The following is a 72089-nucleotide window of genomic DNA, read 5'->3' as shown; positions in this document are numbered from 1 at the left end:
ACACATTTTTTTTTTTTAAATCAAGTGTTTTTTTTTTTCTTTCCTAGAAAGAAAATGTGGTTTTACACACACACACACACACACACACACACACACACACACACAGAGGATGGGGTGGGCTGTACAGAACAAGATGTTTCCTATTCCATTTGTTTCAAGCAAACATTCTGAGGCTCTGGAGAAAATAAACCATACATAAATAGTAGAAAACAGACTGCATCTTGTTGTCATGGCAACGCCCTACTTATATCACATTAAGCTGATTCATGTCTTTTCTCCCCTCGCTGTTAATAAATTATAGTGGCTGATGAGAATTAAGCTGGCTCGAAGAATTGGTATGAACAAGATGCATATTAATTTGTCAACTAATTATGGGTGTTTCATAATTTTTTTTTTTAAAAAAGAGGGTAACACTCTTTTATTGAATACTGTATTTTTAATGTGACTTTATCATCCTTCACTAGTGCTGTGTGGATGGATGCTTCAGGTACGGGCTGCTTTCTGACTGCTCCTGGCTAATTGCTCCCATGGAGCATAAGCACAGAGCCTGGAAATACCCTGGGTTGCTGTGCCTCTTGCCTGGTCTACAATCCAGCGTTCAGGGCCTTTAGTCATTCTGTCTTTTTCAGCTGCTTTAATTTATATACAGTACATTGCCATTCACACAGACAAACAATTGCAAAAGGCTAATAAAAGAAAATCTCAAACCACACACTTTATCCAATGCGTCAGCATAAGGTCATGGGCACAGGGTGCTGGAGAAACAGCTCAGCAGTTAGAAGTGTTAACAGCTCTTCCAGAGGATGTGAGTTCGGGTTCCAGCACCCACAGGGAGTGACTCATAGTGAGTGGCCAGTAGCTCCAGTTCCAAGGGATCAGATGTCCTCTTCTGGCTTCCAAGGGCACCCACACATATTTGGCGTTCCCATACACCATGCATAAATGAAGATACTAAAAATAAATACTCAGAAAAAGACAATTATCAGTAAAGTTTGTTGCAAAAGTGAGAATAATAAATCAATAAATACCTAAAGGTGCTCGTTTTTGCTAGACACGTAGTGAATGCCTTTAATCCCAGGACAGGGAAGGCAGAAGCAGACAGATCTCTGTGAGTTCAAGGGCTAGCCTGATTTACAGAGCGAGACCCTGTCTCAAAATATATACTTCTTTTTTCCTTTTTTTTAATTAAAAAAATTATTTTATGTTCATTGGTGTCTTGCCTGCATGTATGTCTGTGTGAGGGCATTGGATCCCCCGGAACTGGAGTCAGAGACAATTGTGAGCTTCCATGTGGGTGCTGGGAATTGAACCCCGGTCCTCTGGAAAAGCAGTCAGTGAGAGAGAGCCAGTATTCTTAACTACTGAGCCATCTCTCCAGGCCTGGTAAATATATTCTTATTTTCAGTTATTATTACAGAAATTAAAATAGCAATAGTATCTTTCTTCAAGGCGCAATGTGAAAACATTCAATAAATAGTTCTGTGATATGGAATTATATACGAGGAAAGCAGGCACTCCCGGATATTGCTCAGAAGAATAGAATTTGGAGTTGTTTTAGTCTTTTAAAGAGAATTCTTAGCTGGGTGTGGTGGCACATGCCTTTAATCCCAGAACTTTAGAGATGGAGACAGACACAGCTCTGCAAATTCAAGACCAGCCAGGCCTACAGAGTGAGACCCTATCTCAAAACATTTTTTCTTTTAAATTTTATGATTATTGCCGTTGTGGCTTGTGTGGTGGTCAGAGAACAACTTTGTGGACTCTTTTTTTTTTTTCCATCCACCTTTGTGTATGTTCTGGAGACTGGACTCCAGTCACTGGCTTGTACTGCAATCACCCTTACCCAGGGAGCCATCTCGCTGGCCTTGAATGAACAGAAGTAAGTGGCTATATTTGTCAGGGTTTTAATTGCATATACTTATTAATCCAGCAGCTTTATTTCAATGAATGAATTTATAAATATTCTCATTTAAGTAATTAAAGAAGTTTTTACAGGATGTCCATTGCAACACTGACTGTAATAGTAAAATAAATTAATTTAAAAAACCTAGTCGAAATATATACTCATTAGTAGGCTAGCTAATAAAATTGATTCAATCATTCATGGAATGATACACAATCCATAAAAGGAATTTGAAGATACAGAAAGATGTGAAGAATATGAAAACTAAAATCATCAGCTTCCAGAACTGTGTGTGTAACAGTTTGTACTGAAACATGTCTTTTTATGCTGTACAGCCACATCACATTTCTGGAAGGCCTCTTTAGTCAACACTGCTGCTCTGTAAGCTGGGAACAGACAGGTAACAAGAAATAAAATGAATGGATTCAGATGCTGGCTGTGCAACCACGGGCCGGGAGTTTGGATCCCAGAACCCAGGTAATAAGTGGTGAGCGGCCTACACACATTCATACACACTTACATTTGCACACTTACCCTACTCATACACACCCACTCACATGCAGTCACCAATACTCACACATTAACACATTGACACACTCAGATGCACTCATACAACCTTACTCACACTCATACAAAGACACACACACATACCCACACTCATACTCAAACACACACACACACACACACTCATGCACATTCACACATATAATGAATGGATTGGAAGATTCAGAAGAATTATGAAGTTATAGCTTTCATTTTTAAAATAGTTTTACATTATGTAGCTAGAGTTTTCCTGCCTGGCCCACAGTCAGGACAAATCTCTGACACCCGCAAGTCCCACAGCCGCTCAGACCCAACCAAGTAAACACAGAGACTTATATTGGTTACAAACTGTATGGCCATGACAGGCTTCTTGCTAACTGTTCTTACAGCTTAAGAACATTTCCATAAATCTATACCTTGCCACATGGCTCATGGCTTACTGGGATCTGCACATGCGGCTTGTCATGGTGGCGGCTGGCAGTGTCTCTCTGACTCAGCCTTCCACTTCCCAGCTTTTTTCTCCTCCTTGTCCCGCCTATACTTCCTGCCTGGCCACTGGCCAATCAGTGATTTATTTACCAACCAATCAGAGCAACACATTTGCTATACAGAACATCCCACAGCAACATTATGTTGCATTTTTATGTGAAAATTACATTTAAAATTTTAGATTTATTTATTTTATTTTAGATGTACGAGTGTTCTGCCTGCCTGTATGTCTGTGTACCATGTGCATGCCTGATGTCTGAGGAAGTCAGAAGAAAGCTTCAGTGCCCTGGAACTGGAGCTATGGACAGTTGTCAGCTGCCATGTGGGTGCTGGGAATCTAACCTGAGTCTCCTGTAGGAACAAGTGCTCTAAACTGCTGAGCCTTCTCTCCAGACCCCAAGAAAATTACCTTTGATTGGCTTTATGATATATAGGCTTTACACACACACACACACACACACACACACACACATACACACACACACAGATATTTATCACCGGAAGGTAAATGACAGTCTGCCCACTGTCTTGCTAGGAAGATGTAAATGTATGAAGCATTAAGAAGACATACAAGATGTCTTACGGCACATTTGGCTCACATGCCTGTGGCTGGCACCTATGGTAGTATCCTTGGAGGTAAGAAAAGTCCCTAGGACTGCTGTGACCATCTGCCAGCATCTGGCACAGGACTTTACAAAGAGAAAAAGTAACCGGGCAGTGGTGGCGCACACCTTTAATCCCAGCACTCGGGAGGCAGAACCAGGTGGATCTCTGTGAGTTTGAGGCCAGCCTGGGCTACAGAGTGAGATCCAGAAAAGGCACCAAAGCTACACAGAGAAACCCTGTCTTGAAAAACAGAAAACAAAAAACAAACAAAAAAAAGAGAAAAAAAGAAAGAAAAAAGAAAAAAAAAAGAGAAGTTTTCTGTCCATCAGAGTCAAGCCCAGTGACCTGACAGTTAACAGCAAGAGCTCTGTCAATCTCTCCTGGATAGTCTATAATTAAATTCAAAGCAGTGCTTCTGCACAAATCATCATCTACAGTATTACCTGTTTTAAAGTGACCCCCCCCCCCGTGACCCCGTGTGTGTGTGTGTGTGTGTGTGTGTGTGTGTGTGTGTGTGTGTCCGTGTCCATGCGCATGCACATGCCAGGAAATTGTATGTGGAGGTCAGAGGACAGGCTGCAGGAGTTGGTTCTCTCCTTTTACTTTGCATGTTCCTGGGATCAAACTCACATCCTCAGACTTAGTGACAAATGCCTTTACCCACTGAGCCATTCCCTCAGGCCCTTTTACTGGAGACAAGAAGGATATCCTTGGTTTCCAAAGAGCAATAACAAATAAATAACAAATAACAAAGCAAATGAAATAAGAAGATAAAGACAATGGGTGTGGTGGTGCACACCTTTAATCCCAATGCTTCGGAGGCAGAGGCAGGAGGACCTCTGTGAGTTTGTGGCCATCCTGGTCTACAGAGCAAGTTCTAGGCCAGCCAGATCTATACAGTGGGACTCTGTTTCACCACCACCCCATCCCTGCAAAAGATAAAGACAGTAACAAATCATTGGAAATCAGAAGAAAAAGGAACAAGCCTACAAAATTATATGCCATGTAGCACAGTGTGCCCTAGCAAATCACATGGGAAAATGTTAATAAAAGGTATTTCTAGACACGTGAAGTCTCAAAGCTTTCCTTCCCAGATGCCTTTTCCCAGGAAGCTGCTGGTGTCTGTACTCCATCAAAACTGGGAACTCAACAAGAGAGAAACCAACCGTGGAAACAGGGCGCTCAGCAGAGAAAGTGCTGAAGAGCTGCTTGGGCTGGGAATGTAGCTTGGTTGGTAGTGTGTGTCAAACCAGGCGTCGGGGGACACACATCCGTAATCTATGGAAGCAGAGGCAGGAGGATCAAACGCTCGTTCTAAGACACCTAGTGAGTTAGAAGTCGGTCTGAAATACATGAAGAGGAGGAAGAGGAAGAAGAGGAGGACACCCCCCTCTGACCTCCATGTGCAAATGCACCCCCACACACGTGCACAAATACCACACACACACACTCATATACATAAATACATGCATTTTTAAAAAGTGATTTTTAAATTAATCATGTGCAAAACTTGGTATGGTGGTATGTGCCTGTAATCCCAGAACTTGGGAAGTGGAAGTGGAGGCAGAAGGCTCTGGAGTTAAGGTCATCCTCCAGATTGGTCTACCTGAGATTCTGTATGGAGGTGTTGTTTGGTTATTTTTCTGTAAGATATAACTTTTTTTGATAAAATTAAGGGAATAAAAATCAATGAAAAGTTAAAATTACCAGCTTCTACAATAGGAGAGAAAGAGAGAGAGAGAGAGAGAGAGAGAGAGAGAGAGAGAGAGAGAGAGGTCAAGGGCCAGCTCAGAGGGTAACAGGGCTTGCTGACAAGCCTTATGACCTGGATCAAATCCCAGGACCCCCATGATGGAAGTTGGACTTCACCTCCATGTTAGTGCTGTGGCCCATACATGCATACATACTAAATAAATAAATGAACATAACTGAAAACAAAAGAGAAGGAAGAAAGAAAAAATATAGAAATCAATAAATAGGAGAACAGAATACTCTTATTCTGAGACACCCTGATGAATAATAGAAGAAACATGGTGCTCGCCTTGAGCGGTGGGAAGGAAGTCTGGCAAAGGACAGAGATTATTATTTTTTATTACATCACTTTTAGTACCAGTTGCCTTTATGAGCTACATAAATTTTTAAGCACTTGAGAGTTTGACATTTCTGAGCTGAGGACTTTTTCATCCTTAGTTCAGTGTCTGTGCAGCCCTGGGTCACCAAGGTCTTAAAATACGGGCCAGCGCATTTCAGGCTTCTGCTGCACAGAGTGAGAAAAGTAGAGGGAACTCAGGCCTTTTATCTTTAACTTTCTGGGCTTGGCTTTCAAGGTTCACTTGCCCTTCGAAACTTCATCCTCTTATATTCTGACTTTATTTAAAATATTTAAGGACATAGTATAAAGGTTTACATAACTGTGACATTATGTGAGTCAGGAGAATATGGGATTAGAAAAATGCCACATCTCGATGTCGTTGGATGTAGGAAGAAAAATCCTAGTCACTTACAGCAAGTTGAATGCATCCATGTTTATCGCTGTGCTAGTCACAAAAGCCAACATATGGAGCCAGCAGAGGTGTCCATCAACTGAGAAGTGAGTAAAGAATAATAAGTTGTACAGTCATGGAGCCTAAGAAGAAATTCAAAACTGAGAGCGGATATCACACTTCACGGTGGAGTATGGATGGCATCCCGATGTCTCTTGGCAAGTCCCTCAGGATGAAGGACAAGCCCGGGATGATCACCGATGTCCTTCAACGCTGCTCTGAAAGCCCTTGTTGGCAAAGGACGGAAGCAAGGGGAGAGTCAGGTTGGCTTACAAACTGTCTGTGAGTCACAGACGAGACAATCATCTATTGAGAAGACACAAAGGAATCATTTGGGAAAACTAAGTTTAACCAGAAAGCTCGGGGTGTGGGGTGGAGAAAGCAGCGCAAAGGTAGAAGCTTGTTTAGTGTGTGTGAGGCCCCAGCCCAATGTCCAGAACACAAAATAAAGGTCCATGAAGACACATAACAAGTTCTCTCACCAACTTGAATGAAAACAAAAAAACAAAAAACAAAACAAAACAAAAAAAAAACCACCAATTCTGGAGCTAGGGGTGTGGCTTAGTGGCCGAGTGCTTGCCCAACGTGCACAAGGCCTAGAGTTTGACCCCCAGCACGGAATAAACCAAGCATGTGGACTCAGGATTCTAACCCAGCACCACAGAGATGAAGGATGGGAAATTCAAAGTCCATCCTCCACTACAAGTTGAAGTTGAGGCCAACCTGGGCTACAGAAGACTGAGAGAAAGAAAGGAGAGGAAAGGAACAGATAAAACGTTCCTGAACTAAAAAAAAATTCCAGATAGAAAAGGCTCATGAAGTGCCGGGCAGAATTCAAAGAAAAAAACCAACTCACCACATCCTGGTGAAATTTCTAAACCCAAGGACTAGAAAGGAAACGTTAAAGGCTTCCAGACAGATGTAGTTGCCCAAATGGAAAGATAATCAGACCGGGTTCAGATTTCTCCTCGGCCACGTAACAGTGACAGATGTTTGAAAGAAAAGACCACAATCAAGCTTCCTATCTGAGCCAACTTATCACTGTATTCATAGAAAAAGACAGACTTTTTTTTCAGATATACAACAGAATAGAATAAACAGAAATGATATAGACACATATGCTCACATAGGTTGAGAGGTACTTCAACTGAATAACGATTACATTCAGAAGGAAACTCTCAAAGTAGTGTAAGACAGAATGCATGTAGGAAACAGTGGTAAGCCCTACATGAAGCACAGTGCGTAGTTAAATCTACAGAAACAATGCTAATGTGGTTGCAGACTGCCTGGGGAAGACTAAGGAGCCATCCTGGAAACATAAAAGTCATTTTTTAAGATGGGAAAATAGACTGGATCTCGACTTTTGAGAACACTTGTTTTATTTTATGGGTGTCGGTGTTCTGCAGGTATGTTTGTGGACCACATGCATCCTTGGTGCCCAGGGAAGCCTGAGGCTCTGGATCCCCTGGAGCTAGAGTTCAGGTAGTCGTGAGCCACCCAGTGTGGACGCTGAGAACTAATCTGGACTGCCTACAAGCAGGACGTGCTCGTGACTGCTGAGCCATCTCTCCAACCTCTCAACTTTTGGTGAAGTGGGATGGGTCTAGCCAATGGGTGGGTAGGAGAGAAAAAAGAACGGAAGGAGCTGACGGGGCTCATGACTTGGTAGAATGCTTGCCTACCATGAACCAGGCCCTGGATTTGATCTGTAGAGTCACATAAATCCAGCTTGGTGGTGCACACCTGGGTCCCAGCAGTTGGGAGGCAGAGGCAAGAGGCTCAGAAGGTGAAGGTGATCTTCTCATACATAGTTAGCTCAAGTCTAACCTGGGACACATGAGACCCTGACTCAAAAATAACATAAAGGGATAAGCAAACAAAAGTGTTGGAAGAAGAGCACACTGGGACATGCCTGTAGACCTAGAACTCTGAGGCTGAAGCAGACAGTGCCTGGGTTCAAGGTCAGCCTGAGATAGATAGTGAGTTCTTGTCAATAAACCAAACTCAGACAAAACACCAGACCTATTCCTCAGTACCTGAGAATGTGGCCTTTCTTGGACATAGGGTCTTTACAATGATAATCAAGTCGAAGTGAGGTCCTTGGGATGGATCTAACCCAGTATGGCTCATGTGTTTATAAAATGCCGACATTTGGCCACACAGGCAGACATTGAAAGGAGAGGATGGTGTATTCCCAGAGAAGCATCTATAAACCCAAGGGCCAGCCCAGTTAACACCAGATCCACCGGAGACAGAAGGATGCTCCCCCAGGGCCTGCGGAGGAGTGGGTCTCCACCAACGCCTTCAGATCCCAGCTTCCAGCCCTGCTGTTTAGGTTAGACCTTGGGCACAAGTGAGCAGGAATGCCTAGGGTATCATGTGGTCATGTAGATTTCAAGTTCACACACACTAAATAGGACTGAAAAGGGACATTTTATAAGGGCAACGAAGAACTTGAGGAAGAGGTGATGTTTTTTGGATATGAAACAGTGACACAGTGAAATATGTATGAAGCCAAAAGGCTTGGCAGCAGGAGAATGTGATAAACTACTTTCCGATAGGAAAGGGAGACCATCTCTCTTTCTGAATCTGGCAACTTGAACTGTCAGAGGTAGACATGGGATAAAAAGGACTCGAGGAAGATGAACAATAGTGGTGGGACACAGACAAGCTGCAAATAAAGTTTGGCACTTAAATGTTCAACTACTCGGAAATGCAAAATAGAAAACAAACAAACAAACAAAAAACAAAACCCCCAAACAAACAAACAAACAAACAAACAAACAAACAAAAAACCCTCAATCAAGGAGGGAAGAGTAAGCCTCTAACCAACTTTCTCACAGAGTCTTTCCAACCAGGTGCTGAAGGAGTGGCTAGCTAAGGACTGTATCTCGCTTGGATGTCTTACCATCTCTGGGGACACACTCAGAATCGTAGCTTTCTTCTTTCATTCCCCACTGCTCTTAAGAGGGTGTCTGCTATACAGCAAGAAGGTCTTGGCTCTTGGGAAGGCCCCGCTTAGGGACATCTGTGCCCAGCTGATGAGGTGGTAGCCATCTGGCTGGTGGCTTTGTGCTCTCTTGTCCTGACCAGGCAGACGCTAGTGGTCCTGCTTAGGAGCTGGCTGGATCTTGGTCTTTCTTTACTATAACGAAATACTATACACAGGGTGGGTTATAAACAACAGAAATTTACTTCTCATTGTTCTGGAGGTTAGGAAGTCTACAGACTTGATGTCTGGTAAGGGCTAATTTCTGGTTCATGGGGGGAGGGTGCTTTTTGGTTATGTTATCCAAGTGGCAGGAGGGGTGAAAAAACTCCTTTGGGTCTGTATGAAACACTGATCCCTTTAGGAGGCCTCCATCTTCAATGACCTCTGATAAAGATCCTCCTCTTATTATTACTTTGGGGTCAATATCACAACATCTGGGTGGGGGATGAGAGCCACAGACAACCCATAGCAGGTAATCACAGGGTGTATACACCTCTAGATCAAACCAATATCAATCCTTAGCCTACCCTTCCTTCTTCCAGCCTCTGTGGTAGAGTCAGCTCAATCTTCGCTCTAGAGTCCAGCATCCTCACAGCATGTAGGAACCCCTGACGGCCTCCCTGACAGGCAATGAGGACACAGGCTCTTTCCCTGCCTCACCTTACCCTGGAACACGCAGTGTTACATCCCAGCTCTTCCCCGTGGGATGGGAGGAGGCGTGCTTTGTGGCAGACACCTCAAGAGTTCTCAGTGGACAGCCAAGATCACCACTGATTCCAGCTTTTTTCACCCTACCCCTGGCATCAGTATCCCCTCCAGCTGCTCCCTTCTAGACTTCAAAGTTTCCTGAATATATCCTTCCTTTAAAACAGAAGTTAAGGTCAAGACAGAAAGGGTGGTTTCATGGGGAGCCCTTCACAACTGAGTTCTGTCCACGTCTTACACTACATTCAAGCCTGGCTTCAGATACACTACTGAAATGTAAGGAACTCAGGACATACTCTCTGGACAGAGCCTGATTTCCAAACGCTATTCTTACATTTAAAAAAAAAAAAAAGCTATTTTGTTCCAAATGTAGTGGTGCGGACCTGTGGTCTCCAAACTTAGGGGGCTGAGGTAGAAGAGTAATGAACCAAAGACCAGTCTGAGCTACATAGTAAGGACCTGTGTCAAAAAAATAAACCAGGTCAGTACAATGATTCCCAAGTAAAGGTGCTTGTTGACAAGCTTTACTACCTCATCTGAGTTTGATACCCAGGATCCATTTAGTGGGAAAAGGTAATTGACTCCCAAAAGTTATCCTCTGCTATCTACACCATAAATGCCATAGCCCATGGGCACATATATGTACATATATAAATAAATGTAATAAAAATAAATAAGTAAACCTAATTCTGGTGATGAAAAACTGCCCATAAAATCCGCCCTCCCCCCAGAACTAGGGCTATGAGTTGGCCCACCCCCAACATCTACCCTATCTATGATCTACTGAAGCCCATGATGGGGCTGGTCATGCAGACCTAAAGCTGCAGAATCTCCATGACACAGAGCAACAACAGGATATCCATGAGGAGTCCCAGTGAGGGCCCAGTATTGAGGTCTCGAACCAGACCAACGGCTCTGCAGTGAACACTTGCAAGTAAAGACATATGGACTAAGGGTTCTTTCTGTGACTCACTGTGTCACACTACAGCTCCCACAATGAGATTTTTCTTTTCTTTTCTCTTAAATTTTATTTCATTATTTTTTAAGGGTGGGGGAGGTTGCAAGGGCAGAGGGCAGATATGAAGGTGCAGGGAGATGAATCGGATCTGGATGCATGGTGTGAAAGCCACAAAGAACAAATAAAAAGTTAAAGAGAATATCTCCCCTTTTTGTCCCTACTTTATCCAGATCTCCACACAAGACAACAGATTACTAAGGGATAAAATAATTTCTAACACACATGGACATGTAAAAGAGAGAAGCACATTCATTTCAAACATAGATGTTACCTACCCCTGTTTCCATACATTTCTATAAGCAGAAAAAGCATAGAAAATTCCAGTTGCTTATGGAATATTTATAAAAATGATCATGCACTTGGCCCAAAGATAATGTTCATAAATTCCAACATATAAAGATTTCATAAAGCGCATTCTCTGCCTGCAATTCAATTAGGCTAGAAATCAACACTGGAATGTGAAAACACAGCAAAAATAGACAAAAGACTCCTTCAAAATTAAAACATGATTTTCAAAATACTCCCTGAATCAAAAAGGAAGTAGAAACACAATTTATTTAGGTGCTAACAAAAAGAGAAAGTTTTATAGTAAAGCTTCTGGGGAAAAAAAAACCCCTTGCATCTGTTTATTGTTTTATGAAAGAAAGAGTGAGAATAAGGGACCCATCCTCCATCTCCGGTGTTGGTCTAGGTATTTTCTAGCCTCTAGAATCCTCCTGAGATGTGTGTGATGGTTTGGAAGAAAATGGTCCCCAAGGGGAGCAACACTATTAAGAGGTGTGGCTTGTTGGAGTAGGTGTGGTCTTGTTGGAGGAAATGTGTCTCTGCGGAGGCGGGCTTTGAGGGCTCATATATGCTCAAGCCATGCCCAGTAGGAGGCCACTTCCTGTTGCCTGTATATAAAGATGGAGCCAGCATTGTGTCTGCCTGCATGCTGCCATGTCCCACCATGATGTTAATGGACTGAACCTCTGAAAATGTAAGTCACTTCAATTAAATGGTTTTCCTTTATAAGAGTTGCCATGGTCATGGTGTCTCTTCACAGCAATAGAAACCCTAACTAAGAAAGTAGATAAGGGGAAAGTTAATATACACAATAAAATGTCTTAAAATATTGTGTATATTTTATTTATTCTTAAAGGCATCAATAGGACTGTAAGACAGTGAAGAATCACAAGGCCAAATATCTAAATGAAATAAGGAACTCAAACATTACAGACTTGGCCAACTTTAGCTCGATTAGATATTCCAGTTGTTGAAGAGAGGGACAGAATACAAAGCCTGAGTTCTCCCTGAAGAGTTCAGGGAAGTGTTATCTTAGTTTTCAAAGAGTCACATAGTCCTAAGAACTGGCTCTTGACCAGCTTTTGGGAGACGATCTCTAAACTCTCTTGCTTGATCAGAGTCCCTTGCTTGATCAGAGCCCTTGCTTGATAAGAGTTCCTGGAGAGCTGATGCTGTGGACAATGACTAGCATGGTGGTTTATGGATAAGAGTGTGTCAGATTTACACTGGATGGGGGCTGGGTAATTAAGGTGAGTGGTAAAGGCCCTCTGTACCTGTGCCACTGAACTCCGGTAGAAACCCTGGACCCAGCACTCAAGTGGATTTCACTTATAGGTAAGGGTCTGTATGTGTTACTGTTGTTAGCTTTTCTTGCTTTTTTGAGATGAGGCCCAGACTCACCTCCAATTCAGTATGTAGCTAAGGATGATGATGAGCTCCTGATCATCCTTCCTTTGTCTCTAGAGCATATTGGGGCATGTGATTTAAGACACCAAACAGGGGAGAGTTAGGCCAGGTGACACACTCCCATCACTCTGGAGGCTGAAGCAAGGAGGATTTGGAGTTCAAAGCCAGCTTGGGATATATAGTGAGACCTTGTCTCAAAAAAGAAAAAATCAAAACAAACAAACAACCAAACCCCAAACAAACCAAAGTAACAAATAATAGATGGTGGGGTGCATTTTATCTGTCCCAAGTAACTAATACTTGGCTTTCTTTGAAAGAAAGCCGTGTAAGGGGAAGTATATTTTACATGAAATTTCATGGATTTTCTTAAGCCTTGTTAAATTCTGGTGTTTTAATTTGATTTTATGGTTTTTGCTGTGTGTTATTTTGTTGTACAAGCCTTACATAGTTCTAATCAGGATTAAATGCCTGTGAAATGGTTTTTTCAAAAGGCAACGGGTCATGAATAAGTTGGGTTTGTTCCAGCAGAGGAATATTGGCTCAGGCAGTGGAAACTCAATTAGTAACATTTCACTACCATAGCGGATAAAAGAGCAAATCTATGTGCCTATGTTGAGATGTAAGACAGTAACTTGATAAAGCTAAATATCCACTTACAATTTTCTTTGTTTGTTTTTTGTTTTTTTGTTTTTCAAGACGGGGTTTCTTTATGTAGCCCTGGTTGTCCTGTAGACCAGGCTGGTCTGGAACTCACAGAGATCCACCTGTCTCTGTCTCCCAAGTGCTGGGATTAAAGGTATGCACCACCACTGCCCGGCTCCTCTTACAAGTTTTAAAAGTGCTCTTAGCAGAGTAGAAACGGAAAGTAATAATCAAGTTTCACAATCCCAGCCCTAGATGCAGAGGCAGGAGGATTTTGAGATTGAGGACAGTCTGGGCCACATGTCAAGATTCTGTGTGCATGCTTGTGTGTGTTTGTGTGTGTGTGTGTGTGTGTGTGTGTGTGTGTGTGTGTGTGTAAATTTCATTATATAAAAACTTATGTGAAAAATATACAACCTTTCCTTTTTAAAATGTTTACATTTTATTTTATGGGTGTGGGTGTTTTGCCTGCATGTATGTCTGTGTACCACTTTTGTGCCTAGTACCCATGGAGGCCAGAAGAGGGTGTTGTAGCCTCTGGAACTGGAGTTCCATGTGGGTGTGGGGAATCGAACCTGGGTCCTCTGAGAGATCAGAAAGTGCTCTTAGTCAATGAGCCATCTCTGCAGCAAATTTACATATGTTGCAATCATGTTTGGAAAATAAAAATACTACCTGCCATAGTGACAAATGATTAAAAAAAAATTTTCTCCCAACAAATACACTGCTTAGTTTTGAGATAATAAAGCATTTGCCCTTCAGATCGGGAATTAACTGTGATCGTTATGGGTGTGTCTTAACTATCTATGAAGCAATCAGAAAGCTCTCCCAAACTCCAAACCACGTACAAACTAAGTGCAATGGCCCCTATTTATAACCCAAGACGTTGGGAGGTAGAGGCAGGAGAATCAGGAGTTCAAGGCCAACTTCAGCTACATGGCAAATTCAAGGCCAACTGGACTTCACCAGACCCTGTTTCAAAAAAACAGGAACCAAATAACAAATTTTAAAAATTATACTAAAACAAACAGACAAACAAAAACATGCAAACATATTAGGATTGAAAGTTAAGCAAATAAATGGAGTTTGGAAAGATAGTTCTAAGTATCATTGGTAGATGGACCACATACACGAAACTTAATGAGACCAACACCATGGGAACTTAATGAATGAGAAAAATAGTATTCCATATCAAGGGGAGAAGATGTACTCTTCAGTAAGTAATGCTGGGATGAAAGGTTTATTATTTCATAAAATATAAATTTAAAACATGGCAAGAAAATCAATGCAAGGGATCTAACCTGTAAGTTAAAAAATTAATAAACAAGGCCCCTAAACCACTGATAAAAACAAAATTAAAGACAATACATCATTTACAAAAGATTAAAAAATAATGGAACAGGAGTAAAGATACGAAGTATTCTACCCAGGAAAGAAGTCCTCTGGAGAAAGTAAAACTGGTCCAACAGGCGAGTTTACCCATTGGGACACCCAAGTTGTCAGCTTTTTTGTTTGTTTGTTTGTTTTTTTAACTAACCTTTAGATGAGAGTAAGACTCTTGCAGAAATTAAACATACAGAGAACGACGGAGATCCAAGGATACTCACAACACTGCTCCACCTTGTGAGGTTCGACTCACTAGCCTTGCTATGAAAACAGCACACAGTCTGCAGGGCTCCCCTGCTGGCATTTATCCCCAAAAGCTTCATGTACCAGATTAGATCCAAGTTTAGTCCCCACTATGGCAGGTGGAGGTGATGGAACTTTGAAGTAGGTTGGTCTAGTGGAAGGTGATTAGGTATGGCCCTTCATGTTCACGAAGGAATTCACACTGTGTCTCAGGGGACTGGCTTAGTTCAGGCAAAAACCATGATCGTCAAGTGTGTGTGCTTGTCTTGTCTTGATCCCTTGTGGCTGATCTCAACACAGATCTCTACCATGTTTCTGTCATTGTACTGTCTTCCACCATGCCATCTTCCCGGACTCAAGCAGAAGCTGGTGTCATGTTCTTGTTCTCCAGAATGGTCGCCTGTAGACGAATTTCTAAACAGTCTTATTAAATAAGAAACACATAGCCAAATACAGGGGTAATAGCCGAAGAGATCAGAGAAATAGCAAAGAGCCACGACTGACCTTAGCTTAACACACCTCACTGTAGCTTCCCAAGGGAGAGCTTCTTCCTGTCTGACTTGTCTTTTTATTGCCTTCCTGTTCTGCCTTCTCATTGGCTCTAAGACCAGCCACATCACTTCCTCGTCACTGCCTGTCTATACAGACCTCCAGGCCTCTATGATTGGTACTGGGATTAAAGGCGTGTGTCACCACACTTGGCAGTTCCCTAGTGTGTCCTTGAGCACACAGAGACTCTGCCTGACATGTGATCAGATTAAGGGTGTGGGCTACCACCACCTGACTTCTGTTTATGGCTTCGCTATGACCTCTGATCTCCAGGCAACTTTATTTATTAACATACAAATAAAATATCACATTGCAGCACAAATAAAATATCACCACATTTCCCCTTTTTATTCTAATAAAAAGAAAAAAGGTTATAACTAATACAAGAAAAACTATATACAATAAGTACAATAACTATATACAATATATACAAGCAATAAATACCTCAACAATGTCTAGTCTATTTGCATTTGACAAACTCAGAGAAAATATTCCATTATTTATCCTATTTTGGTGCTGTGAGAAGTTCTATATACTGTAAATGTGTTACTCTGATTAGTTGATAAATAAAAAGCTAATTGGCCAGTAGCCAGGCAGGAAGTATAGGCGGGGTAAACGGACAAGGAGAATTCTGGGAACAGGAAGGCTGAGTCAGGAGACGCCAGCCAGCCAGCCAGGGAGCAGCAAGTAACAGGCACACAGGTAAAGCCACGGAACACGTGGCGACATATAGATGAACAGAAATGGGCTGGGTTTAAGTTTAAGAGCTAGTCAGTGGTAGGCCTGAGCTAATGGCCGAGCAGTTTTAATTAATATAAGCTTCTGCGCGATTATTTTATAAGCAGCTGCGGGGTCTATGGGACTGGGTAGGACCAGAGAAAACTTCAGCTACAGTCTGTCTTTTCGTTATGAAGTACCCAAACTCAATATTTTCTTAAAGCAACCCAAAGGAATAAGACACTCACTGTGTGTGTGTGTGTGTGTGTGTGTGTGTGTGTGTGTGTGTGTGTGTATGTGGAAGGGGGGTGTTGTTTGATCTCATCCAGGCGAGCCTGGCTTGTACAGCAGAACAAGTTGTTGAGGTGGCATTGTGTGGGGGCTGAGGCAGCTGAGAGGTGCCTGGCTCAGCAGGCATGAAGCCTTGGGGTTGGACCCCAGCACACAAACACACAAGAGTCTTTTACCCCTTCTTCCTGCCACTGCGCCACGAAGCGTAGCTGAGGCTGGACCTGAACTCCTGATCCTCCTGCCTCCATCCTCCAAGTGCTGGGATGACAGGCATGTCTATCACCATTCCTGCTCCTTCTTTGCTCTTGGTCTGATTCCGTTTCACATGAGGTGCCCGCTTGCAGAGGTCTCTATCAGCCACGGGTGCAGCTCATTAATATTCTTGAATCTGCACACGGGGACCTTTCACCACTTCTGAACAATCCTCAGGCGTCATTTCCCACTCTTCCTATACTCTCCTCCGTACCGGATATGTAGATGTTGGTGCCCATTGATTTGAAGAAGTTTGCCTATACAACTGCAAGAGCTTAGCGAGTAAGACACGTGGCTCACCCTGGCCGTCTGGAGACCTAAGGAAGAGTCGCAGCCCAAGTCCCAAGCTGTCTCTTAGCAGAATTCCTTCTTGCTTTCCAAGGTCAGTGTTCATTTATTCAGGCCTCCAACTGTTTGGATGAGGCCGATCCACGCTATGGAATCTAATGGAATGTAATCTGCTTCACTGAAAGTCCTGCTGATTTAAGTGTTAATCTCACCTAAGAAATATCTTCACTGCAACAGTGTTTGACCAAATATTAGGGCCTGACCAAGTTCTGGTTTTAATTTCTCATTGCAAGGAACAGGAGTGTAGCTCAGTAGTAGATCACTTGCTTGGCATGCATGAAACCCTGGATTTGACCCCCTGTACAGCAAAACAAAAGAGAGAAAAGTTCCCACTGCGCTGGGGAACTGTGGGTACACATTTCCAATATCTTGGCTTCTTTACATAAAATCTTAGATAATTTTTTATCACCAATGTGTTTTACCATGCTAATTTAAAACTGTTTTCTCTTTCTCTCTCTCTTCTTTTTTATTTATTTTTATTTTTTGTTTTTTGTTTGTTTTCTAGACAGGGTTTCTCTGTGTAGTCCTGACTTGCCTGTCCTAGAACCAGCTCTGTAGACCAGGCTGGCTTAGAACTCACAGAGCTCTGCCTGCCTCTGCCTCCCGAGTGCTGGGATTAAAGGCGTGTGCCACCACCGCCACGACCACCCAGCTAAAACTATTTTCCTTACATAAACCTTTCATGCTATTGTTTATTGAATGTTTTAATTTGTGTGTGTGTGTGTGTGTGTGTGTGTGTGTGTGTGCATGTCCACAACGGCGCTCATATGCCATAGAACGCCTGTGAAGGTCCAAGGACAACCTTGAGTGTGGGAGCCTTGTTTTGAGGCAGGGTCTCTTTTACGTGTATGTGTATGTGCATGTATGATTTAGTGTGTGTGATCCCAGTGTTTCTGTGGTGAAAGGGGAGGTGCAAACACATGCCCTGTAGGATATCTATGATATCAGCCTGTGGTGGTTTGAAGCAAAATGCCCCCCAAAGGGAGTGGCACTATTAGGAGGTGTGGCCTTGTTGGAGGAAGTATGTCACTGTGGGGGCGGGCTTTAAGGTCTCTTTTGCTCAAGCTTCCCTTAGTGTGACTCTCAGTCGACTCCCTGATGCCTGCAAGATGTAGCACTCTGAGCTCCAGCACCATCTGCTCCCACCATGATGATAATGGACTGAACCTCTGAAACTGTGAGTGAGCCACACCAGTTAAATGTTTTTCCTTTATAAACGCTGCCAAGGTCACGGTGTCTCTTCACAGCAATAGAAACCCTGACTAAGACCCAGCCCAACACAAAATTGTAAGCGTACTTAAGACATAACCGGAGGGGTTTTTAGATATTTGTTTTGCAGTTTATCATGCCGTTCTTGGTCATGAACTTTGTAGATGACATCATGTCAAGATGTCAAAAGCATGCTCAAGTCTGACTAAATTCAGGCTGTGTGCCCTGGTTTGCTTTTCTGTTGCTGTGACTAAACTCTTACAAAAGCAACTTGGGGAAGGAAGGGTTTATTAGATTTTACAGGTTAGAGTTCATAGTCAAGGGAGGTGAGGGCATGGTCCCAAGCAGGAGCCTGGGGCCAGGAAGCGAAGCAGAGCCCGTGGAGGAAGGCTGCTGTCTGGCTTGCTCTTCTGAGGACTGACCCTGAGGAAGTACTTCCCAGAAGACTTCACCAGCGGGGCTGGCCTCTTATTAACTACAGATGGTTCGTCAGCCCCGGCTAGCCAGCACTGATTGTCCCAGTAAAGTGACGGTTTCGCTTACACAGATTTTTAAATCTAAAATGACTCACAATCAGCTCCTACAGTCTTTGAGGGGGTCTCAAACTTTTTACCTCACAAGCCAGGCCTCCATCATCTGCACTGAGTCAGGGTTGCCTTCCGACCTCCCACAAGAACAGCGCATTAAGCTCTGCGCACTTCTAGCTCGAGTCTCCAAATGCGTGTACACTTTGTCTAAGCCTCCATGGCTGCTTACGAATTCTCAGGTAAAAGCTTGTTTTCCTTTCTACTCAGTAGTAAGGTTTTAGGAAGAGGCTTCACAAGTAGCACAGGATATATATATATATATATATATATATATATATATATATATGTATATGTATATTGCTAGCCTATCTTTGCAATGGGTCTAGGGTTTCCTACCATGCTGGTGGTAGAGACCAGGCCCTAACTTATGACAGAAAAGGAGACGTCTCCCCCTGAGCTACACTTCAGTCATAGGTCCAGCTCCTTTTTGTTTGTTTGTTTTTCCTGGCAGGAAAGACTCTGTAGCCCAGGTTGGACTGGTATTTACTATGTACACCAGGCTGCTCTCAAACCTGTGACCTTCCTGCCTCTGCCTCCTAAGTGCTGGGATTACAGGTGTGCAGCGCCATGCCTGGCCAGAACTAATTTCTTTAGGCCTCATAATTTATGCCTGCTTCCCTTCACGTTGTTTTTGTCCAGATTATTATTATTATTTTTCTTCTGGATTGTTTTCTTTTCAGGATAAATTCTTGAAGAATTTCCAGTTCCCCAGGGTTCAGGTTGGGCACACACGGCAGTGATAAGCTGTAGGTGATCTGTCTTGCTGATCTTGCTGTCTCATCTCACTTCTTAGTAAATATTTTGGCTAACTGAACACTGCCCACTATTATTAAAACTAAGAAATAAAGGCTTTTCAAATATTCAGAATGAAGCAATGTAGATGGTTAATTATCTAAACAGAAAAACATAGACCCTCAATTCCCCCACACACACCACACATATGGCTCCCTAAAGTCATGAATTTGTTATCAATGACTAAATGGGGCACATGCCTGTAATTGTATCACTCGGGAGGTAGAGGCAGGGGGATCAGAAGTTTGAGGTTACTTTGGGCTACATGTGACCCTGTCTCAATAAAACATAACAGCGAAATTCTCAAACACCCCTTGATGTCTAAAGAGCTAAACAAGCTGCCAGCCTACCCTTGGTTACGTGATTCCTGGAGTGACATCATCTAGTCACATGATCTGTGACGTCTAGTTAGGCAGATGGTGTGTTAGTTGATGTGTTTGTTCAGGAGTGGTCTGAGGGGCTGGAGAGATGGCTCAGAGGTTAAGAGGTCCTGAGTTCAATTCCCAGCAACTACATGGTGGCTCACAACCATCTGCAATGAGATCTGGTGCCCTCTTCTGGCATTCAGGCAGACCACTGTATATATAACACTATATATAATAAACAAAACAACCTCCCCCCCAAAAAAAACCAGCCCACAAAAAAAGAAGTGGTCTGAATAGATGAGGATGGAGAACGACGTCATGTTACAGACCAGTAGGGTCTTCCTGACCGGAGTATCGAGCATCGCATCAAAATTGGAAGAAGTATGAGATCCCATAATTCTGATCCTCCTGCCTCCATTTCCTAAGTACTCGGACTGTAGGTGTGCATTAACCATACTTGGTTTATAGAGTGTTGGGGATTGAACCCAGGCCTTCCTGAACACAGAGCAAGCACCAACTAAGATTCTCCCACCCCTCGACATTATTCTTCCTATGAGACTCTTCAGGAAATAGAAGAGGACTTCCAGGTGTCTTGGGGACTGTCTTCAGGTTGCAGTTGATGGAGAAAGTAAGGCTGCCTGGATGGAGCTGCAAGGCAGTTGGCACACCTCCACCTGCTGAACCCTTGCAGTAGGTTGGATACCCCCAGAGCAGAGCAGTTTATTCAAATCCATGCTCCCCCAAGCCAAGAAGGTTCTTCCTAGAATGAAACTTGAGGATCATCTGCAGAGAGTCATGCCGAGAAACATCGGGTCTGCAAACGCCAGGGTCCAGGCAGAGCAAATCCCGGGGAGTTCACGCGTAATTCCATCTGGATCACAGAGCACCGTAGAATCCTGCCAGTTTCTTCTGCTTCCATTAGAGTCTACAGGGAGCAGATTTTCTGTTTGCTCTCAGGAAGAAATTGGAGACTTAGTTCATTGAAAATTATCTGACATCAAACATCAAGACCAACTATGAGAACTGCTAATTTACTGCGCAGACCTTTGCATTCATTGGCTTTTCTTCTCAGAGCAGTAATTCCACATAAAAAGGGGACCTACCAAACAGCCCCAGGGCCAGAGTGTATGGTTGGTTTAAAAACACGTTTTTCCTTTTCTTTCCTCCCACCCCTGCTTTTCCTTTTCTTTTTCTTTTTCCAGGCAGGGTCTCATGTAGCCCAGGCTAGCTTTGAATTCAGTATGTAGTGGAGGATGGCCTTAACATCCCAGGTCCCCTGCTTCTGCCCCCCTCGTGCTGGAATCACAGGTGTGTCCCTGTTTATGGTCTATGCGGTACTGGGGATGGAACCCTGGGCTTTCTGTAGCCTAGACAAGCACTTGGCCAACTGTGGCGCTTTGAGCAGGAACGGCTCCCATAGACTCATGTGTTCAAATGCTTGGTCCACAGGGAGCGGCACCATTAGGAGGGGTGGCCTTGTGGGAGTGGGTGTGGCCTTGTGGGAGTAGGTGTGGCCTTGTGGAGTAGGTGTGGCCTTGTGGGAGTAGGCGTGGCTTTGTGGAAGTAGGTGTGGCCTTGTGGGAGTGGGTGTGGCCTTGTGGGGTAGGTGTGGCCTTGTGGGAGTGGGTGTGGCCTTGTGGGGGTAGGTGTGGCCTTGTGGGAGTAGGTGTGGCCTTGTGGGGGTAGGTGTGGCCTTGTGGGAGTGGGTGTGGCCTTGTGGGAGTAGGTGTGGCCTTGTGGAGTGGGTGTGGCCTTGTGGGAGTAGGTGTGGCCTTGTGGGAGTAGGTGTGGCCTTGTGGGAGTAGGTGTGGCCTTGTGGGAGTAGGCGTGGCCTTGTGGGAGTAGGCGTGGCCTTGTGGGAGTAGGCGTGGCCTTGTGGGAGTAGGCGTGGCCTTGTGGGAGTAGGCGTGGCCTTGTGGGAGTAGGCGTGGCCTTGTGGGAGTAGGCGTGGCCTTGTGGGAGTAGGCGTGGCCTTGTGGGAGTAGGCGTGGCCTTGTGGGATTAAGTGTGGCCTTGTGGGAGTAGGTGTGGCCTTGTGGGAGTAGGTGTGGCCTTGTGGGAGAAGGTGTGGCCTTGTGGGAGAAGGTGTGGCCTTGTGGGAGAAGGTGTGTCACTGTAGGGGTGGGCTTTGAGGTCGCAGATGCTCAAGCTTCCCTCAGTGCGGCACTCACTTCTGCTGCCTGTGGATCAAGATGTAGAACTCTCCAGCACCATGTCTACCTGTGTGCTGCCATGCTTCCCACCATGATGGTAATGGACTAAACTGCTGAAACTGTAAGCCAGCCCCAATTAACTGTTTTCCTTTGTAAGAATTGCTGTAGTCGCCAGGCGGTGGTGGCACACGCCTTTAATCCCAGCACTCGGGAGGCAGAGCCAGGCGGATCTCTGTGAGTTCCAGGCCAGCCTGGTCTAGGGAGTGAGATCCAGGACAGGCACCAAAACTACACCGAGAAACCCTGTCTCGAAAAACAAAAACAAAAACAAAACAAACAAACAAACACAAGAATTGCTGTAGTCATGGTGTCTCTTCACAGCTATAGAACACTGGCTAAGACACCAAGTCACAACCCTAATTCCCTCTTTGATTCTCTTCTCTTCTCATCGGTAGAGTCTTGTTTCCTTCCAGAGACCAGAGAAATGGGAGAATGAAGCATAAATTTCATTACTCTCATCAATAAAAACCAGGAGTCAGATATCGGGGTGAAACCTGAAAGATCAGAGAAGCAAGGGAACAGCCACAGTCACTTCCTATCTATCCGGATCCCCTGACCAAAAGGGGCTGAGATCCTGCCTCAGGCCCACCTTACCACTTCCTGTCCCTCTCTCTACAGTCCTCCAAACCTCTATGGTTAACTAGTGACTAGCTCTGCCCTCTGACTCCAAGCAAGCTTTATTTGTCAGAACACAAACAAAATATCACACAACATTTTTCCTTTTCTTTCTAAATAAAAAGTGAAGGTTTTTCTTGTAAAGGTATAGTGAAGAAACAGCCTTTTAAATCAATTACTCTAATAGACCATCCTTTAGGTAATAAAGAAGGCAAGGAATTCCAGGCTGTAAAGAGCCTATTGGCTGAATCACCTTATTAATGGCTCTAAGATTTGTTACCATTCTCCATTTTCCAGATTTCTTTTTAATAATAAATACAGGAGAATTCCAAGGACTGGTCGATTCTTTAATATGTTGAGTATTTAGCTGCTCCTACACCAGCTGTCCTAAGGCCTGTAGTTTCTCTGTTGTTAAAGGACATTGCTCAACCCATACAGGCCTGTCTGTTAACCATTTTAAAGGCAGAGCTGTTGGTGCCTTTGAAAGATCAACAGCTGCTGTGCCTTGTTCTTGTATAATCTGAATGGTTGGTGACTGTTCTTTATAATACCTTTTAATATTTTTCCCAGAAACAGACATTAGTTTATGGTTTGTTTCTGAGATTGGAGGAATGTTAATCTGGGTATTCCATTTCTGTAACAAATCACATCCCCATAGATTCATAGCTATGTTAGCCACATATGGCTTTAATTTTCCTCTCTGTCCTTCTGGCCCTATACATTCGACCCATCTTGTGCTCTGTTTTACATGAGATAAAGTTCCAATCCCTAAAAGCTGGTCATTTACCTCCTGAAGAGGCCAATTTGGATGCCAAGATTCTGGTGCAGTGATTGTTACAGGATGGGCTGAACCTGGAAATAGGAGAGATCTGAATACAATGAGCAGCAGTAATACCTAATATAGTCATTCACTCATTCACTCATTCATTTTCATATGTGTTCCTGTTTGGGTGGGGGCACACGTGTGTGGGTGTGTACATGTGTGTGCATGGGGACCCAGAGGCCGACGTCAGGTGCCTCCCTTTATCATCCCATCTTATATATTGAGGCGGGGTCCCCCCCTTGAACCCAGAGCTCACTCGTTCTACTACTCTAGCCAGCCAGCTTGCTCTGAGGATCCCCTGCCTCCGAGCGCTGGGATCACAGCTGGGTCATTACATCTGCCCAACCGGGGATCCGAACTCCCATCTCCATGGTTGTTTGGCAGGGACTCTTTCCACAGAGTCAGCTCACATCCCCTGACCTCCATTTTTAAGGCCTTTCATCTTTTTAAAGCATCGGCACATCCAAAGCAAGTCATTGCTCCATCCTCCACCCACGGGTCCCGCTTCAGGGTACATAGCCTGTGCTCAGAGGGACCCTGCCACTGCGGCTTAGTGCCTTGAAACTTCCGGTAGTCATGTCTTTGACCTTGTATTCTGTGACGGAAGGCCAATGGGACAGCGGAGCCTGTGCTGAGGGGAAACTGTCAACATGCTTGCCCTCTCCTGACCCCTGCCCCGTTTGCATACAGCAGTCACAAAAGCACTTCATCACAGAACCCACGTGGACCCACAATGCCTGGGCGCTCAGCAAGAAAGCAAGTATAGGGTGAGTGTGTTATTTCTACTCCTGGACCCATGGTGGAACTGGTTCTTGCCTTGAACCTGGAAAGAAGACGATGACTGTCTCCAAAACCCTGATGACCGAGGGATGCTGTCGTGTCTTTTCTTCTTAAATTAAAAAATACATGTATTTACTTACTCATTTATTTCTGTGTGGGGTGGGTGATTTGGGGTGGGGTGGGGTGGGGAGTGTGTGCCACAGGGCACATATGGAGGTCAGAGGACAACTTGCAAGAGTTGAATCTCTCCTTCTACCAGGTGGGTCCCAGGGGTCAAATTCAGGCCATCAGGCTTGCAGCAGCCTTGGCCCACAGAACCAGCTCTTTCCTGTGTTAGATAGCCAGGTGTGGAGACAGGCAAAGGAGACACAGGGCAGCCATTTTCCTCTTCCTGTGAGTCCTTTCTTATTTATCTAAGTGGAAGGAGGAGTCTGACTTCGTAAATCAGGACTTGAGATGAAAGCGCCAGTTTTTTGTTTATGTTTTTTGGGTTTGTTTTGTTTTCTTTTCTTTTTGCGATTTCTACTGTCTGGTTAATAATGAAATACGCATGCGTATGCAAGCTATGGAATATGTAACCTTAGCGATTCTGCATGGGTGTGCGTTTGCCTCAGAAACTGATGTCGTACGACAGAAAAATGAATGCTAACGTTTACATGAAGAGCTTGAAACTTTGCTTTCTCTTTACTTCAAATGACATTACATGGCAAATGAAAACACTGTGACAAGTTGAAAGGCAGGAGATGGAAGATTTATTCTTGAGTTACTCTATAGTTTATTTATTTATTTTATTTATTTGTGTATGTGCACATGTGTGCGCCACATGTGGAGGTGAGCAGACCTTTGCAAAAATTAGTTTTCTCTCTCCTTCTACCACGGGAGTTCTGAGATCAAACTCAGGTTGTCCGTCTGGACAGCAGTCACCTTCACTCACGAGCCTTCTCGATGGGCCTATTTTTTTTTTTAAGACAGGGTCTCACATAGCTTCTGTCTACCCTTTGATCTCCCAGTTTAACCCTAGAAGAAATCACTCCTCATCCTCCTTGACTTATTACCATTAAAGGCACTTTGCAAAGTCTCTTCATTAGGAATCTTGCAGCAGCCTGGGGGAGCCCTTGTCTTAGCTGCTCCTGCTCCCCACCCCTTTTTCTCATCAGCTTCCTCTCTTAGCTTTCCTCCCTGAGGGCAATCCTCTGGCTCCTGCCTCCTCCCGCTCTTTGCTCCTATGGGTGATTTTCTTCTTGTAACAACACAATGAACTTCAATGGAGTTTCGAAAGGACAAAAGGTAAGTTGACACTTAAGTCACCATCAAGGTTTCCCAGGCTAGATGTGTTGCTCAGGGCTGGAGCACATGTCAATAGCAGGGCTGTGGCCCTGGGTTTGATTTCCAGCACATTAAAAAAAAAATCATCTGTTGAGTTGATCTTTGTTTTTAATACTTTTTTTTTTCTGAATTTTTTCAGCTCTTGATGAGCGAATTCAGGGAGCTAGAGTGTCCAGTGATCAGCAATCACTAGTGCTAATTGTCAACGTGACACAGCCTAGACCAGGGGTTCTCAACCTGTGGGTCGCGACCCCTTTGGAGACATCAAATGATCCTTTCACAGGGGTCGCATGTCAGATATCCTACATACCGGATATTTACATTGTGATTCATAACAGTAGTAAGATTGCAGTTATGAAGTAGCAACACAAATAATTCTATGGTTGGAGGGGTCACCACAACATGGGGAATTGTATTAAAGGGTCGCAGCATTAGGAAGGTTGAGTACCATTAATCTAGAGTTGTTTGGGAAGGAAGCCTCAATTGAGGGATTGTCCAGATCGGATTGGTCTGTGGGCACATCTCTAGGGGATCCTCTTGATTGTTAATTGATGTGGAAAATCCAGCCCACTGTGGCTGACACAATCCATTGGCAGGCAACTCTAGGCTGTTATAAAAAAGCTAAGCAGGTGCCTGCCCCATGCAGCCTCCTCTACAGCTTCTGTTCAAACTCTGGCTTGAAGCAGATGGATCATGACCCAGAAGTCTAAGACAGACTCCTCCCTAAGATGCTTTTGGTCAGAACGTTTTATCACAGCGACGGAATGAAGCTAGAACACTCACCAAAGCCAACTCAAGGCAGTGCCTGTTGAGTTCATTGTCTTACACCCGAGAAGAACAAGAAACGCAAGCATAGATTTATTAAGGAAAAGTGAGGAAGAACTCCCAAGAGTGGGAACACTTCCAAGGGAGGAGGAATGCCAATATGCTGCCTGCCCAGTGGCCTTTCATGGGTTTTATGGCAGGGCTCTGGTGGAGGCTGAGGTGGTATCTGCTGGAATTCATCATTTTTGAGCGTATCACAGGCCCAGCCTATAGGGAATTCATGTACCCCGTACAAGTTTCCTCAGATCAGCTGGACAAAGGATCTTATGTTATTCATCCAGCCAGAGCAGTGGTCACATGACGTGTGTGTTACGAGACCAGCGATCTACTATGGAGCCTGCCCTCACAGCCTAAGGGAGCTAGCTCCTGTCTCAGACTTCAGGATTCTTCGTAGACAATCCTCTGTACACATGGCAGGCTAAGTGTGTAAGTTCAGAAAAGAACACTAGGAAGTTGAAGCGTGTTATATAAGGACAAAACTGTTTACAGAAAGCCAGAAAAATGATCAAATGTTCAATTATCTTTTCATTTCAGATACCATCTTCAAATTACTTCTCCCTTTCATGTGTTTAACTCTGTCATTTTCATCCAAACATACCATCTATTGGCTTAAGTTCAGTAAACATTAGATTGGCTCAAAAATGTATGGTTTTAGCTTTCTGAAACCTTCTTTTTTTCATTATAGTGAGTTTCAGATCTCTGTTTCTTGTTTTTTTTCTTTTCTTTCTTTCTTTTTTTTTTCCATAGAAAACAGAATCTTTTCCCCTGGAGCGAGTCATAGAAACTAGAACCACCTGGGTCCACCATGGCCATAAAACCCAGAACAGCAGCCCTCCCCTCTCCCCTTTGTCCTTGAAGACCCTCATTGCAGAGGGTCCTGCCACAGGCCTGGGAGGAAAGAATGCTACCCAGAATGCAGGCGGACAGGCCCTGCTGGTTCCCACCAGCCTGTGGCCCGTATACTAGACTCTTTGTCCAGTCACCTCAACCTGTTCATTCTTCAACAAATCAAAGCATAAAATTCTCTGGATCTCCAGGTTTCCATTTCTGAGGCTTCTATGTCCTATGTGGATTCATGCAGCTTGTGAGGTTTCCCCTCGCTAACCTGACTTTGATTATAGGAGTGCCGGTCACGACTGTGTGGCGGGTGAGACGAGAAATCAGTCACACCTTTCTGCCCTGACAGTATAAGAAGACAGCCAGGTGTCCCCCTCACCCAGACTTTTCTCTTCCCTTTCAATATAGGCAGACAGACAGACAGACACACATACACACACACATAAACGCACACAAAGACACACACAGACACATACACACAGACACATACACACAGAGACAGACACATACACACACAGACACACACACAGAGACATACAGACACACATAGACTCTCTCTCTCTCTCTCTCTCTCACACACACACACACACACACACACACTGGATCCTCTGTGAAGAGGGATGTCTTCAAAGACAGATTAGAACTAATTTGTGGAGAGGTTGGAATGTTGCAGGTTCCTAGTTTAATTATACTTTATCTTGGGCTAGCCTTAGCCCCCTCAATGTCCCTAGCCTGCCTCTTTATCAGATCTAATATCGTGTGAGTAACAGATAAAAGCCTTTTGGAATTATTATCTTAGCAGACCACTAGCTTCCACCAACCCTGCAGCTAAGAACGTCTGTCATCAGATAACATCTGAGACCTATAGGAGAGATCCTCCATCTTGATATAACCTATCTCTCTGATGTTTCCACCAATGTATTTTCAAAATGCCTTGATTCATAACTCTCTTCATTCTGTTACTATGCGGCTCCATGAAAGTGCTTCTGCGTGGGACCACGGAACCCACAGTAGACTCTTGGGATTCGATAGTGTTGGACTGTTCCAAAGCAGCTGCAGGGAGGCAGACAGGGATGAGGAAGACAGGCTTGGTCTGACCTTAGGCAGGACCATGTTTATTCACAGGGAGGGGGCATCTTGTCACCAATGTGTGCACACGGCCCAAACGCCTCAGAAGATGGGAAGTGGTCTATGATGGGGCGGCGATGGGTGGGATGGTTTCCGTGGATTGCAAAGGAAGCAGGGAAATGTAATCTTCCATGGAGAACTCCCTCCCTCCCTCAGTCCCCGTCCCCCCCGTGCCCCCCCCCCCCCCCCCCCGCTCTCCATTCATTGCCTGTAGCTTTTCATCCAGGATGGGTCCCTATGACATGTCCCCTATCATTCTGGCATGTCGACCGGCGTCACTGTGCAGGTCTGGCTCAGGTAACCACATTGTTGAGACTTCATGGTGCAGTTTCCTTCTCACATAGAAGACGCAGTGTCGCAGTAGACATCCTGGTAAGACGCGGTGTCGCAGTGGACACCCTGGTAAGACGCGGTATCGCAGTGGACACCCTGGTAAGACGCGGTGTCGCAGTGGACACCCTGGTAAGACGCGGTATCGCAGTGGACACCCTGGTAAGACGTGATGTCGCAGTAGACACTGAAATGAATGATAAGCGGCGCTGGTTACCGAGTGGAAAGGTCACGGTCATGACAGAACCCAGTATTAGTTTTAGAGCTTTATTAGGAGGGAAGAGGGGTGGGGGAGAAGAACCAGGCCTGGGAAAGGAGCATGTGTGGTGAGAGGGAAAGATGGTGTGGAAGAGACAGAGCAGAACAGAGAGAGAGGGTGGGGTCTGCGTCACACTTTTTAGGGCTCAGATGGGCTTACAGAGCCACGCCACACATGCGCAGATTGTGTGACCACATGATCACTAGTTCACACTGATGACGTAAGACTCTTTGCTTAACTCCTGAACTGTGCATGTGTGATCATGCAACTGGAGTAAGGGCAGACAACCTGGTTCTCTGAGTCTTTCGAACCTTCCTGCCCCTTCGGTGATGTCCCCTCATATTTTCATGGGTCATTTTTGTTTGTTTCCTTGTGGCCTTCTGAGTTTAATTAGGGCTGCTTATGTGAGCATAGGGGCAGGGCATCATTTCCTGGAGCATGAAGAAGCAATTTCTTCATTTGTGTGTGTGTGTGTGTGTGTGTGTGTGTGTACATGTATGTGTGTCTATGTGTCTCTATGTGTATATATATGAATGTGTGTGCATATATGTGTGTGGATGTGTCCATATGTATGTATGTGTGTGTATGTGTATATGTGTATGTGTATATATGTGTGTGTATGTGTGTATATGTATGTGTATGTGTGTGTATGGGTGTATGTGTATGTGTGTGTATGTGTGTATATGTGTGTATGTGTGTGTATGTGTATATGTGTGTGTATGTGTGTGTATGTGTGTGTATGTGTGTGTATGTGTGTATGGGTGTATGTGTGGATATGTGTTGGGGGGAGTCAGAGGCCTTTCAGGAGTTGGTTCTCTCCTTCCACTCTGTGGGTCCCAGAGGTCAAACTCAGGATGTCAGGCTTGGTGACAATTGCCATTGTCTGCTGAGCCTTCTCACCAGCCATGGATGGGCAACTTAACACTGAGGAAAATGCTGCCCTCCCTCCGCGACTGTGAACTGCCAATGGCTCCTTGTCCCGGAGGGGTAGGGCCTTACAAGCCTCGCCTACCATAATGGACTCCTGGCAGCCCTATCTTGTGCAGGTCTTGTGGTGCTAATGGTAGCTATTCAGGGCTTCTGGGTTCCCAAATGTAAAGCTGTGTCGTGTCCAGGACATGGCATTTCACAGAACTTCTCCCCATCCCTTGACCCTTGCATCCTTTCTTTTTTTTTTTTTTTTTTTGGTTTTGCGAGACAGGGTTTCTCTGTGTAGCTTTGTGCTTTTCCTGGAACTCACTTGGTAGTCCAAGCTGGCCTTGAACTCACAGAGATCCGCCTGGTTCTGCCTCCCGAGTGCTGGGATTAAAGGCGTGCGCCACCACCGCCCGGTCCTTGCATTCTTTCTACATCTGTTCCTTTGGCTTTTGAGTTAGCGTCGCCCTACCTGGCCTGGAATTCACTATGTAGACCATGCTGCCCTCGGACTGTAGGGGGGTCCTTCTTGCCTCTGCTCGCTGGGATTATAGGCGTGACACCGAGTCTGGCTGAGCTTTAGGTTTAAGTAGAACTGGAGCATGAGCAAGAGTCTGCATAACTTGGCGGTTCTGCTCGGCAGTCTCACCCATCACTGTCTGCTAAGAAATCCTTCTTGCTGGAGCAGACATCACCCCTGGAGATGATGGCTTCTCCAGCGTGTAGCCTCACCCGCATGGGTAATTGCCCCACCTGGTGGTGGAGAGTCTGTTCCTCCAGGCTCTGCTGATCTGAAAACCAAGATGACAACAGGTTTAGCATAATGAGGGGGATGAAACAGGCTAGGTTGGGTGACAGACACTTCTTGATGATGACCATGCTTGTGCAGAGGCAAGCAGGAGTCTGGGGCAAGGTAAAGCAGACAGACACAGGGTGAAGAGGGATGCCAGGCCCTGCTTTTAGTTACTGTGGGCCCAAAGGGTGAGGGGACCCTGAATTTAGCAAAAATGGTTTCTAAGCACATCCTGTAGAAAAAAGAAAGGAAGAGAGGGAGGGAGGGAGGGAGGGAGGGAGGGAGGAAGGAAGGAAGGAAGGAAGGAAGGAAGGAAGGAAGGAAGGAAGGAAGGAAAGGGAAGAAGGAAGGAAGGAGAGGAAGAGACCACCTGTCACCACCTGTAACCAAAGGCTTGCTTAGCCTGTGACTCCTGGACAGAATGTAAAAAAGGAACTGAGTCCTGAGTGGATGTCTCTCCTCAGGGGGAGACGGAGGAGCTGACAGCCACCCCTGGGCTGGAAGGGTGGCCTCTTCTGTGTATGAAGCTGTGACCATGAAGACTAGGTCCGGAATCCCTCCCTTGGTGAGAGGATTCGCTGCTGGGTGTTTATGTAACGGGAGCATTTCTATCAAGTAAAGGGGCCGAACTGAGGTTCCCAGAAGCCAAAGTCCATCTATCAGACGCCATAGATCTGGGTTTTAAAGTTTTAAATTCTTCACTATGTGAAGATAAGATACCTGTTTACTTTCACTTTGTGAATTTGTCGGGAAAACTGGGGAGAAAATACAAAGTGTGCCTCAGACAGCAGATCTTAGAATCATCATCAGGGCACAGACAGTATTTGAACCTCTGCTTCTGACTGTACTGTTGGATAATTCGGCTTGCAGGAATCTTGAATTCTCTGGACCAACTTCCATCATGGTAGCATGTCTTTCCTGGCCCGCTAGGCTAGAGTATATTAGAACAAGGGAGTATCCATCATTAGGTCAGATCCTACAGCCTGAGTCAGGCCATGCCTCCATGCCCCTCTCTCTGGACAGAGTTAAAAAGCAGTTTGTATTGTGACCTGACAGCTTTGACTTTTTGACATCTGTCTCCTCCACGCTCTCTGTGACATAGGCTATGGAGAACTGAGTCACATGATGTGAAACTTCCTGCCATTCCTCGAGCTACTCCTGTGTTGAAGATTCTACAAGCTGAGCTGGTTAGAACCTCCTTGACTGTGGAGAACTAGAATGCTGTAGATCCAGAGCCGAATTATCTTCGGTTATCTTTTAGCTCCTTTTATAGGCATTCATTGCTCACTTCTGTAATCTAACATTCTTTTGGAATTTACAGACCCTGAGCCTCTGCCAGCCCAAAGGTTCAGAATGTCGTCAGAAAGCGTGTGAGACCTGTAGCAGGGACAAGGCTGGTTAGCCCTTGCTGTAGCCCAGCCGCCAGATGTTTTCACATCTGTATTAGAAAGGCCATGGGGGCTGGAGAGGTGGCTCAGTGGTTAAGAGCACTGGCTGCTCTTCCAGAGGACCCGGGTTCAATTCCCAGCGACCACATGGCAGCTCACAACTGTCTGTAACTCCAGTTCCAGGGGATCCGACACCCTCACACAGAGTAAAACACCAGTGCGTATTAAATAATAAATAAATATATTTTTTAAAATGTCATTCATTAAAAAGAAAAAAAGAAAAAGGCTATGATTTGTGGTCTTCTTTTCTTTTGTAACTATCAACACTTCACGAAACTGTTACCACATTGGAACATGGCATTTGGGGCAAACTGATTCCCTGTTCCTGGGCCATGGTCATTCATATTCGGCTCCACAATAAGCCATATCGTTTTTCTCTCTGTGGTGAGAGCCTTGTTTTGGCATTGGCAAGGTTCCTGGCGATTTGGTTCTTCAGAGTCAGGAGAGGGCAGGCCCTGTCACTGCTGAAGAGAGCAATGCTGAAGCCGAGCCCCGGCGCCACCGCGTGAAGCGTCCACTTGCAGAGAACCAACTGCCTACCATTGGTGCCTCTGAGGGCGGGTTTTTGAACATTGAGAACATTAGAATCTTGTTTTTAAAAATTAATATTCAAGTTGTTAAAGTAACAAAATAAAGAAACCTAGTCATTAAACTGTTAAAGTCAGTTTACAGATTATAATAGCATATGCGGCACACTAGCGAATCGCTAACAATCTCTGTGAAGTGGCCTTTGATTGCTGAAATGGCCTTTGATTATGTTTTATAGTAGTTACAGGCTTTGCAAATTAAATCCATTTAAATATTTCAAATGCATTTATACTTCTAATGGATTCCATCTCAAGAGATGATATTCCCTAATAAATAGTACCAAGAAGATCTTAAGTCTTGTAAAGCTAATAAAAATTAAACTCCTAAAAATAGAGAGTTTTATCTTCCTTTGACTGTTCCAATGTTGTGAACAAACAGTAAAATGTCGATCTGAAGTCGCAGATCTAAATCATCTCTACTACGTATTTTTATTAAGTCTATATGATTAACATGTGAAATACTCCAAAGACTTGAACACAACTGCCAAATGTACAGATTACAGATTATTTCTAATATTTCCATCTGAATCTTTTTTTTCTTTTTTTTGGTGTTCCGAGACAGGGTTTCTCCATGTAGTTTTGGTGCCTGTCCTGGATCTTACTCTATAGACCAGGCTGGCCTTGAACTCAGAGATCCGCCTGGCTCTTCCTCCAGAGTGCTGGGATTAAAGGCGTGCACCACCATAGCCCAGCTCCATCTGACTTTTTTTTAATCCATACACAATTATCAGTAGCTATTCCTCACTCACTAAAGAAACAATTACTTCATCCTTAACAGTGTTGGTCCCCCTTTCCTGTATATTTTGGCAGAATTGTTTATGAACTAGAGGTATTTTTAGGGATTTGAGGGCTGTAGCTCTTGGATCCTGGGGAAGGCTTTTACCTTGTTCCATCTGCTATTAGGGACTCTATTGGAACCTTCTAAAACAGTGGTTCTCAGCCTGTAGGTTGTGAACCCTTTGGGGGGGTCGAACAACCCTTTCACAGGGGTTGCATATCAGATGTCCTGCATATAGGAGATTTACATCACGATTCATAACAGTAGCAAGGTTACAGTTATGAAGCAGCGATGAAAATAATTTTATGATTGGGGGTCACCACAACATGAGGAACTGTGTTAAAAGGTCATAGCATTGGGAGAGTTGAGAACCACTGGTCTAGAGGGTTCTAGAAGTCAGACTACTTGTTAGTTGATTCTAATATACCTGGGGAAGTCTGCTAGTGTTTTACATTCTTTGTTTCTGTAGATATTCAAATGTCTTCATGGTGATTCTAAAGACCTTTGGACTTTGAGGAATTCTTTTCCTGGGTTCCCTATCTGATGGAGCCACATCTTATTTGGATATCAAAATAATATCTGGTTGAATTTTAGCTTTATCTTAAAGCATGGTTAGTGATTACAGCTTCCAAGGTCATTCTGATCACCTCCAGAGGACATTACAGGGATATCAGCAAGGAAGAGAGGAGATCAAATGCTAAATGGGATTCTACACTGACTGGATTCTTTTTTTAAAAAAATCCAGAGACAGTTGTTTCTCTGTGAAGCCCTGGCTGTCTTGGAACTCACTCTATAGACCAGGCTGGCCTTGAGCTCACAGAGATCCACCTGCCTCTGCCTCCTGAATACTGGAAGCGGTGGTGAGGGTTAAGTGATGGAGGAGGGGGTGGCCGTGAAGAACATTTTCAAAGCTGGACGTGGTGGTACCTCAACCCCCACCCCCTGCATTGAGCAACATATACTCCTATCTCTTGAGCAATGGTGTAACTTTCCCCACCCATGGTAACAATCAAATATGGGCTGTTTCTGTTCAAGTATATTCCCAGGGTATCTGGTTATGAAGAACAGAAGGGCTAACATGACCTGAACTAGTTTGGGTCCATGTCCAATAGGGCAAAAGCATGTTCCCTAGAAATTGTTTAGGGAGAACCCCCATCTGCCATTCTAGGCCTGTGCACAACTGGGGGTGCATATGAATAAAAGCAAATGTGTTATGGGAAGGGACAGGTACAAAAGAGAAGTGATTATATAACCAGACTTAGTAACAGTAACTGGCTTCCCTTCCCTGTGACTCCACGGAAAGCCCTGGCCTGCAGCCTGGGGCCCTTGTGTGACCTGTCAGTCTTGACAACACCCCTTGTTAGTCCCATTGGATGAGAATAAGACCACTACCACAATTATGGGCCAAAGTTGATCCAAGCTTTAATTAAATACTGGCCGGGATGATGGACTCTGGCCAGGTCTATTGCAGGATTCCCAGAAAATGGCAATGGGAGTCACATTTTTACAGAGATTTATAAAGGCAAACCCATAAGTCTACGTATTTCCCACCAGGTCCAATGGGGGCAAGTGTACATCCTGACATACTTCCTGCCTAGGCCCCTCCCGACCACTTGTAATCAAGGGTATCTGGTGCAGTTGGGTCAAACAAACTTATTTAAGGGAGTGAAAACATGAGACTTGTTATCTTACATGAACAACAGCCTCCAGCATCCCAGAAAGTATCTGTCTGTGGGCAAGGGGCTTGCAGATCACAGGCATTTTTGCTTTATGGATCTCCTAGGCACAGGAACTAAAAGTTAAAATGTAACTTTGGCTCTCATACCCTTTCGTTAGTCTGCACTGTCCCTTTGCTCCAAGTCAAGTTACCTTGCTCTGTTGCAAATCAGTGTGGGGCCTTATTTTCAACTCTTTGGCTAAGAGGACAAAAACCTGGGAACACCCAGCCAAGACTCTGATTACTGGTAACACTTGGAAGGGAGGAAAGAGGATCAGGGCTTCTAGGCCAGCCAGATATTATCTTGACAAAGCAAACAAACAAAGGCAAAACAAAAACAAAATTAAAAAAATCAAGCAGAATGAAATCCAAACTAAAATCCAAGATACTGACAGGTTCTTACTGTATATCACATCATAGTACTATACTAATGGTGAATTTCTTGAACAAAATGGTGCTGGAGAAAATAGATACTCACATGCAGAATGAAACTACATCCATATCTCATTCTGTAACAGGGTTTCTCCCTCAAGATAATAGGTTCCATATATATCATATATATGATATACATATATCAGCAGGTTTATTGAAGCAGCTCCCAGGCGAGTTCACTGGTCTCAGAGAATAAGGCCAGAGAAGTCACGTGCCTGGGTTAAGGCTATGAGATTTTATAGGTTGTAGGTGAGAGGTGATGATGTATCCACCACAAGCTGCGTTTATGCCCAAGTATGGTCAGAAGCTGAGCACTTAGATGGGGACTTGGGTGGCTGGTAACTTCAGGGGAGGAAGCTGCAATAGCCACCAAGCATGTGGAACGGGGCTTTTGGCACCTTTCCTTTGTTCAGAGACTCTCTGAGCCAGTGGGGTTTGGAGAGAGAGACAGGAATGGGGCTTCCTGGACCACGCAGGGGAGAGCTGGAAGCTCCAACTGAACATTCTGTACAAAACCCAGTTCTAAATGTGTCAGAGGATTCAGACCAGAAACTGAAACTGTTGGAGAAAAGGTTGGGAAAGAACAGCAGGATGTAGGTGGAGTCACTAATAAAGCAACAATCGGCAGATGGGACTCCTGAAATTAAAAAGCTTCCTTATAGGGCTCTGAGAGAGGTTCAGACCCAAGCACCGCCTTGTAACGGCTTGTCACTCTAGTTCCAGGGAATCCACTGCCCTCTCCTGGCCTCTGTGGGTACTGCACCCATGAGGTGCATAGACATATACATAGCTTCTGTACAGGAAAGAAAACAGTTGATCAAGTGAAGAAACATTTGACAGATGGAAGAAAACCTTTACTAGGGATAAATCAGAGAGATGTAGATGTAACCACTATGTAGAGGGTCTTAAGCTTTGTTTTTTTTAAGATAAGGTCTCATGTAGCCCAGGCTGACTTCACATTTGATATGTAAATGAGAATGACCTTGAACTCCTGGTTCACCTGTCTCTACCTCCCAAGGGCTGAGATTTCAGGTGTAATCCCTTGTCTGCTCTTAACTCTTCTTGTAAAACTTCAGTTTTTCCCTTTTAAAAATTTTATATGTATGGGTGTTCTGCCTGCTTGCATGTCTACACCATGTGAGTGCAGTGCCCATGGAGGCCAGAAGAGGGCATTGGTTCCCCTGGGATTGGAGTTCCTGCACCCACACAGTGGCTCACAATTATCTGTAACTCCAGTTCCGGGATTCTGATGCCTTCATATGGCCTCTGCGTATACCAGGCAAGCAAGTAACACATAGACGTACATGCAGGCAAAACACTCATCCACATAAAATAAAAATAGAGGAAGGTTTAAATAACTTTTTTGGAAGCAGGTGGATCTCTGTGAGTTCAAGACCAGCCTGGTATACAAAGCAAGCTCCAGGCCAGCCAGAGCTACACAATCAAGAGACCCTGTCTCAAACAAACAAACAAAAATCAACAAGAAGTATACTCATATGACAGAAAGTAAGTACTTGAGAAAACTGATTTCTCTTCAACTGGTGTTTTTTTTGTTTTTTTGGTTTTTTGGTTTTTCGAGACCGAGATTTTCTGTGTACTTTTTGGTGCCTGTCCTGGATCTTGCTCTGTAGACCAGGCTGGCCTCAAACTCACAGAGAGTTTACACAGGAATAATACCTCCTGAGTGCTGGTATTAAAGGCATGTGCCACTGCCACCCGGCTGATAACCACTTTTAAAAAGGTTTGATTTTAATTATGTGTATGTGTGTGTGGGGTGTGTGTGTGTGTGTGTGTGTGTGTGTGTGTGTGTGTGTGTGTGTGTACCTGAGTGTGGTGCCTATGGAGACCAGAAGAAGGCTCCAGATCCCCTGGAGCTGGGGTCACAGCTGGCTGTGAGCTGCCTTATGTGGGTGCCTAGAATGAAACTCGGGTCCTCTGTCTGAGTAGTATATGCTCAGCTAGTTCAAGCCAGCACGAGGCCTGTGGGTTGGAACAGAAAGTGGCGAGCAGGGTAGAGGTCTGAGGCGCGCAGGCCAGGTCATGTGATAGCTTGTTGGCCTGCGCTTTCCTCACACCTCCGAAGAGCTGGGGTGGAGACCGCGCCGGGGTTGTAACTTCCTTGCAGGTCTCCGGAGCTGTGTCTGCTCTGAGCTCCTGCAGCCGCCTCATAGCAGGCTGCACAGAACAGGGCTCTGTCGTCCAGAGCTACTCAGCTTCCTGTGTCTTCTAAGACTATAACATTTCTATGCAGCCAATCACTCCAGAAACTTCCTTCTCCTTCCAGCCCCGGTGTCTTACCAGTTCTACCCCAACCAGGCTCTAGAAATCACTCATTCTTCACTTACGTCATCATTTCCTCTGCCACACCGTCTTCTAGGTTCCCTTATCTCAGCTGCAAAGCTGACCGCTCTCAAACCTAAGTCTGATTTCATAATTTTCCTGCTGTAGCCACCCCCTCTTGAACTCTAGCCACAGGAGAAAGCACTTACTCACGAGGATGGCTCCTGTATGCCATTCTGCCAGAATTCCCCTTTGGCTCCATCTCCATTCCCCTGGGCTCCAGACAATCTCTGACACACTGGACTCTCATGCCTTGGAGGGTGGGTACAAGCTCTACATATCTTGGTGTGTATGTGATGCCAAGGATTAAGCCTAGGGCCTCATGCATGCTTAGAAAGTATGTTCCCACTGAGCTACATCCAGGCCACCACTATTCTAGTCCCCATTGACATTTATGCATCCTTCAAGATCAGACTCTAGGGAGCTTCTCCATGCTTCTCTGCTCATCCTCCCGCCTTCCCGGGCATCCAGGGTCATCTCCATTCCCCCAGTGTCCTCACAAACCCCCTGTCTTTGCCGTTACTATTACATGCTTACTGTGCCCACCATCCAACGTCCTCCTCTGCTACCTGGCCTCTGGCTATGCCTGGGTGTCCCTGCCACACCACATATGTATGTCCTACAGAGAGATTTAACAAAGCTCACAGCCAAGCCAAGCTAATGCCCTTGAGGGCCTGAGCCAGCCCACTGTAATTGCCCCAGTGAGCACAATCTTCTCATGGTTAACATGTGTGTGTTATATGGAGAGCTGGGATTTGAACCAGCTCCCAAGTCCTGAGTTTACATGTTATTTAGCCCTCTTTATACAGATGGAGCTCAATATTTGTGTATATATTTAGCATAAGATTTTAAAAGCCTACTATACATGTACATATTGCATAATTAAGTATCATTATATACTTATGACTCCAAGGCCTTCTATATGAACACACCCAGGTATTTAAAAATCAAGGTCCCAGGGCTGGGCTGAGGGTGTAGCTTAGTGATCAAACATTTGTTTAGCATGTGCAAGGCCTTGGGTCAATCCTCAGTACCACAAAAGAACTGATCAAACAAACAAAATGAAGGTTCAGTCTTTAGAATTTTGTTTATATATGACACGGTTTCTTCCAAGAGATATTTATAGATCTTGGTAGTACACAAATATGTAACTGTGTATTCATCGTGATAGCTCTATACTAAAAAACAGTCGTAAAATGTAAATATTTCCTACTAATCGGTTATTTTTAATGTTAATATATCGAGATACATAAGAGCAATCTTAGAATCTTGGCAATAACTGATAGGTGTGTGTGGGGGGGTGTCAATTATGCTATTCTAGTCACTTAGTCCCCAAAGGCAAAAGCATTTCTCAAACAAACAGTGATTTAGTCTCCACCAAGAGACCAAAGGCGCCCTCACAGTCTGCACAGACTCTGAGGTGGTTGGTGTGTGTGTGTGTGGTGTGGGACTTTTGCTCCTTCTCAGGGAATGCTGAGGGCTGGGAGGCTATGCTGATGGCTGGGAGATATGCTGGGGCTGTGACTGTTAGACTCTGAGGCTTAAAGGTTTCGCTGTACCATGAGGGACTAGGCAGAGAGGGGGGCACCCTCTCAGTTTTTGCTATTGGCGTGGAGCTTCCTGTCTTCCTTTTGTGAGCAGCCCGGAAGGACTGAAGCAGATGGCTAATTACCATAATGCAGCGAGCTTTCGAGGGTCCTGGGTGCAAAGTCAGGCGTGTCCAAGCCCAGAGCAGCTGCACCTAAAGCGGAGTGTGGGTCCCACATTAGGCTTTTCCCACACACCCACTCAGACCTTTCTGGAGAGAGGCAGATGGCCAGGAGAAACACGGGGAAAGGCCCTCCCGCCCAGCTGCAGAGTCCCCCTTCCAGCCAGACTAGCAGGCATCGGCGCTGACATGAAGCCCATTGCCTCCACAGTGTCTTTCTAATCCAGGGTTTGCCTTGAGAATTCCGTTCTTAGCACGCCTTGCTGTAGAGACTCAGTCCTTAGACCAAAGGCAGCCTGCTCCGCCAGCCCAGCCTGGTGGAGGGCCAGCATCTTCCACACAGCTAGTCTTCAGGGGGCCAGTGAGAAGCCAGGCCCTTCCAGGTTGACACTAGAATTGAGGCTGAAGTTTGAGGGGTACAAGAGACTCTTGCTCATCCGAGGGTTTAACGTCAGATCACCCCAATTTGATATTGACCCCGAGTGCTGAAAAATAAATATAACAGAGTGAACATTAAAAGTAACAATAAAAGTTGCCTTTTAATGATGGACTAAGATTCTCTTTCCTTTAGAAAATTCTCTGAGGGGCTAGTGAGATCCAGCAGGCAAAGGTGCTTGCTGCCAAGCCTAACTACGTGAGTTCGATCCCCAGAATCACATGGTGGAAGGAGAGGACCAACCTCCACAGGGGCCTGTGGCAGGCACCCTCTCTCATAAAAGATGCTAAAGGGAAAGAAAACTGCTTGGGAGAGCTGGGGTGTCCTGGGAGGTAGAGTATATAGTGTATACCAGCAAAGCCGTCGGTTTGAGCCCCAGCGGAGAGACGGGGAGGGGAGACGGAGAGGCATAGGTGAGAATATGAACAATCTCTTGACGTTCATTGGGGAGCGAGGGGGGGCTGGCTAAAATTACAAAGGAGGTTGTTGCGGTCTATGTATGAAATGCCCTCCCCCAAGGCTCATATGTTAAAGGCCTTGTTGCCAGCTGACGGGCTTTGAGGAAGTGACTGGGTCTTGAGCACTCTGACCTAATTAATGGGCCAATCCATTGATGGGTTAATAATTTAATAGCATTCTTGGGAGTTGGTAGAAATTTCAAACGCGAAGCCTGGCTGAAAGAACCGGATCCCTGGGGGCTGCCTGTGAAAGGCATGTCTCACCCCACCTCCCTCTTCTCTGGCTTGGCTCTCGGCTTCGTGGCTGCCCTGTGGTGAGCAGCCTCCTCCGTGGAGTGGAACCTTCTCCTGCCCTGACGTCTTGCCTCACCGCAGGTACTGAAACCTCTGAAACTGTGAGCCAGGTCTGCCCTTCCTCCTCAGGTTGTTTTCCAGACCAAAAAAAACCTGACTAACAGAGACGTCTGCATGCTCTACAACCAAATAGGAAAGACAAAGGTAAAGCCAACAGACATAAATAAACACATAAATCAAATGTGTTACATTCTCCTTCATGACCTAGAAGGCCAAGTTTGGTTTCCGTTTTTATTTGTTTGTTACAAGGTGTCATGTAGCCCAAGACGGCTTTAAACTCCAGATCCTTGAGCCGCCACCTTCCAAGAACTAAGATTACATGCATTCACTACCATGACTGGCTCTAGGTTCGAATCTGGACTCCAGAGAATCCTCAGCATTCTCAAGTGTCTAGGGAGGACTCCTTCCAATAAGCCCTTCTTCCGTTTCTTCCCGCACTAACTCTAGCCGGCCCAGGGGAAGTCTATGCATGCTGGTGAAGCAGTAAAGGATGTCTAAAAACAGGAATAACCGATTTTTAAAAACCGTAACTGACAGTCACTGGTGCAATGTTACCGTCTTGACACACCAATCTTCAATAAAGCCTACTGCATGCAAAGGGGCTCCCAAAGACTCACTGGTGGTGAGCCGTGGTAGGGCTCAAGGGGAGCTGATTCCAAACATGTCACCTAGAGTCAGAGGATGCGTGGGCAGAGCGGCAGTGTGATCCCCAAACAGTTCTGCAAAGGCAGGAAATAAGAACTAAAACCGACTATGACTCTGCCCTCGGGCTTCACCAGAAACACTGAGAAAAACACCGAACGCCAAGCCATCTGAGGAGTGAGTCAATCTTGTGCAGCTGGAAGGGAGGGCAGGGTGACCTCAGCTACTTACAGCATATGTTTCTGTAGCTAGTTCTTTAAAAGTCCATCTTTCTAGAATACGTATGTGTTTTACATGACTAAAAGAGCAAAGCCTTTAGAAAGTATATAATCTGATCTTGAAAAATGGACCACCAGATCGTTGCCCCCCAACTTTGACCTTTGGTCATCAAATCAACATTCAGAAGGTCCCCAGCCAAAGACCTTTCTTCCTCTTTCCAAACTAGGGTCCTGCTACAAGGTGACAGTTTCAGGGCTAGCACATCAAACTGCATCCAGGCTAGTGGACACCAGCTGTCCTGGGAACCCCCAGCCTGTGATAGCTCATGGGTTCCAACTGCTTCAGACTCCGCACCTCAGTGCTGGCTTGCTGGGCCACGGGACCCACTCACCCGTCTACAGGGAGCTTCCTTCTGTGTCCCGCAGCTTCACCGACAGCCTGCCCAGCCCAACCCCCACCCCACTCTAATGCTTATCTAGCATTGGTTTCAGGCCTGTCCCAGGCTGAGGATCCTACTCCTTAGTTGTGGGCCTAATAAATTCCATTTATTTCTCCTGGGCTGTCCTCACTGAGGAGGATTGGAATGTCCCACAGGGTAAATGCCTTTCTTTGAGGATCTCTCTTAAATTTCACTTATTTTCTTCTTCTTGCCCAGCCCCATAGTTATTTTGATATAAAATAAAATAATGGGAGTCACTTTATGGACTTTCTTGTTATATGCTTTTTAAAAAATTGTTTTGTTTTATGTGTATGTGTGTGTGACTGAGTGTATGTATGTATATCATGTGCATGCACGAGCCTATGGATGTCAGAAGAGGGTGTTGGATCCTCTGGAACTGGAGCAGTAAGTTGTTGTGAGCTGCCATGTGGGGCCTGGGATTAGAACCTGAGTCCTCTGGGAGAGCAGCAAGCACTCTTAACCACTGAGCTACCTGTCCAGTCCCCATTATATCTTATTTTCTATGCAATAGACACAACCTTCCTGTTGACTGAGGCTCCTCCTAATCAGATTCCTGTTTCTGTAAAAGCCAACATCCATTCTCTTTCACGAATCTGAAACAAAACAAAATCAACCAACCAACCAACCCTGGTTTCATTATTGCAGAAAATGAATTTTATCTGGACTTTTCTATGTCTAGGTCAGTTTCTTGGGAAAGCCCTGGAGAATGTCACCAGTGTGTGCTTGTATTTGCAGGACTGAATCAAACGCTGAGCAAACTGCTAACCTAAACATTCTGTGTGCAGAGAAACAACGGTGTTAAATTAAATAAGAGGTCGAATGGTTTCCTTAGAGTGAGAAACTCCAGCATATAGACATGACCGTTACTTAACCTTGGCTACACGTCCAAATATTTGTGGAGGATTTGTGTGTGTGCATGTGCTCTTGAGTGTGTGTGGCGGGGTGGTGGTGGCGGTGGTGGTGGTGTGGGACAGACACACACACAGACAGACAGACAGACACACACACACACACACACACACACACACGAGAGGATGTTTTTCTTTACAGCCTAGAATTCCCTATGCAGCTCAATTCTAACTTCCTGCCTGGTTTCCTGCCAGCCTGGCACTCCTCTCTGGTGTCCTAAGCCTTGCATTTGGTCATGGGTCTCCACGGTAGGAATCAAGCTGGTCACTATTTGGGGGTACCTCTTGTGGAAAGGCTCCTCAAACTTCCTTTCGACTTGATGTCCACAGAGGCCTACTTCCATCCTAATTGAGCAACAGGATTTCAATACTTGGACTTTCAACTAATTGAGAACACACTCACACTGTGGTTAACATAACTCAGTACTGGTCCGAGGACCTGTGAGTGTGTGCTCACTACTCTACCCTCCCCTCACAGACAAAGCACTTTTGCAATGGTGGGGATCAAACCCACAGCTTTGCTCATTCGAGGCAAATACTCTGCCATAGGGCTACATCCTCAGCCCGATTCCCCGCCCTTTAAGCATTTCTAAAAAAGGAAAAGAAAAGCCTCTCTTCAAAGCAAAATATATGATCCATAAAAACCATGCTTTGCTCGTCTCCCATTTTAACCACATGTAATAGGAAAGCTGAGTTAATTTCTCCCCCTCAGACCTGTTGCCTTTACCTGCAACCTTGCCTTTTATCCAAACTCGCTGGCCAGTCTACAGTCATGCTTCCCAACAAGCTCAGAGTGCTCTCAGCCAGGCTTTGTATAACAAAACGACTGTGTTTCCTGGCTATTAACCTTTTCTTTCCTAAAGGTGTCTCTCAACACTCTTTTCTTTTTTTTCTTCTATTAGGCATTTTGTTTGTGAGGGGTGTGTGTGTGTGTGTGTGTGTGTGTGTGTGTGTGTATGGAATGTGTGTGTTACATGCACATTCCTATGTATAAATATGTGTACGCAGGAGTGTACGCAGTGAAGTACAGAGGTCAATGTTGATCATCTGTCTCAGTCACTGCCCCCCTTACTTTTTAAGACGTGGTCTCTTTATTAATCTAGAGCTCATTGTCTGAGCTAGGCTGGCTGCCAGCAAAGCCCAGGAATTTGCCTTTCTTGGTCCCCTGCGCTGTGGTTACAGACGCTTGAGGACACATCTGGCTTTTCATGTGGGTGCTGGGGATTTGAACTCGGGCCCTCACGCTCTCACAGCAAGCACTTTACCCAGTAATCTACGTCCTCAGCCCTTCAACACTGTCTCCTCTAGTTTCTATATCCCCCCTTGATCCATGTTTTACCCCAACATGAATCCCGCAGTGGGTGGTAATAGCCCCAGTCCCCTGACTCACATTTTGTTATTATGAAGGAAGGGAGGAAAAATCCTGACACTGTGGTGCTTCATAACTAAGTCCATAACTGGGAATAGTAGGCTGCAGGGAGATTAAGAGGAGAAAAAGCATTCTGTGTGCCTTGGGCATTGTTGAAAGAATATCAATAATAACCCACGGGTCGGCCAGCTTTCTTTTACTGTAACACGCACCTAAGATAGCTGATGTGACCACTCATACCTATAATCCCAGCATTTGGAAAGCTGGAGAAGGAGAATTTATGAGTTCAAGACCACCCTGGGCTACAAAATGAGACCGTCTCAAAAAAAAAAAAAAAGTTGGGGAGACAGTTCCATTGGTAAAGTGCTTGGCATGTGAGGTGAGCACTGGAGTTTGGTTCCCAGAACCCATGTGACAACCCTTGGGATCCTAGGATTAGGGAGGCAGAGACAGGTGGGTCCCTGGTGTCCACTGGCCAGCCAGCCTGATCTAGTTGACAATCCCCCAAGTCTCAGAGAGAAACATTGCTTCAAAAACAAGTGTGAGGCTAGACAGGTGACTTGTGGGTAAAACGCATAGGCACAGAGTTCTCGACTTTGGGCTCCCAACACCCATGCAAAAAGCTGGATGTGCTGGTGCGTGCCTGTGGCCCTAGCTCTAGGGGGGAGGAAACAGGAGACTCCCGGTGCTCCATGACCAACTAGTCAGCAAGGGACCTATCTCCAAACATAAGTAGTCTAGTGACAGGAGAAGACACCAAGGATCAACCTGTGTTCTACACACACACACACACACACACACACACACACACACACACACACCATGCAACATACACATACACAAACCAAGGTGGACAGTTCCTGAGGAATAACACTCAAGGTTGGCCTTTTGGTCTCCACAAGCACACATACAAACGTGTGAATCTGCACATACACAAACATGCACATGCACACACGTTTCTGTGTGTGTGCTTCTCTGTGTGTGGTGTCTCCCCAGGAAGTCTCCCACAACAAGAGACTTATGACAATTGCATTCCATTTGGAGGACTTGTCTGCACAGTTGTGACCAGGCAAGACAGTACAGGGGTTCCTCCATCTTGTAATCTTGCTGAGGCCGTTTCAGGTATAACTAGAATCTGACCTCGATGGAGAATCCCGTGGGCAATTACCCAACTCTGTTCTAGGAACCAAAGGTCAGGATGTCCTGGCTAACTTAGCTTCTGTTAAACTGCCTGTGTGTGCAGAACCTCTCCAACTAACCGCTTATCTACTGCCCACTTCTGCAAAGCCCCTGCAGCTGCCCAGTGAGAAGCCAGGATGTGGTCTCTGTCTTTAAAAACCTGGTGTTCTGGACTCTCGGGGTCACACTTAGGTCACCTAACACTTAGGTGTGGTTCCAGCTGGATGAAATAAAATCTTTCAATTGGCTATACACTGTATCTGAGTGGTCGTCTCTGATAGGTTTCCCATAACACGGTAGCACAGGAAAGCCCCTCCTCACATTTGATAATTATTCATTGTATACCTGAATTAAAATATTTCACTATAATACATAAATACGCACAATTATGCTGATCAAAAAAAAAAAACCCAAGTATATCAGTCATTGTAAATGAAAGGAATATTCTAATTTAGTCTGTTTTAGTGAATTAGAAAGGCCAAAAATGATCGGACAAAAAGAAAGAAAATAAATTTTCACAAGAGACACATAGACACCAAAAGGACATTGTATTAGGTAAGTTTATGTTGCTGTGATAAAATACCATGACCAAGTCACCTTCCGGAAGGTTGGGGGAGGGTTATTTGGGCTATGGTTCCTGAGAGATAAGAGTCTCTCATGGTGGTGGGGCTCAGCAGCAGAGAGCAGGCATGGTGGCAGGAGCCGAGAACTCACACCTGCAGTTGCAAACAGGAAGCAGAGAAATGGAACTGGATGTGGATAGAGACTACAAACACCAGTGACTCACATCCTCCAGCAGGGCCACACCCCCGAGCCTCCCCAAACAGCTCCACCAACTGGGGACCGAGGGTTTTAATAGCTGAGTCTATGGAGCTCATTTGCATTCAAACCACTAGAGACAGAAAAAGCAAAACCAGGCAAATGTTAATCATCGGAACTTGAGGTAACTATATTAGCGCTACTCTCAAGTGTTTCTGATCTATGAAAGTGCTGTTTCACGGGAAAAGAGGAGACATCCTCTTTGATGGTGCAGACACTGATAAAGAGCACATACTGCTAGAAACACCCCAGTAAAACCCATTGTGTTACACAAATAAAAAGATATGGAAGTGAAGGGGCATGGGAAGGGAACAAGAGAAGTAGTGGATGAAAATGATCAAAACACATCATTATCTATGTGTGTGTGTGCATATGCATGCAAAAGGTTATAATGAATGTTACTATTACGTATAATTAATATCTGTTAATAAACACTAAAAATTTTAAAAGTGCTATTGTACCTAAGACAGGCAGAGTGCCCGAAAGAACTTCCACAGCTAGGGGATACATTGGGGGCATGGCGCCCACTTTTCTCTCCACCCCCTTTCTTTCTTTTGAGACTGGGTCTTGCTGTATAACCCAAGCTCTCCCAAACTCGTGGCTCTTCCTGCCTCAGGAATACTGGGAACACAGAGGTACACTTCCATGGCCAGCTTAAGTTCTTCTAAAACAGCTGATTTTTAAATGTGACTTGTCTCTTTCCTTTTGTGGTCATCGCTGGATTGTAGCTGCCAAAATGAAGTTCAATTCCTTTGTGACTTCCGACGGAAGCAAGAACCGCAAACGGCATTTCAATGCACCTTCTCACATTCGGAGGAAGATCATGTCCTCCCCACTTTCCAAAGAGCTGAGGCAGAAGTACAATGTTCGGTCTATGCCCATTTGACAGGATGATGAAGTTCAGATTGTCCGAGGACACTACAAAGGCCAGCAGATTGGCAAAGTGGTCCAAGTGTCCAGGAAGAAATACGTCATCTACATCGAACGAGTGCAGCGAGAAAAGGCTAACGGCACAACTGTCCATGTGGGCATCCACTCCAGCAAGGTGGCTATCACCAGGCTAAAGCTGGACAAAGACCGCCAAGAGATCCTGGAAAGGAAAGCCAAGTCTCAACAAGTCAGAAAGGAGAAGGGCAAATACAAGGAGGAAACGATTGAGAAGATGCAGGAGTAGGGGTGTGTCCTACACAGCTTTCATTAAAGACTGCTTAAATAAAAATAAATAAATAAATAAATAAATAAATGAAAGTGACTTGTTCAGTTCACTCAAATCACTACAAAATCAAATGTAAGGAGCTGCACTAAGTCAAAACACTCCCCTTTGCTGTGGATATTGCTCTGTATGCTGTGAATGTGTTGCTCTGATTGGTTAATAAATAAAATGCTGATTGGCCAGTAGCCAGGCAGGAAGTATAGGTGGGACAAGCAGAGAAGAGAATTCTGGGAACAGGAAGGTTGAGTCAGGAGATGCCGCCAGCTGCTGCCACCAGGAGAAGCAAGATGTAAAAGTACCGGTAAGCCATAAGCCACATGGCAACTTATAGATTAATAGAAATGGGTTAATTTAAAATATAAGAACTAGATAGCAAGAAGCCTGCCACAGCCATACAGTTTATAAGTAATATAAGTCTCTGTGTGTTTACTTGGGTCTGAGTGGCTGCAGGAGCCCGGTGGACACAGAAAAACTCCAGCTACAAATGGTGCCAGAACGTGCGGCAAGAGTTTCCACCTAAAACCTGAGAAACAAGATTCTAAAATGGAACTAAAAACAGCTTCTTAGTTGTCTCTCTCAAGTTAGCTAAAGCCTTTGGGCTTGAGCTACTCTGTGGCGGGTTCATGGCATACGACTTGACCTGCAGCCTGCAGGAATGAGGAATCTGCAAGCTGCACATTATGCTGCATGGATTTAGCCTTTGCTAGTACAAAAAAAGGAAAAAAAAAAGAGGTTTCTGGGCTACACGCTGCTTTGATAGAAGCATAGACCCACTGCTTCTGAGAGTTGATGGTACACATGGTTCCCAGATCCAGAGCTGGTGGTAAACCTACCACCACCATGCTGAGAAGCTGAAGTGGGTGGAGAATGCTGCAGTTTAAAGCAATAGATTCACAATAAGACAGATTCAGATGAGATAAACCTCTAAACAGTTTACAATGTGTATAAAATGTGCATAGGCTTGGAAGAAAAAAAAAGTAATATATGCAGTTATATAAAGAAATAGTTTTAAAAAAATAAAGTCTTTAAAGAGAAAGTAAAAGTAATATAAAGAATAAGCTATGTAAAGATGGATATCACACAGAGAATCTGGATTGTGTTGTCTTTGGGATTTTTAACTGCACAAGACATTTGATTGTAAAGGCTGCTCAGTTAAACCAATATGTATATTTTAAAGGTACCTTGACTTCAAAATTTAGATGTAAGGATATGTTGCTTTGGAAAGGAGGCTCTGCTTTTGTTTCCACAGAAAGCAAGAGGCTATGGATTTGTTCCAGATTAAGATACATCAGGTTTGACCAGCTTAGACCCCCTGAAAGGTCTCCGATGACACCATGGCCTAGATGATCCAACATCCAAAATGATTTCAAGGCAACTGGCTCAGACAATACAGCCTCATGGACTACTCCATAATCCTAAAATTTTCTTTATGTCCCCATAAGAATATAGCGCCCTCATCTAGCAGGAAGTAGTATGAGAAGTTACACACAAATTCCCAAATATACCAAGCTGGCTTTGGAGATGGAATTGGCTCACTCCTCTAAATTCAAGCATATTACTAAAAGAAAAAGTTGAGAGATTCTTCTGTCCCATATCAGAAGAGCCCTCTGGTGTTGGACAGAGAAAAACCAATATTTTTATTTAAAACAGGTTGATTATAAATGCAATCTCTTTCTAAAGAAGAAAAGGGGATAGTATAGATATAATAGGATGAAAGGGTAGATTAATGAACCTACTTTTAAAGTGCATCAACTTGTTTATAAATGTTTTACATTGCTATGGATTTTAGTTTATTGATACAAGTTTAAACTTAATTTTGGTATACTGTATATATATATTTCTACTCTTGTTTGAGGTATTATGTTTATGTAACTCATTTAGATTGTAATGGCTAAGTAAAAAATACAGATTAATAATTAGTCTTCTACCATAGTCAAGCTTATAGTCATGTTAAGTTTTCTAGATATACATAGAGATAATTCAATTAGGTAGGTAATCTTCAAATACTTCAAAGACCTACAGAATATGGCATTTAAAATGTTTTAAAAACTTAGACTTTTCTGGACAATGAGACACATCTGCTCCTGGCAGGACTGATTTATTTCAAAGAGGAGGATGAGCATCAAAGTCACTCTATATGGAGTTTATCTTCTTGGCAAAAATAGCCATTTGGGCAAGAAACTGTGCTTTCCTGGACTGCTTGTTCGACTGGACATGCAGGACCCATGGGAAGGTGACTACTGAACTTTGCTTGGTAAAATGGTCCTTCAGGTTCCTCCTTCACAGAGGAAACTGCCAGACATTCTACAGGATACAGAGAGAAATGACTAAGCCTGTGGGCTGAAGACAGATGCTCCAACTTTAAAAGAGAACTTTGGATGACTGTCCAGGCTGCCAACTGTCTCTGTCTACTCTCACAAGACTCCCAAAAGGTGCTTGCGTCCTTCTTTCATTTCTCAGGTAATATTATATCCTTCTGAGGTCTTTGATGTAGTTGAAGACTAGATAGTTATAATTTCCTTAGTTATGATAAAAAAAAGTGCCGGGCGGTGGTGGCACACGCCTTTAATCCCAGCACTCGGGAGGCAGAGCCAGGTGGATCTCTGTGAGTTCGAGGCCAGCCTGGACTACCAAGTGAGTTCCAGGAAAGGCGCAAAGCTACACAGAGAAACCCTGTCTTGAAAAACCAAAAAAAAAAAAAAAAAAAAAAAAAAGTTAGATATAAAACCTTAGACTTACAAATATAGGACAGATAGGTTATCTTCTTTAATTTTGCCAAATACAAATAGACTAGATATTGTAACTGTAATTCTTACTTGATAATTGTTTTGTTATATGTAATTTTACTATGTTAAAGTTAAAACCTTCCTTTTTGAAAAAAGACATAAAGGGGAAGTGCTGAGGATATTACTCTGTATGCTGTGAATGTGTTGCTCTGATTGGTTAATAAATAAAATGCTGATTAGCCAGTAGCCAGGCAGGAATTATAGGTTGGACAAGCAGAGAAGAGAATTCTGGGAACAGGAAGGCTGAGTCAGGAGACGTTGCCAGCCGCCACTGCCAGGAGAAGCAAGATGTAAAGATACCAGTAAGCCACGAGCCACATGGCAAGGTATAGATTTATAGAAATGGGTTAATTTAAGATGTAAGATCTAGCTAGCAAGAAGCCTTAGCCATTAGGCCATACAGTTCATAATTAATATAAGCCTCTGTGTGTTTATTTGGGTCTGAGTGGCTGCGGGCCCGGGTGGGACTGGAGAAAACTCCAGCTACACCCCTTCCTCTCAGATTTACTGTCTTGTAGGACACAGACGAATGGCTAACAGCGATTCAAGCACAGTGTGGAGGACTTCGAGAACCCGCTGAGGGGGAGCGAGGTGTTTATGTGGACTTTTTAAGGGTGCTTCACTCAATCTCTCGCTGAATGAATGTCCCTGATACCCATGTTGGCTTCCCATCTCGACAGAGCCCTTGTCCTGCACAGGGAGTAGTGTAGACCTGGACCTGGGGCCATCACTCCCGTTAGATGGGTGGATGGGTCAGCCTCATGGTGGTCTGACAAGGGGGAAAAGCTAGAGGGGGAAGCAGCAGGGGACAGGGAGTAGCTGGAAATTCAGGAAGACACATGGGCAGAGAATGGTCACTGGGGAGAAAGGGTGGGTGGATATTAGCAAACGTGGCAGCATTAGCTGTGGGTCCATTCTTAGAAGGCTGGCATCCCATGCCTGCCAGGTATCATAGTACGAGGCAGATGGGACGGTCATGAGCTCAGCATCAGTCACTAAGGAGACAGGGTGAAGCAGAACAGGTAACAGGCAGGCTTGAGGTTCAGGGGGTTCACTGGTTTCTTTAACCTCTTCAAGACGGGCAGGAGGAAGCCCTTGGGCCCAATCATGGCAAACAGAAAGCCTGAGCTGAGGACACCACCATGCCCACTCCAAGCTTCTCTTCATAGGGCAGCTGCTCCAAGACAGAGCTGTCCTTAGCATGCGCTGTGGGATGGAGCTCCCTGGATGTCTTCCTGCCTGTCAGAGAGAACTCACTAACTGGAAAGTGCTGGATGCTTCCCTGGGAAGGAGGAATACACATGATAGAAGAGGGAGCCACCGAAAGGGAGCACGGAGGGACCAGAGAGAGATTCATAACTTGTACTTGCTGATGGCCAGCTCAGCCTGTGGTTCCCTAGGAGTTCAAAGACCGGCTCCACCCAGCTGGGAGCTGCTGGGCACAGCTGTAATCTCTATCAAACACCATGTAATAACTGGCTGGGGTTAATCAAATATAATGCCCACCCCAGACCTATGAAATTTTACCACAAAGGGGGCTTTAATCAGCCTTTTATCGGCACAGAGCTCTGTCCTAAGAAGACTGCTTTTGTTTGCCCAGATAAGAGACAATGAGGGAGCCAGGCTCTGCCTGCTCTCCGAGCACAACAAGGGGATTGTCTGCAAACAGCAGATCATTCAAGGCCACGGGGAGAGAAGGCAGAAGAGGCTGCATGAATCTACAAAAGTGCTCACTGTTAATGGCCTTGCCTCCCCCTGTTGAAATTCAGGCCACGCTCCGGCTGGAGCTTCCAAAATATAGGGAGGAGAGAGACAAAAAGACTCCAGTGTGCCCTGCGTAAGTGGAGCTGGCTTTGGCCCTCTGCAGGACATTCTTGTTTGCCGATTGCTGAAAGAAGGAAGAGAAACTGACCTTTGGCTCCGTCGCCAGGCTCGGCTCATATCTCCCAGGGCTGGATGGGCTTCACAGGCAGGTGGATTAAAGCTATGAGCCGTCGGGTCCGCACCGGATGGCACCTGTCCTGCTGCCCAACCTCTTAGACTATGAGGTGGGAGGGGAGAGGGTACAAAAAGGTCAGAAGAAGAGAAAGAAAGAAAGGGAGTGGTATTTAAGTCACCCAGTTCAGCTCTGTCTGACAAGTGCTTGAACGGTTTTGGGGAGGCCAGCTGAGACACACCCCCACACAGAAACACACAGCTACAGCTCTACCTGTTTATGTTTAGGATCAGAGAATGTTCAAGCTAAAAACTGCCCATATTCTCTTTCTTCATGCTGTTATGGTCTTCAAATGAGGATGTGGGTTTTCAAAGAGGAAAGGGAGCTGGAAGTGCCAGCTTTGCCCCATAAGATGACTTCAGGTTCTGGCATGCCCATGAGACAGCCAGGGGATTGTGTCATATGTCGCTGGAGGAAGAACTGTTGAGATTACTGATTTATCATCATTTGGGAACCTTATGAAGAAATGACAGAAGGTCCAAGGAAGAAAATGGTTTGCCCAAGGCCTCTCGGCTCTTTCGCAGCAGACAAGAGATGAGAGCCTGTCTTGCCGATTCAGGACTCAGTCAATTGCACCACGATGCCTCCTTGTTCGGTTTTCTCTGGAAATGCACATTCCTTCCGGAACACACTGCACATGCCTGTAACTGACAGTTCCCGATCTAGCCGTCCTCCATGCCGTCTTCCATGAGTAGCCAGATCCTTGAACTCATACTTAGGCTCTTCGGAGTTTAGATTTTTGTCTTCTCTAAATTTTGCTTGGGATTGTAAGTCTTGAGTGGAAGTGGAGAAAGAGGAATGGATGGGGATAGACTGGTTGGAGAAAGAGGACCTACTTCCTCATAGGATCAGCTCTGTGGTCCCTCAGCCCCAGTTTCGTGGGAAGGCGGGACTTGCCTCACTCCACCATGGTTGGTACTACATCCACCTATGTTTGTTTGGGGACTGGCAGTGACAGGAGGACACTTTTGTGACCAGGTGGGAGAGACACCTGGGATGACGCTGTTGATGGGATGTTGGCTGGATGTTTGTGTCTGAAGAGAAAAAGGAACAGTTCCCAGCCTGGAGGGTCAGCAGGGTGGCGAAAGGAAGTTAGGTGATGGGGACAGCGAAAGCTCTGTGTGTGGAGCGGCAGCAGAGGCCGTCAGTCCCTCACGGTTCTCCTTTGTAATGCAGTGTTGCTGACTGCTGCTTGGACAAGGTTCCGCTTCTCTGAAGATATTCTGAGCTGTAGCTGTAGATTCCCACTTCAGACTCGCGTTCTCGCCTGTCACGATCTAGCTCAGTGGCTCTCAACCTGTGGGTCGTGACCCCTTTGGGTTTTGAGCAACTCTTCCACAGGGGTCGCCAAAGACCATTGGAAAACACTGGTATTTACATGATGATTCATAACTAGTGAATTACAGTAAGGAAGTAGCAACGAAAATAATTTTTTGCTTGGGGGTCGCCACAAGAGGAACTGTATTAAAGGGTGGCAGCGTCAGGAAGGTTGAGAACCCCTGCTCTAGATGATCAGTTCAAAGTCTTTCCTCAGCCGATATGCAGGACGCCTTTGGAGAATTGGTGGAGGATGTTTGGCGTAGCCCTTGTGAATCGAAGTGGTTACAGCAAAGTGACTATTAGCCAAATTAGATCAGCAAATTGGGTTGGTGGGGCTTAGTGACATTTCCTTTGATAATAACTTCTCTGTAAATGATATTAATTATGCCTTTGCCTTGCGCTGCACTAATAGGGTTTCTCTTTTCTTTCTGGTTTCAGTAGCAATCCTGCCTCGGGTCTTTTTACTCTTGTTCCTGGCAATTAAGCACTATTCCAAAACATTGAAAAATAACTTCTCCTTTTTCAAATCATTATGTGAGGAATTTCACATAAAAGCCACTGTTAGCTGAAGTACAATCTTGTAAAATAAACGAAGGATGATCTCCTATTTATGAGATCAATAAGGGTCTATTACTAAAATTCTTAATAGAAAGCTCTTTGTCAATTCACCCACCTTCCCTCCCTCTCTACCTTTCTTCCCACCTATTTCTAAAGAATCCCGAGGCCCAGGCATTGTGGCACACTCCTGAACTCTCAGCACTTGAGATGCAGAGGCCACAAGTTCAAGGGCAACCTGGTCTACACAGCAAGCTGCATTTCAGCCTGGTCAAATGAAACTCCATCTCACAACGCCAAAGAAAAATAAAAACAAATCAAGTCCTCCGTTTTAACTGAAAGAGACAAAAATAAACCTGTGGGAGTCGCACCTATAATTGTTAAATTAAAGCCCACGGGAAAGACGTGGACATAAAATAACGTGTCCTCCTCGCCACACAATGAGCAGTTGGGCCATCGGGGTTTATCTGCTGGCAGCCTAGCTCTGAGCACGTCCATCTCTGCCTCCTGCCCACTTGCTTTACTGTGCAGCTGTGCTCCCCGCCTGGCCCTCTCTCTCCCCGGGCTCTTGCCTTTTGTTCCCCTCAGCCCTTCCAATCCCGCTGCTCCTTCCTGCAAGAAACCATACTGACCTGCAGGTCAGACTGACCTGGTTCGAATCTATGAGATGAAACCATGTGAAATTGCTCTTTTTATATACCAAAGATGGTCAAATATTGGCACTTTCATGTAGTTTATCCTAATATCAACATGCCGTTATCTCTAAGGAGACGAATTTTAAACGCTTTGTTACAGAGCACTCACTAGTGACCATTCACAGCAATAGAGAGAGCTTCCATTCTGAGAAGCAGCGGCAACATCTCATTCCACATCAGTTTGACAAGGCTTCTCAGGCTCACCTCTTCTTCCTCCAGACACTACTTGTACATTGGAATTACCTGGAAAAGGCAGGTCCCAGCGCAGTGGACTAGACATGTGGAGAGACAGCTTCTGGGTGGAGGGATACAGGGGGAAATCGGCAGGGGCGGGTCATCTTCAGAGCCGATGAATTTGGAGAGGGAGGGGAGGGCACACGGTAGGGTGATGGCTGCCTTTCCCAGAAATGATGCCCCTTTCCGGTGCCCAAGAACAGACATTTTGGTGGGGACCTTCTAAACTCTGTGTTCAGAGAAGTCATACCTGGAGAGAGAAAGATGGAGTGTGTGTATGGTGGGGGGACAAGATGAGAAGATGGTGTGGGTGGAATAAGATGTCACAGTGTGTAGAGGGATAAGATGAGATGGTGTGTAAGGGGATGAGAAGCTAGTGTGTGTGTTGGGGGGACAGCTAGGGCTTATACAGTGGAGTCAGACTTCTGTGACACTTGGAGCTTTGATAGCCTAGGTATCTTAGGGTTTCTATTGCTGTGAGACTCTATGGCCATGCCAGCTCTTATAAAGGACAACATTTAAGTGGGCTGGCTTACAGCTCAGAGGTTAGTTCGCTGTCATCATGGCGGGAAGCATGGCGGCATGCAGGCAGACATGGTACTAGAGAGGTAGCTGAGAGTTCTACATCTGGATTGGCAGGCAGCAGGAAGACTCACACTGGGCCTGCCTTGAGCTTCTGAGACCTCAAAGCCTGCCCACGGTGACACATTTCCTCTAACAAGGCCACACTTCCCAATAGTGCCGCTCCCTCTGAGCCTGTGGGGGCCATTTTTTGTAAACCACGACACTAGGGGATATCGTTTTATGGTCTGAATACAAAGAGCCATGTAAACACATTTCTAAGACTTCCCAGGACATGAAGGTAAGGATCCCCAGCACTCCAGCTTCACTTATTCCTAAACAACTGCCCCTGGCATGTTGGGGGGGGGGGGAGTTGTTGAAAAGCAGAGTGTCCTGGCAGACAGTGGGAGGCTACTGTTGAATTTTAGACAAGCCAGTGACATCATCGGATGTGCCTCTGAGCAAAAGCACCCAACAGCTGTCTGGAAGACGGGTCAAAGAAGCTTGTGTTAGATGGCAGAGACCCAGCTAGGGAGCTATTTTAGTCAGACCGAAGAAGCCAAGTTTGAAAGGGCAGAATTCCTGAGCGCAGATCTGAGCAAGTCTCACTGAGCAGAAGTCTCCAGGGATTGTACCCCAGGAGACCAGGTCCTCCATCCCAGCTCACCCTCAAATTGGCTTGAAAAAATGCTTTCAAAGTCAGGTTCTCCATCTGGGAAGTTCTCGAATTGGCTACGTGCATAGAGGCCTGTCACCCCACCCATCAGTGATAAACTGAGCATGGTTATTCCTCACTCCTGTTCTTCCCTGTGGTCGGTCTCAGTCTCCCCTTTGATATATCAGAACTTTGAGGACCTTGAGCTCCGGTCCTCAGTCCTGCTCTGCTTGGCCACGACTCATCTTCTTCCTCTTTTCTTAAAAGATCAATTATTTTTATAGGGGCGTAAGATTTATTTATTTTTATTTTATGTGTGTGAGTGATTTTCCAGCATGTATATCTGTCATGGGCATGCAGCAGAGACCAGAAGAGGGCCCTGGATCCTTTGAACTGGAGTTACAGATGTTATGAGCCACCATGTGGGTGCTAGGAACCAAGCCCCCATCCTTTGCAAGAGCAGCAACTGCTTTTAACCACTGAGCCATCTCTCCAGCCCTCTGTCTCCCTCAGTTCCTGACATACTGGTCCTGTTCCTCCAAACTATGAGCTGATTCATGGCCTCCATCCTCCTGGGAAAACACACCCCCCATCTCATTTCTTCTCCTCAGCTACCTCCATGCTGCCTTCCCATGCTCCCTGGGCTCAGCAACCCTCATCTCCATGTCCTGCACATGCGTTAGTTATTGTGCATATCAGTCTGTATAATATGTACTTGTAGATGTGTTCCCACACACACACACACCTCCGCCATTTACCGACATCCTTTAGCTCCTTGAGGTTAGGACGGTGTTTTCTACCATCATTTCCCCAGGAGCTCACACAATCTCAGAGAGAGCAAGCATATAGGTGTTGGGTCAGCTATGTGAACCTAGTCTGGGCCGGGTTGTCTTGCCTTGTTAGAACAGAGGTGCCCAAGTCTGCTTCTTTTCGCATATCTCCTGTATCAATGCAAAGCGCATCTCTCACCTCAAAGGGACCAAGAGGACTTGGTCTTCAGCCAACTATGAATGACATACCTGGGAACATGGATTCAGGTTGCCCCAAATTACATGTTCTAACACTAAACCAATTATATGAACTTTCTGTGGTTATAGTATGTCTTAGTTAGGGTTTCTACTGCTGTGATGAACTTAGGGAGGAAAGGGTTTATTAGGCTTACACTTCCACATCGCTGTTCATCATTGAAGGAAGTCAGGACAGGAACTCAAGCAGGGCAAGAACCTGGAGGCAGGAGCTGATGCAGAGGCCATGGAGGGGTGCTGCTTACTGGCTTGCTTCCCCTGGTTTGCTCAGTCTGCTTTCTTATAGAACCCAGGACCACCAGCCCAGGGATAGTCCCACCCACAATGGACTGGGCCCTCCCCCATTGATCACTAACTAAGAAAATGCCTACAACTGGATTTTATAAAGGCATTTCCTCAATTGAGGCTCCCTCCTCTTTGATGACTCTAGCTTGTGTCAAGTTGACATAAAACTAGCCAGTACACAGTACCAAAAAAAAAAGTTTCAATAAATCAAAGCACTTTCCAAATATAGTGATGGGAACATCAGGTAGGCTGAAGACAACAAAATGGGGAAATCTCTGCTATTTGGTGACATTCTCAACCCACATGATCTATAGCAGGCCTATAAACATGCCTGCCTTCCTCTCTAGAGGGGGAATTTCTCTGTATTATCCTGGATGGGATACACGGCTCACTCTTTCTCTAGATAGAAGCACGACCTCTATCTTTGCACTGTGTGTTATACAAACATCCTTGCAAACGTAGTGTTGAATTGAAGACAGTCGGTACCTCACTCTCAAGATGTGCAGAAACACCAGCTACCCTCTAGGAAGCTGTCTCCCAATATTATCTTGCAGCCCCATGCATCATGTTTAATCCCATTCCCAAACTATAACCTCAAATTTCCTGTTGCAGTTGGAATTCCGTCCAGATATCTCCAGCAGTTAAATTTAAATTTTTTTAAGACACGTATGGTGGTAGCTGCCTATAATCCCAGTACTTGGGAGGTGGAGGCAGGAGAATCAGGAATTCAGGGCAATTCTCTATCTAAAAATAAAAATAAAATAGCTGATGTTCTATGTCTCTTCCTACCTTAAGGTCTAGTTTCGTCATCACTATTTTCCTCACCACCCCAGACATCATCCTCCAGGCCCATTTTATCCTTCATCACTTATGACCAATCACAAAGTTCTTTCATCTCTTCCCTTGGAACTCCTCATCCTCATCTTTATTTATCCCTGGCTGACTGTGTCGCCATTAGCTGAGTTCAGAATCTCAGCCCACTCCTCGCCTGCTCAGGGAATCTTCTCATCAGTTTCCTAGATTTCTCCCCCTTCCCATCCTTTCTCTTCTTAAAAAAAAAAAAATTATTTTGTTTTATGTGTATGTGTGTGCACAGAATGTATGTTCATGTACCTCCTGTGTACTGGTGCCTGAGGTAGCCAGAAGATGGCATCAGGTCTCCTGGACCTGGAACTACAGATAGTTGTGAGCCATCATGTGGATACAAGGAAGCAGACCCAGGTCCTTCGGAAGAGCATCCAGTGCTCTTAACTGCTGAGCATCTCTCCAGCCCTCTGGCTTTCCCTCTCTGGAGGAACAGTTCTGATTACGTCATCACACTCATTAGAAAATGTACAGCAGTTTCCCATCGGATGTTGGGATAGTTTGAACTTGGCTCTCAAGTGTCTAATGTCCATCCTGCTACCGGGTCTGACCTGGGCTCAGAATCCACCACTGTGTTCTGCAACTCTCTATTTGCCAAGCCCACAAATGACTGGTCCACCGTCCATCTTTCCTGTCACACAGAGCTCTGACCACAGGTCTACAAACCCATTTCATCCTACAAGTTTTTCTGTAACTGGTGCAGCCCACACTGAGTTCTTTTCATATTTAGCTTTATGTTATACCTTGTGGCTTCTCATTTGCTCTATATTTTATGCATCTGTAAAAGTCTTGAGTCCCCAGAAGACAAAAACTATCACCTGTATGCCTTTTATGTCACTTGGTGATGCCTGTTTAGCACATGTTTGGCAAAACTAGATTCAGTTCTGCGTATCTCCCCCCACCCCCATCTCCTCACCTGACAAGTGAGAGAGAGAGCACATGCATCACAGGGCTGTTGGAATAAATAAGTGAGATACTATGGAGACGTGTTAATAAACTACATGTTATAATGGAAGAAGGCAGTCAAGGTTGACTATCGTTACTGATCTTGCAGTGATAAATAAGTGGACGACTGTACAGGTGGATAAAACATGGCTGCCCTGCTTGTGAAGACCGAGAGAATAACCTTGAAAACATCATCAGAGTATTGTGGTGACCCATGGGCGAAGCCGGGTGGAAGATGGGGAAATACGCCTGTCCAAGGCCTAAGTTAACCCTTTTCCGGGTGGCTCTTCAGCGGTGGACAGAGCCCAGTGAAAGGAAAAACCATCAAAGGAACATCCCGGGGGAATTTTCTCGACTCCTCTCTGGTTCTGAGTCTGTCTGCCTGCTGAACATGCCTGATGCTCTTGATGCACAAAGGGGCATGCACTAGGGAAACACCCGGAAGGCAGTTGGTCAGAGGGTAAGCCTGCTTTCTGGTGAGGCTTGACCCTGTTTCCAGAGATAAGACAGACTGCCATGCCTCGGGGCACTGCCGCCTCTCCAGACCATCTAGTCTGGGGACTGGCAGTTGTCATCGCTTTCAGAACCATGACACTGTTTCACGTTTGCTATTAAAGCAAGCAAACAAAAAACAGTAGCCGGTTGGGCAGAAAGGGAAAGGAATTCTCTCTGAAGACTACACTATCCTAAGGCTCTTCTACTAGCAAACGACTGTGGTTGTCATTTTCGAGCGTTACCATATGCCAGGCACTGTAATATGGTATGTGTATATGTAAATAAAAATATGTGTAAATATTCTTAAAATAACCTGGTAACCTTTCCAATATCCACCTTAAAGAAATGGAAACTTGGAAGCACCAGGATTAAGTATTGTGTCCTTGGTTACACAAATAGTAAGTGGTAAAGCTGAGATTCAAAGCCAGGCCCGCACTCCTCCAAAGGCCTGGGAGCATTTCCTTCTACATGAGGTTTCAGGCGAACCCACACAAACGTGGCCTCCACTCTTGTTTTTGAAGCTTGGGTCACATCACCATAGAAGATCTAGGAACTAAATGCAGGGGCTGCAAAAATTTGGCGACAGGTTCCTGAGTGTGCAGTGAGCTGAAATGGATTCAAATGCACTCGGTGTCTGAGGTGTCTCCGTCAGTGCCCACCCATGCTGCCTCTTTGGAGTTCAGGACAGCTTTGGACTCACAATAGGCACACTTTAGAAATGCACATGCTGTCTGTCACACCAACAACAACCAGGCTGCCTGAAACACCTTGCTCAGAGTCAAAACTACCATATGCCATGAACTGCAGTTTTTTTTTTTAAGATTTATCGTATTTTTATGTATGTGTGCACCTGTCTGTCTGTGTGTGTACACAAGCATGTGGGTGCCCTCAGAGGCCAGAAGTGGGTGTTGGATATCCTCGTGTTGGGGCCATTACAGGCAGTGGTGAACCACTTGATATGGGTACTGGAAACCAAATTCCAGTTCTCTTAGAGAACAGCCAGTGATCTTACCCACCGATCTACCTCGGCAGCCCCAAGGGCAGTGTTTTTACTGTTCACACAAACTCTGATGCTCTTATGCAAACACAATGATTTCATTATGGAAAATAAAATCTTTGTTCAGCTGAGATTAACTTGTTTTTAAAATTATTACATTTCTATTTGTTTTGTATGCATGTATATGTAGTGTGTGTGTGTGTGTGTGTGTGTGTGTGTGTGTGTATGTGGTGTGTCCATGTGCGTGCAGGCAAGTGTGATGGGCAGAAGACAACTTGAAGAGTCAGTTCTCTCCTTCGACCACATGAGTCCCTGGATCAATCTCAGGTCATCCAGATTGGCAAAAAGTGCCTTCACCCACCGAGCAATCTGGCTCAGCCTCAAGATTCAGTTCTTGATATAAAAATAAACACATTCATGTCACCCTTAATCAATAGTAAAATCATGTATATCAAATAATTGTTTGAAAGTGAACCCATTTGATCTTGTGCCTATTTTTACATACTTACATACACAAGTGTAGTTTGATACACTTGTATACACAAGTGTACTGTGCACTTATACAAATATTCCAGGTGAGGAGGGCTTGTGAATGGAAAGAGTTTAAGAAGCCCCCCTCTAGGCTTCCAGACACACTCCCACGGCTTTCTTCTCATTCACAAGCTGCATACACAACGGCACAAGGAAGACTAGCAAATGCTTTCCTGAGTCTGGATTTCCACACCCTGGACGACAGACAAGGCAGGACACTGAGACCACAGGAGGGGTCAGGGAAGAAGCAGCTTCATGCAGTCAAGCTTGACAAACTGACCTGGCTGCTTAGCTGAGGACTGGCTAGCCACACATTAAAATCTACTGCCAGCTAGAACTTCTGTTACAGCCTTTCACGTCAGGCGGAGGCAAGTATGCATTTCCCTGGAGCTCCTGATTCTGAATCTGTTATTACATTTAAAAAATAATGTCAATAGATATCATCAAACAGAACCCCAAGCAGTCACTTTGCCATCTGTAGAAAAACATTGGCTCTGGAAAAGGTACTGCCTGGTAGGAAACCAAAGGCATAGAAATATGTTTTGAGAATCGTGTTCCTGGCCTGAATCGGATCCCACGTTCAGGGAGGTTGGCTGAGGACAGGGTTCCTGAGGACAGGGAAGGACCGAAGCCAAGAGGCTTGTTTTCCTTGCAGTCACAATGTGACAAGGCGGTAGGGGAAGGTGCATTTGAGTCCCTGCCACCTCCTTCAAGGAGGAACGCTCACCAGACTGACTGATGTCTCCTCCCAAAACAGGGTGCTGTGCCTCAGCCAGGACAGGTTCTCCTGGAACCTGAGGAAACTGGAGTGCTTGGTTGACGCTATCCCAGCTCCCCTTCAAGGGACTTTCTCTGTTCTTGTGTCCCCTGCCTTCTCCCACTCCTGGGAAGCCACATCTCCAATGCAGGAAATGCAACATCCGTCTAAGGGGTGGTGGCCGGAGCCTGGGCAGGTCCTGTAACACTGATGGCCTCCGTTTCCTATCTCCACTTGACTGAACAAAGCAACAATGAATTAGGCAAGTCTTTAACAACCATGTTTCAAAATGAACTTGACCAGTGTCTTAGTTAAGGTTTCTATTGCTGTGAAGAGACACCCCATGACCACAGCAACTCTGATAAAGGAAACTGTGAGGTGGCTCACAGTTCAGAGGTCCAGTCCATTATCATCACGGTGGGGAGCATGGCAACATGCAGGCAAACGTGGTGCTGGAGTAGTAGCTGAGAGAACCACATCTTTCAGGCAACAGGAAGTCAACTGACTCACTGGACTACATCCTGAGCATAGGAAACCTCAAAGCCTGCCCTCACAGTGACACACTTCCTCCAACAAGGCCATACCCACTCCAACAAAGCCACACCACCTAATAGTGCCACTCCCTATGAGATTATGGGGGCCAATAATTTTACATTCAAACTGCCACTATCAGTTAAGTAGGTTCTCATTAACACAAGTTCTTTTTCTACTTCATATTTTAATAAATGCTACATTGCTGAATTACATCTCCTTCAAACTATTTCAGATTCCCAGTGCCTGGTAACTGTGACTACAATGTTATTGTTAAGGCAAACTTTGTGGATGTAATCAAGTTAAGGGGAGGTTGCTGTACTAGAATTGAATGATTTCTGAGTTCAGTGACTTCTGGGAAGAAAACAGTACTGGCGGCAAGAAGATGATCATGTAGAGACAGAAGCTGGAGGAAAAGCTCTGCAGACCGCATTTGGGATTGGGGGAAGGGCTGGGGCAATGCTCAGTGGGTAGAGTGACCGCACAGTATACACAAAGCTCTGAGTTTTATCCCTAGCTCACCATACACCGGACAGGGTGGGGAATGTCTGCGATCCCACCGCTCAAGAGAGAGGCAACAGGATCAGAAGTTCAAAGTTGTCCTTGACTACACACTGAGGTCAGCCCAGGATATGTGAGACCATCTCAAAAACAATAAGCAACAAAGAAAAAATAAAAAAGAAAGAGAGTACGAGGAAGCCAAGCTGGAGCATCCCCTGGATCCCCCAGAGGGGCTCCGTCCTGCTAACTCTTGATTTTGGACTTCTAGCTTCTAGCACTGTTTGAGTATAAATTTGTTTTTTAAAGCCAACCTTTCAAATGACTCTTAGAAAGCCAATACAAGTGCTTTTATATCCATCCACCTTCCTTCCAGTCTTGCATTCTCAGGACTTATCAAAATTCTTGGCAACGTCAAAGGAGCTCCGCTAACACAGAGGGAATGAACATGTGAGCTGATGGTGTAGGTGTATAACCTGTTTACACAGACATACAGTTATCTTTACTTTGTGGTATTTTGCCACAATATGCTTCAGCAAGGCGTCTGTGAAATGATGAACCCGTGTGTGTGGACTGAATAAATAATGTGTACCGTGTAAAGTGTACTTTCTACGTTAATTTAACAGCTCTCCAAAGAAACAAAACTAACAACCGGCAACAATTCCTACCCTAAAGTCAAAACAGAGTTAATATGTGTTCAGCAGCAAAATACGATGACTTGTGAAGGGCAAGGCCTGTTGTCTTCGAGGTCTCCCCAGGCTGTGGTAACTGTGCAGCTGCATCCGTGTAGGTCACAGCCTCCGCTCAGCTGGGAGGTCAGTATTATTGACTTGGGAAGAAGAATGAACGGAATGCCTCTCCCTGCCATCAGATGAGCTCTCCTGTACGTACCTTGAACATCCCATCACCGTGCGTGACTTGAATCACCTCTTATAATGTCGTAGGTTTCCGTAAGAACTTGAATCATGAATCTGAACACAAAAGAGACAACAGACTCTTCCTTTTGCAAATTGTCAAATTTTTCTATTAATAAAGATTAACTCGGTTTTGACTTTGGAGTAGGAATTAACGCCAGTGGGAGAGCTCTGGAGAACGGTTAATATAGGAAATTCATTTATGTGGTGCACTTTATTTATAACTGTATAACTCCACAGACCCCTTGCAAGAGTACACTGCTGGCGTTTACCAGAAAGTGTGGCAACAGAGGTGGAGAGGACGGTGGTCGTTACATCTATGGATGCAGGTTGTCCGTAGACATCACCTCCTGTTGCTCTCCTCATTGGGGAAACAGAGCTGCTGTGTTACTCTGTACAGAGACGGTCCAGATTAGTTCCTAGCACAGCGTTTCTCAAAATGCACCCTATGGATGACCTCCATCAGAACTACTTTTTAAATTTACTATAATGAACAGGTCCAAGAAGAGTCACACAGATTAATGTCCCCCAAGAGAATGTTCAGAGTCAAACCCTAACCCAAGGGGAATAAATCATCAATAAATGGTATTTGGGAAACTGCAGTGTGGGCATAGTTTAAAAAAATAGTTGGAGACAAATTTTATATATATATATATATATATATATATATATATATATATATATGAAAACATTTAATTGGGGCTTGCTTACAGTTCAGAGGTTTAGTCCGTTACCATCATGGCAGGAAGCATAGCGGCATACAGGCAGACATGGTGCTGGAGAAGGAGCTGAGAGTTCTACATCTGGATCAGCAGGCAGCAGGAAGACAATGCCACACTGGGCCTGGCTTGAGCATCTGAGATCTCAAAGTCCTCCCCTAGTGACATACTTCCTCCAACAAGGCCACACCTACTCTAACAAAGCCACATCTCCTAATAGTGCCACTTCCTATGGGCTTATGGGGACCATTTTTATTCAAACCGCCACACCTTACCATTAACATCTACTCAATGGATCTGTACCAGATCAACTAGCTTCAAGCATATCCTTATAGCTAGAGAAGGGGATCGATCTTAGCCCATATGATAGCTCTGTCATAAAATACTTATTTTCTTTCTTTTTTTCAGTATTTCTTACAGAACTTTGTTGTGAAATATATGTATATATAACCAGAAAAAAAGCTAAATGAATACTAACTTATTAATTGCATTAAACACTGTATCGATGCCCTCGCTGGTGTACTGGTTTGTTGTTGTTGTTGTTTTCCCTATAATGTTTTTATTGATTCTTTGGGAACTTCACATCATGCACCCCAACCCCACTTATTTCCCAGTCCCTCCATATCCACCCTCCACCCTTGTAACCGCCACAAAATTTAAAAAAAAAAAAAAAAAAAAGGCTCCCTGTGAAAGCTGCAGTGTGTCACGGTGTGTCACTCAGTCCACCCTTTTGTCCAACCAGCTTCACTTCCAGACGTCCGTTGCCATAAGTCAGTGGTCTGGTTCAAGGCCTCTGGCTTCTGCTGCACCATTGATACTGGACCATCACGGACACTCCTCTCAGATATCCGGCTCTTCCCCTGAGTCGTGGAGATCCTGCAGCTTTGGTTCTGCAGGACCAGCCCCTTCGTGCACTCCAGCAGCTCACAGACGGGGTAGACGTTGGGGTGGCCAACTCAAAGCCCTGGATCTGGGCCTGGGTGGCAGCTGAGTCGGTCAGCCCACCCACTCTCCTGTACCCACACCACTGGTGCCAGCTCTCCTGCCCTGCCCAGGCTACAGGCAGGGCCAACCCCCTGAGTGCCATAGCCAGAGAGTGCCTGGACCAGCTCTACCACACCCATGCCCAGGGTCAGCAAATTGGATGTCTTAAACTGTAATAATTTCCTGAGTCTGGTGCCTTAGGCTACTTGGCTATCCTGACATCTGATACTGGAGCAATTTCTACTTTGTCAAACTTAGCTTTAAAAAAATCTGCAAAGGTACTAGAAGGATTTATGGAACTTTTCATGTTCTAAGTGAAAATGAAACATTAAATAAAATATTAATGAACTTTTATGCAAAGCTACCCCGCAGAAGTCATCAAGCAAGAAATCAAAGGCAAACTGGAGAAACATTGGCAACTCACAAGACATCACAAGGAGCAGTTTCCCCTAATATATAAAGAATGTCCATTACGAATAAAGATTATTTTAGAAAATCAGTAGAGGGGATAAAGAGATGACTCAGCATTTCAAGACATTGTTACTCTTGCAGAAGATTCAGCATCCACATAATGGTTCACAACTATCTATAACTCTAGTTCCAGGGGATCTGATATCCTCTGCTAGACTGTGTGGTTATCAGGCATAAACATGGTGCAGATACATATATGCACTGCAAAACATTCATATACATAAAATAAAAGTAAATCTTAACAAGTTTAGTAGAAAAAAATGGCACTATGAAGTTGAACAGACTTCACAAAATGAAAATATAGAAGATTGAAATATATTAAAATATGCTCATCTCCAGCCAGAAGTGGTGGCGCATGCACATGGCTACAATCCTTGTACCCTGTAGGCTGAAGAGGGAAGAACAGGAGTTCAAGGTCATTCTTGGCTACAAAGAAGGTTCAAGGCCAGCCCATACTCCATGAGACCCTGAGCCAAAAAGCAAAGGAGGAGGAAGAGGAGGAAGAAGAAGAACCCACAGCCTCAGCTGTTCATTTTCCTCTCTATGGTAAAAGCAATATTAATTGACATTTATTTATTTACTATTGTGTGTGTATATGTGCACATGTATGTGCCATGACACCTGTGTGGAGGTCAGAAAACAACTTTTGAGAATTGGTTCTAGCCTTCTGCCATATGGGTACTAGCTTCCACCATGGTACTAGCAAGCCCGTAAGCAGAATTCCTGTGTGGCCTCTGCTTCGATTCCTGTCTCTAGGTTCCTGCCATGGGCTCCTGCCCTGATTTCTTTTCATGATGGACCATAGCATTAAATAAAATGAAGTAAAGCCTTTCCCCTCCAACAAGTTTCTTTTAGTTGTGATGTTTTATCTCAGCAACAGAAAAAGCAGACTAAGGTACATCCTTAGCTGCTGAGCCATCTTACTGACCCCAAGAAATATAAACAGCAATGGGCAATTACCCTTAGCCTAACATACTAAAGATCAAAATGCCAATAATACCTCGTCAACTAAAGTTTGTGAGAAAATGGCAACTGAGTGAAAACTGACAAAACTTCTGTAAAGACAACTTGGCAACAGAGATAGAAGTTGTTTAGTGCCGGGTGGCGATGGTGCACGCCTTTAATCCCAGCACTCGGGAGGCAGAGCCAGGCGGATCTCTGTGAGTTCGAGGCCAGCCTGGTCTACAGAGTGAGTTCCAGGACAGGCTCCAAAGCTACACAGAGAAACCCTGTCTCGAAAAACAAAAACAAACAAACAAAAGAAGTTGTTTAGCATTTAGCAGATCACTTCCAATTCCAAGAATTTGTTCAGATATAATCACTTGCGGAGGAATGCCACAGGTCCATCGTTCCTTGTTGTTTTGTTTACTGTTAGGGGATTTTAAGAACAACATGCATGTCCATGCAAGCGAATTGTTGAATGAAACTTTATATACTGGTATGGCATAATAACCTCACAAAGATGTTTGAGGAAAGTGTATATAGTACACTACCAAGTGAATGAGAAGAGGGGAAAAATGGATGCAATTTTTACTCAAGATGTCTCACAAGATACACAAACATTTCAGAGTCACATTCCAGACTAACATCCTTCAGTCCACCAATGTTCTGTGGCCATGTTCTCAGGATGCCTGGGCCGGGCTGTTTACATCCCTCCATCCAGCAGTGCTCTGTGGCCACGTTCTCAGGATGCCGGGGCCGGGCTGTTTACATCCCTCCATCCACCAATGTTCTGTGGCCACGTTCTCAGGATGCCTGGGCGGGGTTTGTTTACATCCCTCCATCCACCAATGTTCTGTGGCCACGTTCTCAGGATGCCGGGGCGGGGCTGCAGTTGCAGTTTGTTAGGACCTGCAGCCTCCTTTGCTCTCCAGAACCCCCTCCCCATTGGTATACTCGGCTTCGAAGAGCTGGTTCCCCGATTGGCAATGTTCTACCAGAAAAGATCAAGTCCAAAACATGAGCTGATTTACAAAGTTCCCATCTCCAGTTAGATGGCAGGACTCTACCTAGAGTTACTTGGTCTCCTTCCTTCCTTCCTTCCTTCCTTCCTTCCTTCCTTCCTTCCTTCCTCCCTCCCTCCCTCCCTCCCTCCCTCTCTTTCTTTCTTTCTTTCTTTCTTTTTTGTTTTTTTGAGACAGAGTTTCTCTGTGTAGTTTTGGAACCTGTCCTGGAACTCACTCTGTAGACCAGGCTAACCTCGAGCTCACAGAGATCCCCTGCCTCTGCTTCCTGGGTGCTGGGATTAAAGGCGTGCGCCACCACCGCCTGGTGAGTTACTTGGTCTTTGAGCACAGCCGAACCAAGACTACAGAAGAAGTTGTCTCATCTGGTTTGGTTTCAAGCGGTAAACACCAGCAAATGCTTGGATAGTGTTACGTCTCTACAAGTTTGCGGTCTGTGATGGGAAACCGGAAGTAGGCCAAAGGACAATAGCTGAGGTCAGTCTGAATCGATGTGCTATCAGTCTGATGACAGGTGAGGCCTGCTCCTAGCCCACTTTTTGCCAGAATAGGTCTGTTATTGGCTTATGCTCCAAACTTCTCACTGGGGTGAGCAATGAGAGTCAGTGAGGGCACAATAGAGTGGGTCTGTGTGCAACTAGGAAACACAACCAGGTAGAGAGTTGAACACTGGTTCCGAAACTCCCCATCTTCTAGGAATCTCTCCCGTGATAGCAAATCTTGCTCAAGGGGACCTCTTCGTTGTCATTGTAGCATCTCTGGTTCCAGGAAGCTGTCCTGCAGGCCTCCTCTGCCAGCTCCGATGGCCCAGAGCAGAGAATGAGCAGCTTTAGACGTGCTTGGGAACAGAGCACGCCAAGCATTGTTGTGGAGTTATCAGATAAGGGATCTTGGCAATACTCCCGTCCATCCTGGGAGTGGATGGTCGAGTTCAGCCGGAGCCCCAGCCTGGGAGGTGTTTCGTTTCCAGAGGGAATCTCAGCAGAAACTTCTCAGAGGAGAGGCAGTTCTCTAGATGTGATGTATCTTGCTCCTATCAACACAACATGACATTCTGAACTATGCTTTAAAAAAGGAAGTAGAAAGTTATTTTTAAAAGAGGAACAAAAGTCACCTGCCCTTTGGGGACTTTAAGACCCATTTTGAAAGGCTTCAATCTTCCCATATTCTATGTATTCAAAACTACCTCCCACTGTTTTTGAGGAAGTGGACCCTATCGTCCCCCAAACGTCCCCCAAATGTCAGCAAGGTGACAAATGTCAGCAGAAGAGCCATTTTCTGCTTCAGAAGAAATGTGGCTTAATAGGAAAAAGAATTAATAATTCTTACTTTAAGGAAGGAAGGTGGGAGTGTGGCTTGAGGGTAGAATGTCTGCCTAGCATGTGTGAGGTCCTGGGTTCAATCCCCCATGCCTGAGGAGGAAAAAAGAATTCAGAATTTCCTAAATGTTTAATACATTTAAAAATCTCCTCAAGACTCACTCACTGTGGAAATGCTGAGGTTTTCCTAGCGAAATATCTTAACTCATCTCCCTTCTGCCCTGTCATATGGTTTTTGAAAGTGAAATTTATTACTTTGATTAATTTTTCAATGTATCATTCAATATAATGTCAATTATTAATGGCAAAATTTTGGTTCCACAGAAATTTTTTTTTTTTTTTTTTTGGTTTTTCGAGACAGGGTTTCTCTGTGTAGCTTTGTGCCTTTCCTGGAACTCACTTTGGAGACCAGGCTGGCCTCGAACTCACAGAGATCCGCCTGGCTCTGCCTCCCGAGTGCTGGGATTAAAGGCGTGTGCCACCACTGCCTGGCCTCCACAGAAATTTTATAAAGAAAAAAAATGGAATGTTTTACAAATTTACATGTCACCATGTGTAGGAGCCATCCTAACCGATTTATTGCTTCAATTTCAATATGTCCTGCCAAACTGAGCACCTGGGCAGTAATCTTAAAAGGTAAAATGCAGAGATCTTTGAGGAAAATTTTATTATTCTGTCACCTGCCTCAAGCATCTTAAAGAATGTGTCCTACATGGTAAGGTTACGTTCCTCGCCCTGGAGCCCAAAGCCTTTTCTTGTCCTCCCTCCCTCTCTCCCTCTCTCCCTCCCTCCCTCCCTCCCTCCCTCCCTTCCTCCCTCCTTCTGTCCCTTTCTCCTTCCCTCTCTCCCTCTTTTCCTTATTTGTTGAGGATCAAACCTAGAGCTTTCTATGTGCTAGGCAAGTGCTCTACCACCGAGCCACATCTCAGCCCCAGCTCTTACGTCCTGCTAGAGCTCTTAGTAGAAGGGGGAGAGATCCGCTCAATTCTTCTATAAACTACTCACATATTCCCAATGATCAATAATGTCTCCTTCCCTTCCACTTGCCCTGTATTGCAGTTGCTTAACCATGTGCTTTGGTCCCATCTTTTTCACCAAAGAGCAGTGAGCATATTCTGTCTGTCTGTCTGTCTGTTTCTCTCTCTCTCTCTCTCTCTCTCTCTCTCTCTCTCTCTCTCTCTCTCTCTCTCTCTCTCTCGTGTGTGTGTGTGTGTGTGTGTGTGTGTGTGTGTGTGTCTGTCTGTCTGTCTGTCTGTCTCCTCTCTCCTTTCTTTCTCTTTGTCTGTCTGTCTGTCTCTCTCTCTCTACTCTCTTTTTGTCTGTGTGTGTGTGTGTCTGTCTGTCTCTGTCTCCTCTGCCATTTGACACATTGTCTTATATGCCTTATACTTACTTTTCTTTCCCATTCATGCACATATTTATAGTGTTATGTTTGACGTCTGACTTTGAGGCCAAAGGTCATAGCTTTCCAAATTGGTAATGCCATGGACATACAGTCACTACTTAACCTGAAAGACTGACAATGAAAAGATCCCCCTCCTGTAATCGTCCCTGCTTTCTTTTTATAATGAATCATTTCTGTTTCATTTTTCTCTCTGGCTGGAGCTTGTGTGGGTTCTGGGTTTTAGTCCTGGAAGAGCTCTCTGGGAGCAGCCAGGAAGCTCTCCGCACGCTGCAAAGGCTTGTACTCGCTCTTGTCAAATTGTGCGTACTCGCTCTTGTCAAATTGTGCGCTTCCTCAAGCACGCTGTTGTGTCCTAGACGCTCTGGCTCAAGGTGAAGAAATGGAAGAAGGCTTCTCTCTGATCACCTTCACACAAAACAGACAGGCTTTCCTAGTCACCAGGGGAAGCCAAAGGAGAAACAAATACAAGGAAAAAATTAGACAGACTCCTCCTTATAAATTTTGATCCTAATGGGAGCTCAGACCCAAGGTCTCCAAGCCGTCCTATCCCACAAGATGCCTGCAACGTCTGCCATCTGCTCCTAAATGAAGACGGCGCAGGATACAGGCTAAACCCTCCGGCTTCTTCTCTATTCCCCGACTTGTCTAAAGCCGGAGAGCAGCGTTTTACAGCCTGCTACTTACTCACCGGCCATATGTCCTACATTCAATCTTCCCCCAAAGTGCTCATCTGTAAAATGAAGATAATTATAAAGTTGATGTGAGGATTGAAGGAGGAGACCCAGGTAAAGCCGCAAGCA

At 45.0% G+C, this 72089-nt stretch overlaps 1 pseudogene; it reads left to right on the top strand.

Annotated features, from left to right (window-relative positions):
* The first annotated feature begins 47306 nt into the window (after nt 1-47306).
* Nucleotides 47307-47767, top strand: LOC131897606 (large ribosomal subunit protein uL24-like; annotated as a pseudogene).
* The last annotated feature ends 24322 nt before the right edge of the window (nt 47768-72089 follow it).

This window comes from Peromyscus eremicus, chromosome 22 (assembly GCF_949786415.1).
Source record: "Peromyscus eremicus chromosome 22, PerEre_H2_v1, whole genome shotgun sequence".
Taxonomy (NCBI): Eukaryota; Metazoa; Chordata; class Mammalia; order Rodentia; family Cricetidae; genus Peromyscus; species Peromyscus eremicus.
This window is presented reverse-complemented; position numbering and strand designations above follow the sequence as displayed.